This window comes from Suncus etruscus, chromosome X (genome assembly GCF_024139225.1).
Source record: "Suncus etruscus isolate mSunEtr1 chromosome X, mSunEtr1.pri.cur, whole genome shotgun sequence".
Classification (NCBI taxonomy): domain Eukaryota; kingdom Metazoa; phylum Chordata; class Mammalia; order Eulipotyphla; family Soricidae; genus Suncus; species Suncus etruscus.
This window is the reverse complement of record NC_064868.1, coordinates 107,762,666-107,834,754: the sequence shown is the minus strand read 5'-3', so window position 1 is coordinate 107,834,754 and position 72,089 is coordinate 107,762,666. Positions and strand designations below refer to the sequence as shown.

Genomic DNA, 72,089 nt, shown 5'->3' with positions numbered 1-72,089 from the left:
TTTAAACATTCAATCAGGCTACCAACTATCAGGATTGAATTGGTAGAATCTGGCTTTGATTGCTCTGCAATTGAAAAAATAATAATTTGCTCAAATTCATGCTACTTTACAATTAGCTTGGGAGGGAAATATTTGCTTGCAGGCTGTTTCTTGTTCATGAAGATTATGTCTCTGCAAGTTTTCATTAGACAAATCTGGTGCTGTCTGATGTTCATTGCTGTCAGTATCTTTTCAAGAATAATCTATTTTCTCCCTTTCATTAATTTAAAGAATATAAATGCAAATTTGGGCTGCTTCATTTTTGGCTCTACCACCTCCTTTCCTAATGTAAGCCTGTATGAATCCTTTTAATACTGCTTATAATGTGTCTCAGATGATTTGATAGTTTCTGTCTACATTCTTGTTCATTCCAAAGGATTTAAATTTTTTTTCTCTTTGAGTTTCTCTTTAACAAAGATGTATTCAGCGGCATGTTCTTTAATTTAAGTATAATTAAGATTTCTCAAGAATAAAAAATTTCCAGCATTGTGATTTGTGAAAGTAATAAGATTTAATTATTTATATATTTAATTTGTACTTTTTTCTCAGATGAGATCTATCCTGGAGAATGTTCCATATACAGTTTAGAATTGTGTGTATTTACATTTTGGTTGTGGGAAAGTTTTACTTCACATATTTGATGAAATCCACCTTTATAAATTTTTACTTTATTGATTTGTAACTGATTTTATACTGGTGAATGGCCTATCAATATTCCCAAATATTTTTACTCTATTATTGGTAATTTTCTTCATATTACTCTAGCTGCTGAATGCATTGTTTTATGTTCATTTAGTTCTATGCTAAATATTTCTAAGTCATCTTTTGAATTTTTTCTTTTCTCTTTCCTTTTATTTTGTTGTGTTTTGTAATAAACTTAATTTAAGGCCACATACATTGACATTATTTCTACCACTAAATAACTATTCTGGTCCATCCCTTGTTCTTGTTAAGTTTTTTTAACATAAAATCCACTTTTTCAAAGCTCATTTATTGATGTGCTTATCTATTTAATATTATATATTATTGAAAAATTTTGAGAATATTTTGTAATATTCTTATCTGAATAGATTTATTTCAAAATTTTCTATTTTGTTTCCTTAATCTATACAAATATTTTATCCCATTGCATATTGTTTACTGTCATTTGTCATATTTTTTGAATTCAGCAAGTGTTATGCCTCCAGTATCAAGTGTTTTGCCTCCCTTGATCAAGATTAGTTAGCTTATTAGAGTCATTTGGTTTCATAAAATTTTAGTATTTTCTGCTCCTATGAGAAATCATATTGATTATTTTAGTATTTTGATATATTGGTTTATTTATTATTTTGATATTGGTATATTTGGTATATTTGATATATACCCAATTGTATATATACCGATATAAATTTGTATATTCATATTAGGTTTTGATATTCAATTACATTTTATCTATAGATTGCTTTAATAAACATGTAAATTTTAGCAATATTACTGGAATAAAATTATGAACAAAGGATATATTTTTAGTTTTTTGATGTGTTCCTTAGTTTTCTTACAGTATATGATATTGTATGTTTTTCAATGTGGAAGACTTCAAGATTTTAGTGAAATATATTCTTATTTTATTCAATTTTATGTTATTCTAAATATAATTTTTTTCTTTCTTTTTAAATGGTATTTCCTCCACAGAGCTGGATTATAAAGAACTATTATTGGTACTTCTTGACCAGAGCAGATATAATGTTTTATCACTACCTGGATAGAATGATGAGCAGAGCCATTTTTTTTGATACTCAATTTATTTGTAATGCCTGGGACAAAAGTACACCACCTTGGGGCCAGAGCGATAGCGCAGAGGCAGAGCCTTTGCTTTGCAAGTGGCTGACCCAGGACAGACCTGAGTTCGATCTCCAGGGTCCCATATGGTTCCCCAAACCAGGAGAGATTCCTGAGCACAGAGCCAGGAGTAACCCCTGACCATCACCGGGTATGGCCCCAAAACAAAAACAAAAACAAAACAAAAAATCTAGACCAAAAGTACACCACCTTATACATGTCGGGACATGCAATCAAAAAAAAATTTTTAACAGGTTTTGGGTCACACCCGGCAGCTCTCAGGGATTACTATTGGCTCTCTGCTCAGAAATCGCTCTTGTCAGGCTCGGGGGGGCCATATGGAATGCCGGGATTCAAACCATTTTTTGCAAGCAAGGCAAATGCCCTACCTCCATGCTATCTCTCCGGCCCCAGCTCTCAATTTTTGACATTTTACCTGACCACTAAAATTTATTTTATTAATTTTTATTTTGCATAATTTCCCGCTAGTGTACAAATATAAAACTTATATTCTCTAAATTATATTCTGAAAATTTTCTATTTACTAGATTTAGTATATTTTACAAATTTTGATTTAGCATCAAAATTGTGTCCGCATATTTTAATGTAAAAATAAATTAATTGTTTAACCAGTTGATAAATTTGTTATCTTATTTAAACTGACAATTAGATTTAAAAAAAAATACGAGAATGCCATTGTCTGGAAGAAATGTTAATGCAGACAAATGACACATTTTTTTGTTTGTTTTTGGGCCACACCCGGTGATGCTCAGGGGTTACTCTTGACTATGAGCTCAGAAATTCAGAAATCACTCCTGGATTGGGGGACCATATGAGACCCTGAGGGATCGAACCACAGTCCATCCTAGGTCAGTGCATGCAAGGCAAATGCCCTACCACTTGCATCACAGCTCTGATCCAAATGACACTATTTTTAAGCTGAAGTTTTTGTCATTTCCATATGGCATGGAAAATAAACTTATCTGAATATACTGTCAACTCTATTGGAATAAATGGAAAAAAATCTTTATTGGTAAAACTTAGAGATTTACTTTTAAGAAGTCTTGATCATACCTAATTCTAATATCTTATTGCTTGAGGAGATGACTAAAATACATTTCTGTTCATTACTGTGATGCCTTAGAGAAGAAGTGAGGTTAAAGTCAAACTTTATTCTTAGTCTCTTCAGTAGGTCTATAATAATCTTATTTGCTCCAATATAATCCTAAAAGCTCTCTGCTGGACTCATAGACCACCCCAAGTCACTATTTTAATAAGTAGTTGATGAAGTCAGGAATTGAGGTCTAAAACGTTCACTTTTCCTATGAAAATAGCTCTTAAGTCATATTTATAAACCTACAGGAACATTATGCCTTGTATCTTATAAAGGGAGTATTTTGGAGTCAAAATCTGAAGGAACAGAAATAGGAGATAAGACAAAAGAATAGCATCATGTTAATTACTGTTACTGAGTAGACTAAAAGAAAATGGAGTCTGTTGAAAACAGACATGGCATTATTTTGTAAACTGCACAGTATTCATTCATGTCAATACCATATTTCTTAGTACATTTAGCACCTAAATATTCTGAATGACATATTAAATTACCCCTCCCCCACAAAAAAGAAATTAAACTAGAGTGATATAGTACAGTATGTAGGGCACTTATCTGGTAAGCTGAAACAGTGAAAGGGCCCTAAACTTTGTCAAGAATAAATTCTGAGCAATGCCAGATGTTGTCCCAAGACCAAAAAAACAGGTCAATTAGTACTTTCTATATGATGCTGTTAAAATTAAATTTTAATTAAATTAAAATTAATTAATTAAAATTGAAGTTAATTTATTCTTATTTATTACATTTTAATTAATATAATGTGCTACCAGATTGTATATGTATTTTTAATATGGCCTTTGGTTGTATCTGGAATCAAATACTTGGTTGCATTCACTGAAGTTATGGGAATAACAATTAGCAATGTGTGGAATTGTACAGGATAATAAATTTACAATCTTTCACATACAAGTCAGGTATTTTATCCCTTGAGAGAAATTTTCATTTCCTGTGATTTCCATGTTGAGAAAAAAAACATTTTTCCATCCCATTATACTTCATTTTATTTAAAAAATAGAAGCAACTTTATTACTTCACTATATTGAAACACATGTTTACTGTAATGCCAAGTTGTTAAACACCAACTTTAAGTAAAAGTATTTATGTCTTCCTTTAAGACCTTTGAAATGGGGCTTTAAATTGTTAACAGATTACAGACTGCACCACTTCAAATTAAAGGAGAGTCAATTAAGCTGGAAAGCAAAGTTAATCCAAAAATACAATTAGCACTGCAGTCAGGATGAAAACGTTATAAGCAAGAGGCAATAAATAATGACACGCTAGGGGCCGGGCGGTGGCGCTGGAGGTAAGGTGCCTGCCTTACCTGCGCTAGCCTAGGAGACGGACCGCGGTTCGATCCCCCGGCGTCCCATATGGTCCCCCAAGCCAGGAGCGACTTCTGAGCGCATAGCCAGGAGTAACCCCTGCGCGTTACCGGGTGTGGCCCAAAAACCAAAAAAAAAAAAATAATGACACGCTAAAATTTTATAAGGACAAAAGAGGTAGCTTGGCTACAAGGTAATGATAAAAGCTTTGAACATATGTAATACAAATATAAAAACTGCAGTTCATATTTGTAACAAAGGTTTTAATTATTTAAGTGTTACATTTAAATTACTGTTATATATATGTAGATTTGTATTTGGGAAAATATTTTTTAAATACTAATGCAAAGTTGGAGTTATGGTATAGTGAGTTAAGTCATTTTGCATTGTATGCAGTTGAACAGGGTATGACCATCAGTACTACATATGATCCCCATGAGCAGCAGTGATCACTGAGTAAATCCTAGACACAGCTGGATGTGGTCCCCAAACCAAACATGTACATTTATTACATATATTTAAGTTTCTTATTTAAATACCAACCTATTAGAAATTAAAATTTTCCAAGTAATAATAGTAATAGAAATGTCAGTTGTAGCAAGGTAATGATAAGAAAATGAAAAAGAAAATGAAGAAGAAAATATATATTAGTCTTCAAATTAATTGAAAGATATAACGATTTTTTTTAATAATTTTTATTTTGCCCAAAGTGGATTCCAGGTCAAAAATACTTTTGACCAAAGTATTTCAGGTACATAGTGACATTGAATCAGGGGCATTCCCATCACCAATGTTGTCCTCCCTCCACCCCTGTTCCCAGCTTGCATCCCATATCGTCCCTCTTTTGCCCCCCCCTGGGCTGCTAGTATAAGTGGTCCCTTCTTGTCTAGCCTGTTGTAGATTGGATATCGATTCTGCTGTAGTTGGCTTTGGATTTGGTGTTCATTTTTTATTTCTACTCAATGTTCATATGACTATTTGGTCTTGGTGCCCTCCATTATTTCCCCCTCAATTTGTGAGGCAAAACAAGGTGGTTCAAGTTATGTGGTTCTGTTTGAAAGTAAGAAAAAAGAAACAAGAAAAAGAGGGGGCAAAAATTTAAACAAGCAAAAAAAAAAAAAACAGGAGGAGTCCTTCTAGAGACTCTAAATATCAGTTTAAAAAAAAGGCAAAAGGAAGGAAAACATAAAAATAATACAAGAAAAAGCAACCCCCCCCCAAAACAAACAAACAAAAAACCTGAAAAGCACCACAGCAATAAAGACAACAACCAAACACTAACCACGGTCCTGAAATAAAGACGAATCAAAGCACAGGGAACAAAAAAGGCAAAGAAAAGAAAAAAAAAAGCAACAATTACAGAAAGAAAAAATTAATTTATGCTATTTTTATTTATAACTGTTTTTAAGTAAAAATCTTATTGTGCTTTTCAAATTACATGTCCCAATTGACTTGATAATTTTTCTTCCACAGGGAATTCATGATCTACTTCTAGTAAAACAAGTGGAGTAGTTCCAAATCTGTTAGCAAATATAAGTGATAACATAAGGCATGTTTTTCATTTTGGCCACTTTACTCAGCTGCAATATAAAGAGTAATTATGATGAACTATTAGAATACTTTAAATTCTAACTTTCTAATAGCATTTAATAAACACTGAATTAATAAACTTCACATTTTATTTACTTTTATGACCCTGATTGGTTTCAGGTTTAGAATCAAAATTTGTTCAATCAATTTGATTAAGTATTGATTGAGATGAATGTGGAATTTTGCATAGATACATTGCAAATCTTGCAATGATGATGTTCTGCCCTCTGTTGATATGTGATTACTTAACATGGCTAATATATTCTACTGTTCTTAAAGACAATGTGAATAATTTTCAGTATATAATCAATAGTCATTATATTGTTTTTAGTCAAAAATTTTAATATCTTTATATGATTTGATTACAAACATGATTGTAGTTGGCTTCCAGTCATATAAAGAATGCCCCCTTCACCAGTGCAACATTCTCATCACCAATGCCCCAAATCTTCAATCTCCACCCTCCCACACTCCGCCCGTATTTGAGACAGGCTTTCTACTTCTCTCATTCATTCACATTGTGATGATAGTTTTCAGTGTAGTTATTTCTCTAACTGCACTCACCACTCTTTGTGGTGAGCTTCTTATGGTGAGCTGTCCTTCCAGCCCTCATCTATATTGTCTCTGAGAATTACTATAAAAAATATCTTTTATTTTTCTTATAATCTGTAGATGATTGATACTATTCTGTCTCTCTCTCTTCCTCTGACTTATTTCACTCAACATAATAGATTCCATGGGCATCCATGTATGAGAAAATTTAATGACTTTATCTCTCCTGACGGCTGCATAATATTCCATTGTGTATATATACCACAGTTTCTTTAGCCATTCATCTGTTGAAGGGCATCTTGGTTGTTTCCAAACTCTGGCTATTGTCAATAGCACTGCAATGAAAATTGGTGTGAGGAAGGGATTTTTCAATTGTATTTTTGTGTTCCTAGGGTATATCCCTATAATGAATTAGACGTAGCCTTGACTTTTTATAATACAATTAATTTTTATAATTGAATTATAATCAATTATATAATCCTAATATTATAAATATCTGGGGAATTCATTTCTTTAGTAAACTGATATGTATTGTGTATGAATGAATCATTGAGCATTACTACAGTCATTAAGAAGTAGAATGCCTTATTTCAGGATATAGAATTAAAATAATGAAATGAAATAAATATTACAAATGTGTCACTGCAGATCAAAGTCAAAGAAAATAAGCATTAATGATTTGTTCCATCAAAATTAAAAATTCATATGTAAAATAATTGTCAATTTTATTCCATGGACTAAATTTTTTCTGCTTAGATTAATGAATCAACAGCATTTAATTTATTGATTTTTAGTTTGTTAAGTTAATTGACTTCTTAATTAGAATGAAAAATAATCCTCCAAAGGGTATGAGATGTATTTTTTTCTATATAGGAAGTTGGATTTTTGGACCACAGCCAGTGGTACTCAGAGCTTACTCATAATGTACCTAAGGGACACTTTAGGTGGTGTTTGGGGACAATATGCAATACCAGGGATTGAACCAGAGATGACTGAATACTGGCAGGGACCCCAATTTCTCTCCATGCTCTTTCTGTCCCTAGGAGTAAGTTTTATTTGAAGGTTTGGTAGAACACACTACTGTACTATTCTGGATCTGATTTTTTTTTACTGGAAGGAGGAAAGGTTTAAATTATAATTCAATTTCCCCAGTCATGACCAAATGTCTGTCCTTCCTTCTTTCCTTCCTTCCTTCCTTCCTTCCTTCCTTCCTTCCTTCCTTCCTTCCTTCCTTCCTCCTTCCTTCCTTCTTCCCTTCTTTCCTTCCTTCCATCCTTCCTTCCTTCCTTCCTTAATTCATTATTCCCTTCCTTCCTTCCTTCCTTCCTTCATTCTTCCCTTCCTTCCTTCCTTCCTTCCTTCCTTCCTTCCTTCCTTCCTTCCTTCCTTCCTCCTTCCTTCCTTCCTTCTTCCCTTCTTCCCTTCCTTTCATCCTTCCTTCCTTCTTTCCTTAATTCATTCTTCCCTTCCTTCCTTCCTTCCTTCATTCTTCCCTTCCTTCCTTCCTTCCTTCCTTCCTTCCTTCCTTCCTTCCTTCCTTCCTTCCTTCCTTCTTTCCTTCCTTCCTTCATTCTTCCCTTCCTTCCTTCCTTCCTTCCTTCCTTCCTTCCTTTTTTCCTTCCTTCCTTCCATCCTTCCTTCCTTCCTTCTTTCTTCCCTTCCTTCCTCTTCCTTTCTATGTTCCTAAGCTATAAAGTTAGGTTATTTGATCTTTCTCTTGTTTCCTGATACAAATACATATTACTATGAAATTAAGCTATGTTCAGTGGATTCTAATAACTCCCATCTTCATTCTCAATTATTTAAGGTAAACTTATTTTTTATGATCTCCTCATTAATAAAATGCTCATTTAACAACATGTTCCCATAATAACTCCTTTACTTTATAGGAACAAGTTGAAAATTAAATGTTTTCTTCCATTTTTTAATATAAATCATTAAGCACCATGGTCACAAGCATGACTATAGTTGGGATTCAGTCATAAACAGAACACCTCTCTTCACCAGTGCAACATTCCCACTGTCAATGCCACCCTCCTTCCTTCCCAACCCTTTGAGGACATTAGAAAGTGATTGTGTACTGTCCAAACTATAGTCATTGTTCTCAAGTAGTCTCAGACTAGCACTTTTAATTCACTTTCTTTATATAAAGGAATGCCAGACAAAACATACCAACAAGTGTGATCTTGCATATTTTTTCATCCTTCCTTTCACTCTCTATAGGGAGACTTGGAATTATCCTGAGATGGTGAAAACAGTTTGGCAAGCATATACTACATCAAGAGTTCACCTGTAATCTCAGTGGTTCCTTGTCAGCATTTAGGTATTGTGTCAAGGAAGAAGCCATTCTTTTAAGTAACCACCTGCCCAACATTTAGAAATCTGTACATACACTATTGATTCCATTCACTCACTACAGAAATACATTTCTTTCATTTGCATACCATACTATACAAGGGCAGGAAAGTGTAATTTGGATTGGAATGATAACTATTAGTTTTCTTTTAGCTTTCAATGCAGCATAAGTTGAGACATTATAAACTTGCTTAGAGAAGTTTTCTGCATATTACGGTTGAGTATTTTTCCCCTGTGGAAGGAAACCGGGTACAATCTGTCCTATTTTAGCATTATTTTGCTCTGTGATATAAATATTTAATATTATAAATAAATTTGCTTTTGGAAATGTTAATAAGATTATACCTCTATATAGACATCTAAGGAATCAAATGTTGTGATTCTAATGAGAAAAAATGTTTTTATCTAAAATTAGAATAAAGAACTATAAATCTATGCTGACATGGCACTATCATGTAATCAGAAATTCGATAACAATTGTGTTTCCATTATTTTGACTTAAAAATAGAACAACAGAATTGGGGCTGTAGAAATAGCAGATCAGTAGGGCATTTGCCTTGCATGCTGCTGATCAAGGACAGAACCAGGATCAATCTTCAGCATCCCGTATAGTCCTTGAGCCTTATAGGAGCAATTTCTATTTTTTTATTTTTTTAAATTTTTTATTTTTAATTATGATAACAAAAATGCAAAGAGAGATGACAAGGTAAAGTTACAGTGGAAAGACAATCACCCATAAACAGAATTCTCAGTAGTCCCATTGCTGATATCTTAACTTTGAACTTTCAGCCAAAGAACATTAAGAAAAATAAGACAGAACACATGTACAATTACTTTGTCCCTCAAGTCCCCAGATTGTAGTACATAATATTTCTTAGCAGCACACAAAGCAATCTAAAGCCATAAAAATTATGTAACTCCTTAAACATCGAAGGGAGAGTACTTTTTTACATTTCCATGCACATGCATATTAGTTTAAGTTAACCTCAGATGTTTAAGTGGGTTGATTTTCTTAAGGATTAGAGTCAAAGCAGCACAGTAAAAAAGGTGTTAGAGTGGCAATTATTGTTTGCATAGGCCCACCAAAATATGAGGGACATGGAAAGGAAAAGCCTTGGCCTAAATACAAGGAGACCATACCCCTGAAGTTTCCTGGCAAAAGACCAACTCTAGGCTCCATGCAAACTAGTTTTTCCAATCCAAGTCATTGTCTGTAGTGTCAATACACTTTTGTTTTTCACACAGTCTCTGGTGTTGGTATCATGTTTCTGTATTAAAGATCCTGGAATCTGCATATCCTATATTGCAGTCCAGATGGTGCAGAGTGTCCTCTCATTTCACTTCACAGTTAAAGGGCAATGCAGAGAACCCTGTCCTGTAAGCAGGTCGTTGTTGTAGTCAAGTCTTCTGAGTTTTAAGGGAAGTCTCTTTTGATCAGGTCAATGTCAGAGCCATGGTAGTGTCTTCCCTGGTAGAGGATTGCTTCCAGGTGCTGTTTTAAAAAACCTTGGATGTTTCATAGCTAGCTTCCCTGGTTCAGGGGTGGATGGAAGATGCCCATTCTTCTGAGCCTGTGCCAAGTCATTATATCAATGTTCAGGGTGTAAGGTCCCATTGCACTACAAGATTTGTGTGTTCCAATCTCTATTAGATAAGAACTTATTTGTATGTATAGTATTTTCCCATTTTAATGTGCCTATGCAAACCAGGAACAATGCCACTTGGTGTTATCAGCGCATATGGGGGCCATAAGAACAAGTCCAATAATCCCCATGACATGGTTCAATCATAAGCATTAAACTGAGGGACTCTTCCACCAAAATTTCTTATTGAACAAAGAGAAGACAAGATAAACAGTGGGTAGAATCGTCACTGTAAAAGAATATTTAGAAAGAGTTATAGCTGTTAAAGAAAATACACATAAAATATTCCAAAAGACATATGTGTCCATTTTATGCCTTTTGAAATAGTTGGGGGTTGTTAAATCCAATGCACAACTTTGGTCTGTGATTAGAACTGTGTAGTACTGAAGTTAAAAAGGGTAAATGTGAGATACTGATGGTTGGGGGTGGGAGAGTTAAGAAGTAATAATGAGCTTTGTAGGGGTGTGCGAAAGGGCAGAATCTGTTGGGACAGGAGGTCGGTCTTGGTGCCTAACAAATTAAAGAAGTGAGGGTAAATAGGGTTAATTAAGGGGAAGATAACAAATCTGGATTGGGAGATGAGGGAGTAGAAGGGGTTCTATGTGGAGGAGGGGAAATATATTAGAGGGGATATATACATTGTATAAATGAATTGTTTATAAATTAGGCTTGGTAGTCAGAGAGGACCACTGTATAGGAAGTCACGTCTACATATACACTGATTTTAGAGACCTATTTGAATATTATCCTCCAAATCTAGGGAATTCAATTTTTTCCCCTAAAAACAGTCGAGAATTATGAATATTTTTGGGTGTTGTTAAAAAGTATATATACTTTATCAGTGAAGGTTTCTGGCAGGAGGGATATCTGGGACATTGGTGGTAGAAAATGTTGCACTGGCAATGTGGGGGGCTGTCCTCTTATATGACTGAAACCCAACCACAATCATGTTCGTCACCAAGGTGTTTAAATTAAAATTATTAAAAAATGAGGAAAAAATAAAGAGTCATGAAAAGATTTTGAACCAAAAAAAAAAAAAAGAAAAAAAAAGATGAAGTCATGAAATTTGCTTATACATGAATGGACATGGAGACTATTATGCTAAGTGAAATAATCCAGAGGGAAAGAAAGAGATAGACATGAAATAGTCTCACTCATTTGTGAAGTGTAAGAAAAATAAAGAGATAGTATGGTGATGCTATTCAAAGAGAATAGAGGTTAAGGTAAGGAGGTCCAGCCTGGAGTAGAAAGCTTGTCACAAAGAGGGGTGGGTTCAGTTAGAGTAGAGAAGGGTCTACTGGGACAATGGCAGTTGGAACTTATCATTCTGGACAAGAACTCGGTACTGAAAAGAGAGATAGTGACATGCAAGGCGCCCCTTGCATTAACCATAATGCAAACCATAGTGTCAAAAATAAGGAAGAGAGAGAGATAAAGAGAGAGAATTAAATTGCCTGCACCAGAGACAGGCTGGAGTGGGGAGTGGTGGTAGAGAGGAAAATGGGAGACATCAGTAGTCGGAAGGGTGAACTGGTGAAGGATGTATGACTGAGACCCAACAATGAACAATTTTGTAACCACAGGGCTTAAAAATTAAAAAAAAAAAAGACTGACTCTGGGTTCCAGGCATACTATGTTGTCCAACCCCTGAGTCATTTTCTGTGGTCATGGTGAAATTTTTCACACATTAGCTGTTGTTGGTGTCTGGTTTATGAAGTTAAATATTATGGTTTCTGTGCCAGAAAGATTCTGTTTTCTGTGTGGTATCTGTGTTTCATCGAAGTCAGAAAGATGTGGAGCATCCTCTAGTTTCACCTCACCATTAGATGCAGAGCATCCTGCCCTGCAAGCAAATTGTTGCTGTTGCTGAGTCATCTGGGTAATAAGGGAACACTCCTTGGAGTAAAAGCAATGCCAGGGTAGCAGTAGGGTCTTCCCTGGTAGAGGTTTGCTTCCTGGTGATGTTGTAGATAATTGTGGTTGTTTCTATAGATGGTCAATGTTTCAGGGGTGTATGGGCAATGCCCATTCTTTTGAGGCCTAAGACAAGTCATTATGCCAGTGTTCAGGGTATAAGGCCTAACTGCAATACAAAATTTGTGTTCCTATCTCTATTAGATAATAACTTGTTTGTATATATAGTATTTTCCCATTTTAATGTGCCTATGCAAAAGAGGAACAATGCCACAATGTATTATTGGTGCCTCTGGGAGCCGAAGGAACAAGTCCAACAACCCTTTAACTTGGTTTTATCATGAATTTTAAAGCGAAAGACTCTTCTACCAGAATTCCTTGTTGAACAGATCACAAAGAAAGAAAGAAAAACAAACAAAAACCAGTGGGCACAATTGTCACTGTATAAGTGGATATTCAATAAGAGTTGTAGCAGTTCATGGAATATATCTAAGATATTCAAAGGAGATATGCATGTCCCTTTTATTTCATTAGAAATAGTCAGGAGGATGGTGCTGAATCTGTACTCCATTTTGGTCGGTGATTTGGCCTTCTGGAGTCTGCAAAATGACTCCCAGCAGTATCATATTGGGAAATGCCTTTCAGTGGGAACTAATCAGAAACCTAGTATGGTAGCAATCACAGTTACACAGTGAAGGAAGGTAGAGGACAGGAGGCTGTTGCAAGCAGATAAGTAGGAACAGAGTACTAGTTTCTTCTCAGACTGAGAGTTTATTTTTTTTCACTTTTGTAGTTGGTTGGCAGCTGTCTTGAGTGGGGATAATAATGTGCTTCATGGGGAGCCAAGAACTGAGGGTAAAAATGGTTAAATGTGGGGTAATAGGCAGTGGGAGTGATGGAGTAAAGGACTAAAAATGAGCTTCTGGGTGGTGAGCCAAGGGGGGAAAGAAGCATAGACATTCTGTATATGACCAACAGATTAAACCCAATGATATACAGATAATTGTCTATACTTTCCGTGTGGGGGTGCTAGTCCCCACACGGTTTCAGAATGGACATGGGTAGGAAGGAAAGTTGCCTCTAACTTCCTGAAGCCAGGACCTTTTGTGCTACTATTCCCCATGTTGGCAAAAGCTGCTGGCTCCCAGGAAGGAAAGAGATTCTTAAAGAGCTGGAAGCCCGGAAGTTCAAATTATCATTTTGGTGTAAACATTTTTACAGTTTCTTCTGTATATATTTGAAATTTTACAAAATTTATATATAGAGATTTTACTTCAATATATTAATATCAGTGCACTATATTTATAAATTATTATGATAATTTCCCACAAGATAAAGTACTTTTTCCTAGCATATAAAAACATTTAGGGGTCTCTGATATAATACAGTGGGTACTTGGATACACCTAAACTTGATTAGAATCTAAAAAAAGGTATAGTACCTCGAATTCTACTAGGTGTAGTTCCTGAGTGTATACTCTGGAATAATCCTGAGAACCCCTTGAACGTGACCTCCAAACTACAAAGTTATTTATGTAACATTTCATCTTATAAATGCATTCTATTTTATTCATTCTCTGAACTTTTAAACTGTACAGTAATAACATTCATTTTAAATTTTCATTTAATTACATTAATTATATTCATTATTAGTAACAAAATTATAATGAACAATGTATATAAATTATTGTGAGACAGAGAATTTTAATGAACCCACTTCAGGGAGAGGGAATTGTACTAACTGGCAATGAAATATGAAATAGGAAGAAATGATGACCACACAAGAATGTAGGGGAAACAGTACTGGCAAGCTTGTTACAACTTTAATCTCCATGCTAGGAGTATTTAAAGGGAAAAATAACAGTCTTAGGCATGAATGGATTTTCTGCATTGACAAAGAGCAGGAGTTTAGAAAAACAGAAACATTAACAGTAGGCCTTTTAAAAAATACATTTCAGTCTGACTGTTTTAGCAGGCTGGCAGTCAAAGGTTGCTTTTTGAGTGATAAGGCCAGGTCAAAGAAATGTAAATTTTCTACCAAGCTAGGAGCTTCAATGACTCAGAGCTCAGTTCCTGACTTGGCTTTTAGATGTAAATAGGGCTGACAGAGAGAAGAAAATTGTCTTAGTTTCGTTTTTTGGTACTGAGAATTCTCTGAGCAAAAGAATTTGATTGAGGCCATTTTTCAGCATGTTAAATATACACGGAGAAATTATATTTAGCCAAATAATATTGTTGAGTCTGGAAAAGAGGTGACCTTTGATTTCGGGGTGTAACCTTTTAACTTTGGATTTCGGTGTGTAACTTTTGATTTTCTAGAATCTTGTGACATATGTTCTTAGTTTTTAATAGGAATAGTGATTTCTTAGTAATAGATAGGATTGCAACTTTAGTCATAGGCTGCAATTTCTTTTTTTTTCACATCAAAGCACTTTATTTTACTGGGGTGTGGGGGAATCTTCAGGGGAGGATAAGCCGATGTCCTCGGCGAGCCGGGATCTCCGGACCCTAAGGCCGCAGAAAGCCATAGGCTGCAATTTCAAGGTAAGAAAGACTAGGCCCAAAGAGACAGCTGATTCATGGAACCAGACTGTAAATCACAAAGGACCTTCCAAGGAATGCAATTTCCATCAGACACCTTGGGGGGAGGGGAGGTAGGTGGAACCAACTGACAGGAACACCTTGATCCCCACGAAGGAGATCCCTGCAGAGGGCAGAGGGCCCTTGGAGATTAATTACACACAGCCACCAAAAAAGGAGAATAACTCATAGGTAGAGCATAAGGGTAATATCTAGTTTAATGCTATTCTCGCTTCTGTCACTGGTTTACTTGAAGTATGATATAATAAACAAGTCTACCTTCCCCTAATCACTCCAGTCACTATTTTGTCAAGAGAATGGGTTCTCCAACCCGTAGACTAGAATCTCACCTAAAAGGGTTCAACCCCTATCTCTGCATACCATTAGTCTAGGAATTGGGGGTAAATGATGTCATGAAGGGGCTCTACAGACAGAAAATTATGCCTTTTCTGTAAAAAATCATTGGTTGATTCAAATTGTATAAACCTATAAAAAGCTTTGACCTATATGCTCATTATCATATGAATTCCCTTAAATGTTTGTAAATTTGGATTCTTGGGGTCTCACTGCAGCCCAAATTCCTGGCTTGTGGGGAAGCCCCAGAATTCTGGAAAGTATATAAACCTGTGAGTAATTGCATCCTCAAGGTTGGTGGCTCCTCATTAGGCATCAGGCATTTTTCTTCCTGGGACCCTGCCCAGGTTTGTGGGATCTCCAGTCCCAGGACCCAATTCTGGGGCCAGGCCAGTTAGGTGAATTTAACAAAATGAAGGGAAAATAATGTCAGTACCATGACATAAATTTCAGAAATATCTCTTTGGGAATTCCTCAACTCTCCACGGACAGGCAAAGCATCTACACCAGGCCTTTTGAGGAATCCCATGATTTTTTTTTTCACATCTCCATGCCAGGAAAATTCGAGGAATTCATTTGATTAGCCTATTGAATCCCTCCTTATATTTCGAGATATAGAAATTGTTGTCAATGGAGTAGACAGTAGTCAGTTCTAGTTATCAACTTACATTAAATTGTTTATAAGTCTAAATATATTTATTTAGATTAAACATTTCTATATGACATTAATTACAAATAGTTGTTCCAATGATTCTTGGACTGCCATTTTTTGTGGGATATAATTTTTTTCATTTTCTTCACATTTATTATTATTTTTATAATGGTTTTTATTTTGACCAAAGTGGATTACAAATCTTTCATGGCAATATTTTAGGTACATATTGACATTGAATCAGGGGAATTCCCACCATCAATGTTGTCTTACCTCTACCCCTGTTTTCAGCATGTATCCTATATTCCCTTCCCTTACACCCAGGATGCTTGTATAAGTGGTCCCCTCTGTGTCTTGCTTGTTGTAGATTGGGTATCGATTCTGTTATCATTGGCTTTGGATTTGGTGTTTAAGTCTGATCATTTTTTATTACTACTTAGTGATCATACAACTGTTTGGTGTTGGTACCCTTCATTATTTCCACCTAAATTTGTGAGGCAGAATAAGATGGTTCAAGTTATGTGGTTCTGTATGAAGAAAAGAAAAAAATAAAATGGAGTAAAAACCAAACAAGCAATGGGCAGAGTCATTCTAGAGACTATAAATATCAGTTTGAGAGAAGAAAGGGAAAAGGAAAGAGAAACACAACAATACAGATCTGTATAATGCTTTGGGGAGTATTGTCATTTTAATTATGTTAATCTTGCCAATCCATGAGCAGGGTATGTGTTTCCATTTCCGTGTCTCTTCTCTTCTTTCTTGGAGCAGGGCTTTTTAGTTTTCTTTGTATAGGTCCTTCACATCTTTGGTCAAGTTGACTCCAAGATATTTGAGTTTGTGTGGCACTAAATGTGAATGGGATTGCCTTTTCAATGTCCATCTCTTCCCTATCATTATTGGTGTATAAAAAGGCCATTTATTTCTGTGTGCCTGCCTCCTTGCTATATGAATCTATTGTTTCTAGAAGCTTTTTGGTAGAGTCTTTAGACTAAGTAGAGTATCATGTCATCTGCAAACAGTGAGAGCTTGACTTTTTCCTTTCCTATCTGGATTCCCTTGATAAAAAGAAAAATCAAACATAAAATCCAAAAAGTACCACAACAATAAAGAAAACCACCACAAAATAACCATGGTCCTGAAATAAAAACAAAACAAAACACAAAAAATGAAAAAAAGAAAAACCAACAATAACAAAACCAAAAAAAATTATTTTGTGCTACTTCTTTTTTTTTTCTGCATAGGCACAGTAAATATTGGGGAGATTATCTTGGACTGTCATTTTAAGGGTATTATGCTTTCTGATGAATCATTCCCAACACTATATATTGTTATTTTTTAACTTTTATCATCTTCTATATATGTATTTTATTTTTACATTTGTGATAGTGTTGGAAACTTGTGATAGATTGAAAAACTAAAGTTGAAGAAACACAAGCGGTTAATGAATTATAGTATGCTGATACTTATGTACTTATATAAAAACATTACCTTTGCATTAAAAATCATCAAATAATTTTTAAACTGAATTATTTTGCTATAAAACTTTTACAAATCATGTGTCATGATGATCTATAATTTAATTTGTCAGTTATTTGAAATTTGTATTTTTGAACCAGTGCTTTTATAAAATATTCTCAAATTTATTTATATGAAGTCAGTTTTAATTTTTATGCTTTTACTTTATATTTAATTATTAAACAATGATTCTAGTTTTTTCTTGAATTCTTCTTAACTTTTTGTTTCAGAGAAATCTTTTTTCTTTTTGTTTTCAATAATTACCTAATTTTCTTGTGTTATGCTTCTGGATTCTCATTTAATTTTGTTTTCTAACTTAAATAACATGTACATTTTTATTTTGATTTTAGATGTAAGATCTATGCTATGCACTCTGTACATGTATGTATACTCAGTGCTTCTGATATGTAGTGTCTATATGGTTGTCAGTGTAATATCATTTAAAATTTTTACTTTATTAAAACATTTTAGCAGGTAATTTAGTTTTATTTTCCCCTTTAGTTTTTAAAATCTCTGGCAATTTTTATTTCTACAGGTTTAAGATTATTTATAATAAATATGTGCAAGAAAAAATATTCTATAATACTTGTAATGAGTTCACTTAAGACTTGAACACTAAAATATCTGTGCACGGGGCCGGGAAGGTGGCGCTAGAGATAAGGTGTCTGCCTTGTAAGCGCTACCAAGGAACGGACCGCGGTTCGATCCCCCGGCGTCCCATATGGTCCCCCCAAGCCAGGGGCGATTTCTGAGCACATAGCCAGGAGTAACCCCTGAGCATCAAACGGGTGTGGCCCAAAAACCAAAAAAAAAAAAAAGTATCTGTGCACAAGTTTGTTCTGATTTATTCAATATCATCTTAGTAAATGTTTATATTTTTTATAATTGAGTTCCACATTGCTTATATTTAACAAAAATCAAAGAAATGTTGGAAAATATTATGATCAACTATAAATATATATACACAGAAATATATGTGTTAAATGCCTATAAATAAAAGTATTTAATGTATGTGGATACTAGCCACACACATAAACATACTAATAATTATATATTAAAGAGATATGACAGCAGGTAAGGCACCTACCTGGTATGAAATCCAAGTTTGATCACCAATATAGAATACAATAGCCTGAGCCCTTGTCAGGAGTTATCCCTGATTATAAGGATTGGTAACCATATAAGGCTCATTTGAAGCTTTGCTGGCTATGACATCCAGGAGGATGGGGGCGGCAAAAACCTCATTAAACAGGTAAATTAAATACTTTAATTGGCTATTAATTTGCACAAATATATTTACATTGTTAAGTGAAAAAGTCCTTTTTTTTTTCAGATCCACAGCTAACTTCACAATCCTGTATATAACATTAAGGTAAGAAACAATGTAGGCAATGCTATATATTTTGTTGTTGTTGTTTTAGTGCTATATTTGTCTTAAATGTTGCGATGGATTTGCAGCTCCAAGGTTATTTTTTTTCCTTCTGAAAAAGTCCAAGTGGCTTTTTAGGTCTTAAAGCTTGCAGACCCCTGGAAGTAAGCACTGAGCACCATTTGGTGTGGCTACCTAACTAAGCAAACAAAAGGTAATGATAGTTATGATTTCCTTTGGAAGAGAGAGATCAAATCTTGTGGTTCTCAGGCAACTGCTAGTAGTGACAGGACTGAACTGAGCTGAGCAGTGTGCAAAGTACACTTATAACTTAATCCTTGAACTTTCTCCTGTCCCAGCGATTGCAGTTAGAATACTATTTTGCTGAATTTTCAAAATTGTCCTATAGTCTGAATTAGCAAATATCTCTACGTATTCTCATATGATTTTAAAAATTTGCAAGTATTTGTGTAATATTACAACATACGGCATTGGCTTACTGAAGTGTAAGTTTGGGTTTCTTTTAGCATAACACTGTTAGAACAACATGCCTTCTACCAATATACTTCAACCACAGCACATACTTTAACCACAGCACATAATTCAACCATAGCTCATAGTACACTTTCCGTCATTCCTCCCCAATTCCAACCCCCAAATCTTGATAGTGCAATCTGAGGCTTGTTTTCAGTGAATAGTTCCTATTCTGAATTGTTTCTTCGTGCACATATGAGAGTGAGTTCTTTCTCCTTATGATTTAGTTCCCATAACATTAATCTTGTAATTGCATCTATGACTATGCAGTGAAAGGAAACATTCCTTTTCATTTCTAATAGATAAGTAGTATTTAATTGAGTCTCTAGGTTACAGATTATTCATAGTATGACATTCTACATATATGAGCAGTAAAGAAAACTTTTGTAATGAGATGCAGTCCTATTAGTTTAAGTTTGCTGCCACCTTCTTTGTTATTGAAGCTGAATTGTCAAATAAAACACAAAACCAGTATCATAAAGTTGTGCATTCATTTTCTTTGCTCTGTTTTATGGATTGCAGTATAATATCAAAGTGATCCATTTTCAGTAAACTATTTGTGCTTGGTTGAGATAGTGGCCAATTTTCTTTTTCCTTTCATTTTTTTTCTGTAGTGGCTATGCAGCTTTTCCAACACCATTTATTAAAAAGACATTTTTTCTATCTTCTGCTCTTTACACCACTTTCACAATGTTCATATATCTGAAGGTTCAGTTTTACTCATTCATTTCTTTTTCCTTGGTTTCACTGACTGCTTTTATTTCAATACAACATTTTTTTTCTGTTTCTCTATAGCTTGATTGTAATCGACTACTATAAGGGAATGATTACATATATATTTTTCTTAAAATTTTTTGACTATTAGTAGATAGATAATTCATACAAAAGGTAGTGATTCTTGATCTACATTATAGATAAATGTTATTGAATTTTGATAAGGATTGCAATTAATATGTGTAATACTTTGGACCCTTATTTTAACAATGTAATCTCTTCAATTCCACGATCATGAGATTTTAATGATTTTCTATGTCTTACATTTAGCTATTAACATAATTTTCTGAAAATATTCTTTATTGTTTGAAATATAATCTCTTATTTTGATATTATTTATGTTATGTATCATTTCACCCTCATATATTTTTCCAAGTTTATGCAGAGTAATTTTGGGTTTTTTTTCTGCATATGATCATAACACTGGAAAGTTTCAATTATATTACTAATAAATGCTTTTATTTTTCTTGCATAATTGCTAAGGCTATGACTTTCGGTAGAATCCTGAGAATTAGTGGCAAGAGTGCCTATAATTTTATTTTAATTTTGAGGATAATATTTGACATAATATTTTTATTTCCATCCCTGTGCTGAAGTGTATACTTGCAACCCCACTTTTCTTGATTTTTTTCAGAATTTTTAAATCTTTTAAATCTTGTTATATTGCATGCTTAATTTTTTCGATAAAATTTTCTTTCATTAAGTCACCATAAGATACAGAGTAACATGCTTTCTTTATTGATAAGAATATGTTTCTTGTGTTTACCTTTGTTGATGTGCTAATGCAGTAAATAATGTAATTATTTGCTGATGCATTATAATATTTATTTGTGTAGGTTCAACTATGCTCCAATTGGTCTTGTTATATCCCATATGGTCTTTTAGTATGTGTTGCCATTTTTTATTTACAATAGGCCTTTTTTTCACATTGATCCAAGAATAATTCAATAATAATGTCCTATTCTTCAATTGCTTGAGATTTTGCCACCTTTCTTCTTATGGTAAATTAAATTATTCAGTTGTGATTTAAAAAGCCATTGGGTAATATTCATTGATACTTATTTTGTGTCACAGGTGCTTATGTCCTTTTAAATGTTGTATGTGTACTAGAGAAGATTTTTCTTTTTTTGTCTTTATACACAAAGGTATAAATAAAAGAAAGGATATTTTTATTTACTTTATATTGAGTGGGAGCTTGTAAATGTCTGTTTTTCCTAGGCGTCCATCTCCACACTCAGTTAAATCTGTTGTTTACTTACATATTTTCTGTCTGGCTGATATGGTCAATTGTGAATATATGTGTTAAATTCTCCTATTCTTTTTTTGCTGTTGATTTATCTCTTCAGGTCACTTAGCAATTGATTTATTTATTTTGATATCCTGTTGTTCATTATATGTATGTTGATAAGAGCTAAGTCCTCATATTTTTATTTAGTCATTAAATTCGATAATTGGCACTATTGTTTCTTTATTTTTTGGTTTTTGGACCACACCCGGCGATGCTCAGGGGTTACTCCTGGTTGTCTGCTCAGAAATAGCTCCTGGCAGGCACGGGGGACCATATGGACACCAAGATTTGAACCAACCACCTTAGGTCCTGGATCAGCTGCTTGCAAGGCAAACACCGCTGTGCTATCTCTCTGGGCCCGGCACTATTGTTTCTTAATACTAACTTTAGTTTGAAATATATTTTTGCTTGAGATAAGTATGTCTATCCTTGCCTTTTAGGTAACAATTTACTTTTACTATTGACTATTAACCTTTATAAAGTTCGCATTTATCATTGAAGTTCTATTTTGTCACCTAAAATCAACTGAATTTTGTTTTCTGAAAAATATATCCACTGCATTTCTAGTGAGCTCAGACCATTTACATTTAAAAATATTATTAATATAGAAGAATGCATTGGCATTTTACTATGTGCATTCTTTTTGTTTATGCACCTTGTCTTTGCTTCATTGATCTTTTTTATCTTCTCTATAATATCTGCATTTTGTGAAATCACCAGGTTCCATTTGTTCCGTTCATCTTTCTTCCATTTTTTTTTGTTTTCCTGAGGTATACATAACTGACCTTAAGTGTGTGTTTGGTGATTGGAGAGAATAGGCTGGCTTTTAGGGGCCTCTTTGGTGGTATGTATGGTATTGGAACAGCATATGCATGAAACTATCGTTAACAGTACTGTATATCACAGAATTCAATACAACTTAAGAATGAAGAACAGAGTGTACATACTATGTTAAATTCACTATTAGAAGTCAAATTTTCTTCTCCAATATAATTTACCCTGTTTATCTGGTTTGTATTTTAGTGATCACTTATAATATGCACATTGCCATTAAGAACAAATAATTTGATGTATTTATGTTTTTTAACTCTTTTTTTCTTTCAATCTAAAATTTTAGACATTTCTCTTTTTGGGGGAGGAGGGGGTCATGCCCAGCTATTTTCACGTGTTATTTCTGACTTTACACTCAGAAATTACTCCTGGTGATTCTTGAGAGACAATGTGAGGTGCTAGGGATCAAACCTGGATGAGTCAAATAAGGTAAGAATCCAACCTGCTGTACTATAGTTCTAACCCCTAAAATTCTTAGATCAAATTTAATTTTATATTAAGCTGAGAAGCTTCTGCACCTTGAAGGAAATAGTGCCCAGGATACAAGAGCCACCCACTGAGTGGGAGAAACTATTCACCCAATACCCATCAGATAAGGGGCTAATCTCCAAAATATGCAAGGCACTGACAGAACTTTAGAAGAAAAATCATCTAATTCCATCAAAAAAATGGGGAGAAGAAATGGACAGACACTTTGATAAAGAAGAAACACAAATGGCCAAAAGGCACATGAAAAAATGCTCAACATTGCTAATCATCAGGGAGATGCAAATCAAAACAACTATGAGGTACCACCTCATACCACAGAGATTGGCACATATCACAAAGAATGAGAACAAGCAGTGTTTGCGGGGATGTGGAGAGAAAGGAACTTATCCACTGCTGGTGGGAATGCCATCTTGTTCAACCTTTCTGGAAAGCCATATGGAGATTCCTCCAAAAACTGGAAATTGAGCTCCCATATGAACAGTTATACCACTCCTAGGAATATACCCTAGGAACACAAAAATACAATACAAAAATCCCTTCCTTATAGCTATATTTATTGCAGCACTATTTACCATAGCAAGACTCTGGAAACAATCAAGATGCTCATCAATAGATGAATGACTAAAGAAACTGGTATATATACACAATGGAATATTATGCAGCTGTCAGGAGAGATGAAGTCATGAAATTTTAGTATACATAGATGTACATGGAATCTATTATGATGCTTGAAATAAGTCAGAGACAGAGTGAAAGACACAGAATGGTCTCACTCATCTATGAGTTTTAAAAAAATGAAAGACATTCTTGCAATAATTTTCAGAGACAAAAGAGAGGAGGGCTGGAAGTTACAGCCCACTTCATGAGCCTCACCACAAAGAGAGAAATAACTACATTGCGAAATATTCTAACAATGAGAATGCATGAGGGAAATACAAAGCCTGTCTAGAGTACAGGTGGGGTGCGGTGGGGTTGGGAGGAGGGATATTTGGGACATTGGTGGTGGGAATGTTGCACTGGTGATTTCCTTCTAAATGACTGAAACAAGGTGCTTAAATAAAAAATATTATTTGAAAAAATAAATAACAGTCTCTATGTGCATCAGATGTGTAAAGTGTTGCTTGAGGCAATTCCTGTTACAGGATAACATGTGATTCTGAGGACTGAATTCTGCTTCTCAATATGTAAGAGATGTGCTCCAGCTATTCATGCTACCTTCACAGTTCCATCTCTACAATCCTTTTTAAACTGGTCATTTCTATGTAATCTTTCTCCATTCTCATGCATTTTCTAGTGAATCTATTATTTAATTAGTCCAAAGCATTCTAGTTTTCATAACATTGAGGTTTTCCTTGTAATTCTTAGCATACCTAAAATTTGTTTACATTATTCAGTTGCTTTTTAAAATTTTTTTATTCATTTTCTTTCAAATTTCTGTTCCTCTCAAAGAGATATTAGCTTGTTGATTTCCTAAAGTAATCTTCAAGACCTTGACTTTTTTTTTTAATTTCTTTCCTCTCAGACTTCAGGATTTTTTTTTCTGTATTTTAGTTTTACAAGAAGAATGGGTTTATGTTTTTCTTTATTCATCATGAAAGTCAAAATCTGACCAGATTTGATATCTGTTAATAAGTTTACTTGAGCACCATTTTATATGTTTCCTACTTGAAGTAAATATTCCCATTCCGATCCCATTTTCTAGCAACAATATTTGAACTTATTACAATATATTTTATAAATACCTTAAATTCATACCACATTGCCTTATTTGAACAGAAAAGCATTAGATGGGGAAAATATACTTATAAGCTACATAATGCCTTTTAACTTTTTTTTCTAATCATGTCATTTGCTTAAATATACAATCTAAATGAAACTAAATTAGTCTAAATGAATCAACGCTAAAATTAATATATCATTTTCATTGTGTTATTTTATTTATAATTTTCTCTCTGAAATCAGAGTAAGGGATATGAAAGAATAATGCTTTGTTGTATTAGAAAACAGTATTACTTGAAACAGGGGAGATAGCTCACAGGGCTAAAGCATTTGGATGCCTTATGTTCGGCATCAAGTTCAATCCCTAGCATTGCAGAAACTTTAGTCAGTAGAATAAATCCTTTTCCTTTTAAATATTCTATTGCTTTCATAAAGTGATTTGTGTCTTGATATGTTCTGAAAGAAAACCAGGTAGATTTACCATTTCAGTTCTGCTAGCTCTAAAGACAAGGGGGGAAAATTGCATTATTCCCTGCTGGGTTTCAGCTGAACTACAGATTTTGTTAGTCAGAAGTATTTTAAAGTGGGACTTTATAGGTACTGCACTAGGAAGTAATGGCTTTTTAAACCATTTTTAGTTTTAAAGCAATTGATGGTACCAGAGCGGTGGCGCAAGTGGTAAGGCATCTGCCTTGCACATGCTAGACTAGGATGGACTGTGATTCGATCCCTTGGAGTCCCATATAGTTCCACAAGCCAAGAGCGATTTCTGAGTGCATCACCAGATAGCCAGGAGTAACCCCTGAGCATCACAGGGTGTGGCCCAACCACCCCCAAAATTATCAATAACTATTCATTCATCTTTACTTTTACTTTATATTTAATAATTTACTCATTTTACACTGAAGTGTCCAATATACTGAATACAAATTAATAGTAAATGATGGTAAATGCCTAACATGTATAGAATACTCCAATGTAGTTTATGCACCATGATAATTTATCAATACTTTTACAATTAGTTTTTTCTTTGTTATTTTAGAGATTAGCAAACTGAATCTGTGTGAGAAACATTACAGCAGAAAAGGTGTTTGCTTTGCATGTTGCTGACCTAGATTCACTCCCAAGTACCTCTTATGTTCTCCAAGGCCCTCTAGGAATAATCCCTAAATACAGAACTAGGAGAAACTCCTGAGCACAGCAGAGTGTTACCCAAAATTAAAAATTAGAAAAATATGCAGCATGTGTGGCTTCAGCAGAACTGGTGCTTGGCCCTTCCTATTTTTCTAGATTGCTGCCTGTTGCATCCATTACCCAGAATCACCATTTTGCCTGTGATCCTATCTCTACACTGCTCTATGATTCTCTTCAGAGACACCAATTAGAGCAAAAGTAAAGTATGTCTGTACTTCAGCTAACACCAGGGCCTTTTTTCAAGCAAATGAAGGCACCATCCTCCCTGCATCCTTCTTCTTGGCAGCTGATACCACTCACCAGAAAAATTGCAGTATCAGTAATAATGCTTTAAATTCCTGGAAAACTTCATTTGTTGGATGCTGTCATTCTTATAGGAACACACTGATTTAACAGGATGAACAGTTACCAACAAGAGCTTTTATCCACCTTCTGCCATTGTGTTAATGATTTCTTTGGAGATACAATTTTCACAAATGTCCATGCTATTGTACCTTTTCTTTTTTCTTTTTTTTTTAACTCTTAATTCTCTTCCTTTTTATTTTTCTTAAAATAATTGTTCTCACTTATCTGGAAACGAATGTATTGTGATTTACTATGCAATGCATTTTTAAATAAAGTAAAAAATGATAAAATGAAACAGAAACCTGAGAATGTCTAATATATAATAATAGAAAGAAAATATATACACATAGTTATTCCTAATTATTGTTTATATCTCAATATGACAATCAATAATGAATAAAGAAAACTGAGTTCCCTACATAATACATAATATATTGTACAGATAAACTATAAAAATAAGTCTGATCAGTAATTAAAACATTCAGAGGTAATACAGATGATGATCTATCATTTTTATATAGAGAACTATTTTCTAAGAGAACGTACTTTTCATTAACAAAACAGGTCATGTTTGAGGAATTACATTTCACTAAAATTAAATAAGACAGTTTAATCAAACACTATTATAAGAACAAAGTTAGGGGCCAGAGCACTGGCACAAGCGGTAAGGCATCTTCCTTGCCCATGCTAGCCTAGGACTGACCTTGGTTCAATCCCCATGCGTCTCATATGGTCCCCCAAGCCAGGAGCTATTTCTGAGAACATAGCCAGGAGTAACCACTGAGCGTCATGGGGTGTGGCTCAAAAACTAAAACTAAAACAAACAAAAAAGAACAAAGTTAACCCATTGAGGATGAGAAGCCATTTGCAACTCAAATAATTAACGAGATTAATTATGTAGAAAATACAGATTATTCATAAAAAGTATGAAAATTACATGTAAAAATCCAAAGAGATTACTGATACTTTTATGTAAAAATACAGATTATTCATAAGATAATATAAAAATATTAAAATAACCCAAGGAGGGTGCTGTATGAATCCTAAGAATGCACAATTTGTTTTGATGTTAATGGAGTCTCATATCCAGAGAGATAATTCAGAGGGTAGTTTGTTTGTCTGGCATACAATCTACTCTTGTTTGATCCTGGTGCCACCAGTAGTGAAAAACCCATACAGCACTTGGTGAGACCCAAGAAAAAGCTTAGAGAATATAGGCACTATGTTTTCTTTCACATTTTTGTAGAACTCAAAAAAGGCTTTTATCTTATGGAGATTTTTCATTGCTATTTCAATATCCTTAATCATACCTAGCAATTTATTTCATTTACTGATACTTAAGTTTGTCTTTTGTTGTTTTACACAAAAATCACTTGATGTTATGATGGCTATTCTAATAACACAACTAATGCAACTAATGCAAAAGAACTTTAATGGTCGAAAAATAACATTTTACCATAATATAAATTACTATATCTCTTTATAATTCAAAATTAATTAAACACTCCAAGTTAAAAATGTACTCATAGTTGTGTTTGAGACATAGAATGTTGCACCACTAATCCCACCACCAGTGTCAATCTCTTTTCGGGTTTTTACTTATTAATTCAATCTTGGGAATTTGCATGATTCTAAGAATTAATCCGTTTTGTTTAGGTTTTCAAGACTAATGGCAGAGCTGTTCATGATTACCTTTTATGATCTTTCACATTCTGAGGTGTTTTTATAATTTCTCCCATATCACCTAGACTATTTATTTGGGAGTTTCTTTTGGTTTTCCTTGTGGTTCTACATAAGGATTTGACAATCTTGTTAATAATTTTCAAAAAATTTTAAAGTTCCTGGTTTTACTGACTCTACATTGTTCTCTTGTGTAGAAAATTGATTTCTGTTATCATTTTTATCATCCCTTGTTTCCTACTTGCTTTGGGATTCACTTACTCTTTTTATACTCTTTCAAGCTGTGAAGTCAGGCTGTTGAATTGAGCATGTTCTTTCTCCCTTGTGTGAGCCTGAATAACACTTAACATTCCCATTAATATTATTCTTACTGACCATGTACATTCTGACTGTTTCTTCAGTAATTTTTTGTTTTAATGAATACCTTTATTATTTGATTGCCCTTTGAGAAAATTATATTTTTGACAGAATGTTGATCAATTTTCAAATAGTTGCTCCTTCCCCAACTTTCTTTTCATTCTATATTTCTAACTATGGCTTTGTGATCTGAAAAGACACTTGATATAATTTCTATTTTTATGATTTTATGCGTCTTCTAATTGTGTTTTCAGATTTGATCTTTCTTAGAGAATGTTACATGTGCATTGAAGAACATATATTTGTTTGTAGGTGAGGTAAGGTTATGTATATCTCTATTAGACTTAGATTTTCCAATTGTTCTTTTATGTCTTTTGCTTTTCTATTAACATATTTTTGATTAATCTGCCAAATAATACTAGAGGGTTATTGACATCTCCCACAGTCATTATGGTGCCATTGATGCTTCTCTTCTGACCTTTAGCAGTTGCTTTATTAACTTTAGTGGCCCTTCAATTTGTGCACGTATGTGGTGAGAGTTAAGTTTTGATAAATCCCTTAACCAGTTTATAATGTATGTCCATACAATTTATCATTTTATTTTTGTTTTAATGATATTTGGCTTGAAACCAGTATAGCCTTCTCTGATGATTTTCAGACTGCCTGTATATTTATGTTCCAGACATTCACTTTGGGCTCGCATTTATCATGAGCATTAAGTGTGTTTCCTGTAAGCAACAGAAGGTTCTATTTTGTTCAATTATTCATCTCACTCCTCTACATCATTTTATGTGAGAGTCTAGTTCACTGCCTTTAAAGAATTAAGTGATATGAATAGTTAGGTTGATTTATATGCTTAAGATATATACATATAGATAGAGGAGAGAGAAGTGACAGGGATATCTGTTTTTTTCTCAAATTTGCTTACTGTTAATCATGGCCTTTTTTTTTTGTTTGTTTTTTGGTTTTGGGCCACACCCGGTGATGCTCTGAGGTTACTCCTGGTTTTGTGATTAGAAATCGCTCCAGGCAGGCTCAAAGGACCATATGGGATGCCAGGGATTGAACCCAAGTCTATCCCTGGTTGGTCATGTGCAAGGCAAATGTCCTACTGCTGTGCTATCTCTCCGGTCTCAACCATAACCATTTTATTTAATTAAAGAATCATGGTTTAAAAAGTTATTGATAGTTGAGTTTTACATATACAATATTTGAACATCTATCTTTTCACCAGTGTCAACTAATATTACCGATGCTCCCATATTCCTTCACCCACCACCCACTTACTAAGCTCCCCCTACCCACTGTCTGTCACCTTGGTAGGTGTTGTAAAATTAGGTGATTTCACCTTAGTTCTCTTCTTTTTACTGTTATTGAGTCTTTGTTTGGATATATAGCTAGTCCACTCCCCCATCTCCAATATAACTGAAGCCCAGACCTCTGTTCCCCTCTTCCCTTTTTCATATTTTCCCCACCCCAATTTATTTTATTCTCTGTCCCTTTCCTCCCTAGACTATGTGATAAAGGGTTATTTAGGCATCCTCCTTAACTACATTACATTTCGTAAAACAATTATTTTATATTTCACAGATAAGTGAGATCTGTGACATTTTCTTTATATATGTGGTCTTTGAATGTTCTCGCCAGAAATGGATTAGATTTTATATATTTCTTCAGTTGCCATTTGTCTAAAACTATTTGAACCTCTCACTATTCTCTGGGTGACAACCTTGCTAATGATTCTAGGATGGATGTTCTATTTCTTGAATATTTTGTATAGTTTTTCTATTATTTCCATGCTTGGAGAGTCTTTGGAGAAATCTGCCATGAAAATAATTCTTTCCCCATTGTATATAAGGGTTTTTTTTCATGCTTGCAGCTCTAAGAACAACTGGGAGTTTGTCTCTGTCCTTTGTTCTTGACATTTTGACTCTTGTGCCTGTGTTGTTTTGTTGCACTTTATTTTTGTAGGCACCCTTTGGACCTCTGGAATGATTGCTCTTACCTCCTTCTTTAGAAAAATCTCACCATTAACTCCTTCAAATAGTTTCTTCTCTTTCCAGAATCTCTATGATTCTGAAGTTATTTTATGAATAGTCAATAAATGCTCTTATTTAATTATTTTGTGTGGTTATTTATTTTTTAATTTGAAATAATATCTTTATTGAAGCACCATGATTACAAATATGTTTGTAGTTGGATTTTAGTCATAAAAAGAACACCTCCCAAGCTCCCGGGACAAGCCAGAGGGAGTGTGGGGAGATCGCCGACTGGAGCCAGGAGCTTGGGAGGTGTTCAACTCCATTTAAAATAGTATCAAAAACATCAAGTACGTAGGAATCAACCTTACAAAGGAAGTGAAGAACTTATACCAGGCAAACTTCAAAACACTTCAGAAAATATTGAAGAGGATCTAGGGAAATGGAAGAACATCCCATGCTCATGGGTAGGTAGAATAATCATAGTCAAAATGATTATCCTACCCAAACTCCTATATAAATTTAACACAATCCCCATCCAAATTCAGACATTATTCTTTAAGACTTAGAAAAATCAATCATAAAATTCATCTGGAACCACAAAATATCCAGGATAGCCAAACACATACTAAATAACAGGAAGCTGGGTGACATCTCTTTACCCAACCTGAAGCTATTACTATAAAGACATGGTGATCAAAACAGCATGGTACTGGTACAAGGACTGAGTCTCAGACCAGTGGGCTAGAACATAATTTCCAGACATAAGCCCCCAGATATACAGTCAACTAATATATGACAAATATATATGACAAAATGTGGGTGTACCTATTTAAGACCCTAGACCCACCCACTGAGCCAAGAACTTGAAATGGGACAAAGAAAGTCTTTTCAACAAATGGTGTTGGTACAACTGGAAAACCATTTAAAAGAAAGAGAAAATTGACCCATATCTCACCCCATACACAAAAGTCAACTCAAAATGGATTAAAGACCTTGAAATCTGACCTGAATCTATAAAGTTTATTGAGGAAAATAGTCAAAACACTCGAAGACCTATATATCAAAAAAGTCTTTGAAGATAGAATGCCAATGGCAAGAACTTTAGCATAAAACATAAACAAATGGGACTACACCAAACTAAAAAGCTTCTGCATGGTAAAAGAAACCCTACTTAACACAAGAAGACAGTTGACTGAATGGGAAAAAATCTTTGCACTCAACATGTCAGATAAAGCGCTGATATCCAGAATATACAAAGCACTCAGTAAGCTGACCCCCAAAACCAAATAAAGCCATAGAAAAATGGGGAGATGAAATGAATAAACACTTCTCTGAGGAAGACTGAAAGATGGCCAACACACACATGAAAACATGTTCACCTTCACTCATCATTAGGGAAATCCAAATAAAGATAACAATGAGGTACCACCTTACTTACACCAGTGAGGATTGCTCACATCAAAAATAATGGGAACAATCTCTGTTGGCGAGGATGCGGTATGAAAGGCACTCTCATCCATTACTGGTGGGAAAGCCCCCTAGTCCAACACCTATGGAGAACAGTCTGGAAAGTGCTCAAGAAACTCAGAATTGAGCTGCCATTTGACCAAGCAATTGCTCTCCTAGGTATATACCCCCAAGTTGTAAGGACATTCATTCCAAAGTATGTGTGCATCCCAATATTTATCACAGCACTCAGTATAATAGCCAAGTCTTGGAACCAACCTCGATGTCCAACAACAGATGAATGGATCATTAAGATGTGGTATCTATACACAATGATACAATCACAGACTTTGCAGCAACGTGGATGGACCTAGAACATATTATGTTAAACGAAGTAAGCCAGAAGATGAAAGACAAAAACAGAATGATAGCACTACTCTGAAGCACCTGGAACATACACCTTAGATACAACTAATACTCAACAATAAAATAAAAGGGTTTAACAGGGTAGAAACTAGAAACACTCTGACAGTCAACATATACTGGAGAGCAGTGCCCAAAACGCATGAAAGAGGAACAACACAAACTCTTGACTACACATTATACCACAAAGAAACCAGCAACAGCAGAAACATCAGCATAGAGAGAACAGGTATGTAATCAGCCTTCTACTTACAAAGGCCCATAAAAATCCCTTAGGGATCTCATACAGGATTACAGGTAAAGAATACCATGGGAAATCACTGACCCCAACGGAATCATTTCATAGCAGTCTGTTTTAATGCCTTAAACATACTATATTTAACATAACATTTCAGCTTTTCTTCCCACAGGCATTCTTGGATTCAAAGGTTGGAAAAACTAAGATGGCATCACAGGGCTCAGTCACATGAGATACCATACCCAGCTTGCACTATGAGAATGTCCTGATAAAACTCTTTAACATACCCTTTATCTCTAGGTTCTACCTTCTTTTATGACCTGAAACATGTGACCAGCCAGACCACCGATGCAGCAACTGTGACCTACAGACTTATACTACAGGCCCTACTCATCGAACATATTCAAGCAAACTAGCATTCCCTTGCTCTTTTCTCCTCCCTTCTCTCTACTTTTTTTTAAATTATTTTTTCTCTCTCCTTTTCTTTTTAATTTATTTTCTCTTTTCTCCTCTCCTGCCCCATCCATAAACTTTCCCCCTACCCCCCATTTGAAATCTGACTATCCCTTCACCCCTCAATCCCATCCAGATTTCCCACCTTATTAAAACTCTTCACCCTCAGTTAGGCATCAAGACTGACCTCCTACCCCAACGAACCAGTACCCAGCACCCAAGCGAAGGGACAACCAGTCAAACCCACACCTCGCCCCCTGCAAGAAAAGGCAACCAAACCCCCTGCTGACTTATGCTGCATGGTCCTCCTTACCAACCCTTCCAAACATGGACTGTTACTTGAAACCGGACTTACCTCTCAAAGTATCCCCAATACAAGAACTCTTCCTAAAACCTCCCTGCCACAAATCTTTTGCCACTCTCGGGATAGGTTGTGTGATGAAAAGGTGCCAGTGAACCCAAACACCACAAGAAAATCTCAAAAGAATGGGGAAACCTATACTTACATCATGAATATAAGACCTATATTACACTACCTCTTTACCTGTTTTTCCCCAAACGTAAGGTAGTCTCTTGCATCACTTTGTTCCTTTAATTCTTTTTTTTTCATTTTTTAATTTTTTTTCATTTTTTTAATTTTTTTCTTTATACATATATAATGTATATATGAGCACATGTATTTTTATTTCTATTTTTATCTTTTTTGGGATGTGACCTATTTCTGATTTCTTCTCTTTCCACCCTCAAATGCACCGGCAATTCAATGTAGCACCATTTCTCTCTGCAAAGGCACATTAAAAATGGGGAAATCTTACGTATAAAAATGAGCTCTTATCTACTAGAGATAAGAACTCATACTTGTTTACAATACAGGGGCATCTCCCACCTTGAAAATATGTCATGTGGACCCAACTTAGACCCCAGGTGATTAGACACCAACCGTCCATTCTTGAACCTTGTATCCCAGACATAGAAATGACAAAGTTCTTCACAACAGCCACAGGAAACAAATCCCATCCATGACTCCTTAATACTGCCTGGACACCAACAAATGCTAGCTCTAATATGGTATACTGACAATGAGGAAACTGGGAACAACTTGACCCAAGAGCAGGTTATCCTACCTCATCAGCTAACGATAAGACAAAATCAGAAGACTTGTCACTCTCTGGTCTCTCCAAATGCCAAGATCGCGATTTACAGAAGACTGGCTGATAGAACCATGACCGAACTGTATTTTTCCTGGGACCAAAAAAAAAAAAAAAAAGCACTAGTCTAGGGTTTGAGCTACGACCTGCACAACAACCAGGATCTCTAGTTTCAGAGTCTGTCTGAGACAATTGCAATGAAATGGGTCTTCTGGAAACATAACAAAAGACACTATCCCAGGCCCCATCCTAGGATCAGCACAAAGACCAAGACCACCAACCACAGAAGACGGATTAAAATTACACTGAGAGAACAGAACTTCTAGAACCACAAAGAAAAACTTCATCATAAGTTCCACTCCCTGACCTGTGCAGTTACCGAGATCTCTAGATACAGAGGTCTGATTATCACCCAGGACAGAGTAGAAGTCTTCCATACACCACAAAAGCACCAAGGGGAGAGTAAATGAACCTGAAAGGAGTCTCTAGTTAATACCATGACAAAATGCTTCAAAGGTGGAGAAACCCTGTATCTCTTAGGCCAAGGGAACTCCTTTTCAAATGACCCCAATATTTATTGTTTCTGTGAAGGAGGGAAGAAAAAAGGAAAAAAAAGGCAAAAAGCACAAAACAATTTTTTTATTTATTTATCTAGTCTTTGTCGATTTCTTTGTTTTGGTGTAGATATTGAAGTTTTTGTCTCCATTCATATTTATTATTTTTTTCTTCTTTTTTCTTTCCTTATGTGCTCTGCCATGTGTTTTATCTCAAGACCATGACTTTTATGTGGTGCTTATATTTATTGGTGGAGTGCTCACTTTATATTTTATTTGACACCTCTTTGTCTACTCTTGTGGTGTTTCACCTTCTTTTTCCCCTTAGTTTCTCAAACCTAGGATGAGAGCCTCCAGAAGGACTCTGCCCATTTTTGGCGTATTTGATTTTTTTCCCCAGTTTATTACTTTTCTCTTCTTCAAACAAAATCACATAACTTGAACTATCTATTCCCCCCTCCCAATCAGAGCGGGAAATAAGGTAGGTACAATGACCAAACAAGTGTAGGACCACTAAGTAATAAGCTAGGCACTGAGGGGACCACTTATTCTGGAAGCCCCGGGGGTGAGGGAGGAGGATATGGGAGGTAGGTCTGGAACGGAGGTGGAGGGAGGATAATTCGGTGATGGGAATTCCCCTGATTTTATGTTAATATGTACCTAAAATTTTATTGTCAATGATATGTAAGCCACTATTATTAAAATAAAAATTCACCAGTGCAACATTCCCACTACCAATGCCCCCATCTCCTGCTTCCTCACTCCCTGCCTCTTGTATTCAAATCAGGCATTGTGTTTTTGAGGCCACAGACAGTGGATTTTAGGACTTACTCTAGGCTCTGCATTCAGGAGTCACTCCTGATATTGCTCTGGGAAGCATAAGGAATTCCATGGAAAGAATTAGGGTCAAGTGGCATTGTACAAGGCAAATGAGGTATCTTATCCCAAATGGGTATTTTGGTTTTATACTTAGTATGGGCAATGTCCTTTATTAATTAATTTTTGTTTTTTTTCCATTGCGGTTTTTAAAATTCTATTAATAGCTGAGTCTTAGGCAAAATTTATAGTTGAGTTCTAGTACCAATTCTACCACTATTTTACCCCAACCTGCACCTTGAAAGGAACATTTTAAAGTTTGGTGATTGAGGTATGGTTCTTCAGTTTTCAGTGTTGTTCAGTCTCTGCTTTGGATACTTAGGCATACCACTGCCCGCCAATACCAGTATAGCTGAGGCCCTTAACCCTTGCTCCCTCATTACTTCTCTTATCCTCTACCTTCTTTCCTTGATTTCTTTTCCTTATTTCTTCCATACACTTTGGTATCATTGGTAATCTAGGTTTATTACCCTTTATTACAATGCATTATCTTAATCAACTATTCTATTACTTTTCTTCTGTCTAACCACTCCACATGATACTTTTTAATAAAAGTATTGCCAAAGTCTTTTTGATTAGCAAGAATGGAATAGCCACCAAAATATCTCTGTACATACTTATTTAAAATTTTGAATTTTATACATTTTTATAGAAACACCATGATTAACCTACCACACAAAGATTGTTTTTAAACAACCTAACTTTGTTTTATTTGCTTATTTTGCATTTTTATCACAATGCTTTTATGTACATGAGTAATTACACATATTCTAGATGGTAATGCTATTTATGTATACTAGCTAAATGAGTAAGGCTTATTAAATCCAGTAAATATACACAAATATTTAAGGAAAGCATATTAAAATTTATTTTCAATAATATTAGTAAATTAGGTTTGAAACAAAATTTGGGTTGATTATAAATTGAAGTTTTGGATCCAGGTGCTTGTATTAAGACATTGATTCAATTTAACAGAGTATTTCTTGTAGCACGAATTGATCACATCATTTGGAAATCGAGAAAGCAAGAGCTGTTTGCTTCTTTCCACAGCAAAAATTGTCGCAAAAATGTTTAGTCAGAATCAATTGATTAATAAATATCTGATATCTTAATATCGTATTACTATTGCTTGTTTTCTAAAATCTCTCTATAATAATGTATTGCCATTAAGTACTAGAACTGCTAACCAAAGCTTCTATATATCTTGCAGTGCATTTCATTTTAATTTTTTGTTTACATCAATTCAATATTTCTATATTTATTTTATATTTTAACAGGTGCTCATTAAAATTTGCCTTTCTTGTGTTTGTTACTTTCTGATCCATCCTAATATACCTTAATCATCTTACACATTGGCACCATTATTTATTTATTATTTACAGTAACAGGTCTAAGTGCTTAAGGGATTCTCAATGAAGGTTGGATGAACAGACACAATCATATTTATAAATTTAGTTTATTTTATGTCCTACATGCAAAAATACTTAGTAAAGTGACAAAATATTAAAATAATATTATATTAGAGGCCAGATTGATAGAACAGTGTGTGCCGTTTTTTCCCTTGGATGCGGCTTACTTGGGTTTAATGCACAGCATCTCATATGGTTCCCTTGAGGATCCCCAGGAGTAATTCCAGAAATAGACTTGAGCAACTAACTCTGAGTTCAGTGACAAAACAAAACAAACAAAATTTAAAAACAGTTTTTCTCTTAATAATTGCACAGTCATTAATTTTAACCCAGAGTAAAATATGGTGGTTAAGTACTAATTTTTCTAAAATGAAATTAGGTACTATAACTTCTATACAACACACACATTATATCAGCTATAAAGCTGAGACTTTGTAAATTATGTGTGCCATTATTCCTTCTTTTAGTTTTTCATGAGATAAAATGATGAAAACAAAAAGAAATATAATTATAACCACTTTAAGTGTGTAATTCTGTGACATGAATGCATTCACATTGTCTGATCTCATTACTTTCCATCTCCAGAACTTTTTAATTTTCTTCACTGAAGCTCTGTACTTAGCAAATGCTAACTTCTCATTTTCCTCTTCCCCTGTCTACAGAAATCACTATCTTACTTTCTGTCCATGAGTTTGACTTTTCTGTGTACCCAGTTTAATTGGAAACATCCAATATTGTCTAAGTTTGTGATAAGCTTGACAGTCACTCATCATCTGTCCAGGACTCTACATGTTTAACAATTACTTTCATTTTTTAAACAATAATATTCCATTGTAAGTGACTATGAGTTGTTTATGCATTTGTCCTTCAGTGGAAACTTGGAATTATTATACATTATTGTATTTGACTTTTCTCTTTAAAGTTTAAATATAATTTTAACTTATTTATGAAGTATTTTATCTAACTTTAACTGTTCATCTCCCTGTTTATAAAAATCATAAACCCCAAGAGATCAGGAATCCAGCTTACCTACACCATCCCTATATAACTAATGGAAATTTTTAGTAATTGACAAGCATAGACCAATATTTTATAGTATTCTTAGATAATAATTATTAATAATTAACTATAAAAATCCTTGCTGGGTTAGGCCTAATCTATGTCAGTATAAAGACAAACTGCTACACATTGCATGAAGAACCACAATTTCATCTAAATAAAATGTACATCTGTATTTATCTTTCATGAGAACAAAATCTGTTATCCATCAAAATAAAACAAAAGCATAAAAATAAAATACAGAGCAGAGTAGCTACTATTTCCTTTCCAGTGTGTCTCTTTCTTTGTCCTAATACTTTTGAAGAAAATGCCATATGCTGGGAAGTTTAATGGGATGGCAAAATGACTTCCAAACAAATCGGTCTACATTATTTAGAAAATACATCATTTGGAGATGCAGACTCCCTGAAAGATGTTTTGGAAAATGTTTTTGTATATTTACTGGAAGTACTAATTCAAATTGGACAGCATTTCACAACAGGGTGCAGATATGATTTTTAGCCAGAATAGTTATCAAACTATATTGTTTCAGGCTATTTATTCAAGAAGAGAGAATAGACAACAGTTCTCTTATGGGAATGAAAAAGTTTTGTAATGATATCACAAAGCATTAACTTAACAGTAGGAAGTAGCACTTATGAACCACTATAACTTCTATTCTCATGGGTTTAATTTTTTATAACCATTATAAAGGCTATATATATTTATATAATTTCTTTACTGACTCAAATATTGTATTTTTTCAAAAGCTAGAACTCTTTTACCAACACAGACAAAAAATCCCCAATAAATCTATAGAACTAACATTTACAAGATACATGAAATTTCTGATATGATTTTGAAAATAAAGTAGTCTGATAAAACCCTCCTTTAGTTAATTATTTACAGGTCATGTGTTAAATAAATTCTTCCAATCTCACAATAATATGGGTTAAATCCTGAAAAAAAAAGAAATTGGCAAACATTATCTTAAAGTATTTTCTTAAAAGATGTATATAAAATAAAAAAGTGAAAAGGTTTTGATTCAACAAAAAATATTATCTGCTTCTATGATTTTCCTGAAATTGTAATAAAGGATAATGTGTTAGTTTTATCTCTCTTTGCCCTAAATAAAGTAACTGCTAAAGAGAAATGGTTGTTCCCACTCCCTTGGTATAAGAAATCTTAAATCTATAATTTTTATATAATGTTAAGATAAGTTTTTCTGCAAATCTAAGTATTAATGTTTCACATTTACTCTAACATACATTTTCATGTTCTTTTCTAGCATGCTTTAGTAAACTGCCTCTTCCATTATAAACATAGTATTTTGCCCTTCAATATTAATATTTATTATAAGTTATAAGGAACATCTTCCTTCAAACTTGATTTAACATCAACTGATGCTTATTTTAGTTAAAGCATAATTCCTTAATGTCAAATAAGTTATGTTTTTATTCCTGTGTAAGTGGTAACAGAAGACAGACACATTCTATTCTCTATACAGCAAACCATCAGGCCCTGAAAGCTATCCCAGTTCCAGATGACTGTACAATGATGTCACTTTCTTAGAAATGTATCAGGTCTATTTTGTTATAGAATGAATGTTTCAAAGAGTAATTACACAAATATTTATGGGATGATCTAGTACATTTTAGGCTATGTGTTTTACATAATCACTACGTACATGGCCCATCACTGAAAAAAACTTATGAATTGACACATGGCAGCATTTTTTTCATTAGTTTTCTCTTCTTTACCAAACATTCTAAAATAAAAAAAATTTTAAAAAAGTTTATTTTATTTAAAATATTACGTCACTTTGATGTTTTTAGCAAGCCATGTTTTAATGCCATAACTCCAAACTTTTTGAACGAATTGCAAAACTTTGGCAATAAATTAAATAATATAGTCAATCATTAAAATGAGCTTATGATCCTTCCATTTTTAATTGAGTGTATCTTAGAAGTGATTGTTTTTTTAATGACATATGACTATGACTACTTTATTTTAGACATTACTTCAGAAACAGATAGTTTTAACCTTACTATAATTTTTTTCAAACTGATTACTAGAGAATACATTAAACAGTTATAATCAAGGTTATTATTTTACTAGCAAAATATTATTTACTATGACCACAAATATATGAACATGGATTTTATTTATAATGAATTTGAAATGAATGTTTAACTATATTATTAGTAGACTATGTTTGAACAAATAGTATAATCATATTTCAGAAAAAATATGTCAATGACATATATTAAACGAAGGCATTGTCTTATTTTAATTATGAGGTAATATTTGCTTTTTGAGGGTAGATGTTTTTGTTTTATTAGCACAGAGTTTATTAAAAACATCATAGTTACATATGGGTTCCTTTTCCCCTAGTCAACTAACTAGGAAAGTTATTATATTATTGTTTAACTGTAACTACTGGTTGACATATAGGAATAATTACCTTCATTGGAAAAAAATAAACTTACAAAAAGATCAACTGATATGAAATATTTAATTCTTGTGATATATCAATCTTCAAATTTTCCCTGAAGTCACAAAGGTAGGTAATTATAGGTGATTTTATTTTATTTTTTTTGTGTGTGTTTTTTGGGTCACACCCGGCAGTTCTCAGGGGTTATTCCTGGCTCCATGCTCAGAAATTGCTCCTGGCAGGCATGGGGGACCACATGGGACACCGGGATTCGAACTGATGACATCTGCATGAAAGGCAAACGCCTTACCTCCATGCTATCTCTCCGGCCCCATTATAGGTGATTTTATAATTTTCAGCAGTTAAGAAGACCTATAAAAATGACCAATTAAAGTACAGTTTCGTGAGTATAGGAAGTTTATCAATGTGGAACATTGATATGGTAGAGCTCTGAAGTGACCTTAATAATATTTAACTTATAATTCTGTCTTTCATGGACACTTTCATAAAAATTCTTAATTCCTCTTCCTTCACTTGTATGTTTTATAAACTTTGGATAAAGTAGTGCCTGATTAATTGTGTTTTATGACTGATAACTATAATAATTATTGCAGAGCTCTGAGAGCAGCATCTGGCCATAATACCAACTATAAATAAAACTGAGTGCAAGTCTTATTTATGTTTCTGACTAGGAATTTATCTTATATGTCAAAAGTTAAAGGTTACCATAGTCACATAGAATATAAAAGATGAAAAGAACTTTAGAAATCTTCAAATAGCTTGCAAAGTATTTTTAGTAGTCAGATCCGATTTGAAAATGAAACATTTTGTATAACCCCAATTTATACAAAGCAAAAGAGCAGAATTGCTTTATTTGAAGCATGAAGTGCTTTCCCTTGTTCTCTAGACAACAATAAAGGTTTGGTTCCTTCTAAAAATAAAAGCAATAGAATATATAACTTGAAGAGTAAATAATGATGTAAGTTCTGGGACTTTATTATATTCTAATACAAGTACAGTTACTATTTGCCATTCTGGAAAATTATGTTGATAATTGGGAAACCTAGAAACCCGGGGGTACAGAGGCTGCATAGTAAATTTCCACATTTCCCTCTTTTTTGTGTCTATAATATTGTTCTGAAGTAGTTTTAGTACAATAAAGTACTAATAAAATAAATACAAAATATTTCAACAAGAAACATATCTTTTCTATAGGGCCATCATCCAAATAAAGAACCCCAGCAAATGTGAATTTAACTTTGACGATATATTCTTTCCAAATGTTAGTTGAGGATTGCAATAGAAGTAAAAGTGTTTGTAGTTATGGCAAATACTTTTGTTTTCTATCTCAAAGTAAATCTTTTTTTATATTTTCCAGATTTATCGGAAAATCTCACAATTTAATGTGTTTTAGTATTTTCACAATATTCTGCAACCATCATCAACTTATCTGAAGTTGAAGAAAAGTACGAGAAAGCCATGGTTGCCAATGCACAGTTAGACAATGAGAAGAACTATTTGCTATACCAGATAGATAACCTTAAGGATGTGATCGAAGAACAGGAGGAACAGTTGGCAGAGTTTTATAGAGAAAACGAAGAAAAATCAAAGGAGTTAGAGAAACAGAAGCATATGTGTAGTGTGCTTCAGCACAAGATAGATGAACTTAAAGAAGATCTTCGACAAAGGGATGAGCTTATTGAGAAACATGGCTTAGTTATAATCCCAGATGGCATGCCCAATGATGATATCAGTCATGAGTCAAAGGTCGGAGCTATAACTGTAGTGTCTCAGGAAGCTGCTCAGGTCTTGGAGTCAGCCAGAGAAGGGCAGCTGGAGGTAAGGCTGCGAAAACTTGCTGACGAAAAGGAAGAGCTACTATCACAGGTGAGCAAGCTGAAGTTGCAGTCAGAGGAAGAGCGGCAAAAAGGCTCCAGGAGCGATGGTATCATGGGGGAACTGGCGGGGCTGCAGAAGAGCTGGGACTTGCAATTCATCGAAATGCAGAGGGATGCTGACAGACAAATTAGTGAGTACAAGTTCAAGCTATCAAACGCAGAGCAGGACATAACCACGTTGGAGCAAAGTATTAGCGGACTTGAAGGCCAGGTATTGAGATATAAAACTGCTGCTGAGAATGCTGAGAAAATAGAAGAAGAACTGAAGGCAGAGAAGAGGAAGTTACAAGGAGAGCTACAAAGGGCACTGGATAAGATCGAGGAGATGGAGATGACCAACAGCCACCTGACCAAGCTTCTGGAGATGGAGGCCAACAGGACAGTTCTGCTAACTCAGCAGTAGGGGCCGTCCAGCTGCCTAGGTGCTACTCTGTGGTCCTGCCCGGAGTGACTGACTTTGTCCATTGACACAAACCCCTTTCAGTGCTGTTTTTGTTTTGTCAGTAAAATAGCCACCTTTGTATTTAATAACTTATGAAAGAATGAAAGTGGTTTGATTCTTCGTGTACACTTTGGATTTTGTTTTTCATTTGATTCTAGACCTTTTTTTATTTTATTTTCATCATTTTAGAGTCAAGTTAATACATCCGTTTACCCCCAGCTGCCTGTGTCTAGCTCTGCTGCGTGGGCACAGGTTCTGGAGGAGAGCAGTTCTGTGAATATTCAGAGATGCTTGCAAGCAACCTCAGAAAACACAGGTGCCTTCTCCACAGTGGGATTCAGACCTCAGTGATGTGCAGTGGTCAAAAGACACTGCCATGTTGGTATTTCTTTTTTAGCGAAGAAACAGTGTCACAGGAGGGAAAATTATGTTTCTCTAAAATTAATATGTTTGGAGGATAAAGATCTTTTCTGGTAAGATATTTAAATTTATATGAGATAACATTAGAAAAAAGAGATGGGAAGTGTATATAAAACTTGCTTTATTGCATGGAGCAGGGGATAGTATGGCCTTACAGCCTTCAAGAGCAGGGGCCTTAGCTGATGTACGTTGTCAAATATTTCACCTGCTGCTGCTTTGTGGATGGAAACCTCAGACAAACCCAATGCGAGAGGCCCTGACAAAGGCCTAGGTTAGCAGATGGAAAACCTGCTTATGATTCCATTAAATGCAATTTGCTGACAAAAAAAAATATAAAATATTCCATCACCAAAACTTAATCATATAATCTTTAAACAATACCCCATCCTGTCCTTCATCTAATTCCTGGAAACCACTCAGTCAGTTTCTTCCTCTGTTTAAGTGTCTATTGCCGATTTTTCAAATAATTGTGATTCAAATGATTGATTATCTTAAATCAGATAGTCTTTGATTTTTACCTTTTCTAAACAACATAATGCTTTTCAGTTGGATCCATGTTCTAATACATGTTACTCTCGAAGTGCTTATGATGTCATGTTGCATAAATATAACACATTTGTTTAGAAGCTGATTGATATTTGGATTGCTTCCACATATTTTTATTATAGTAAAAATTGCTACCATGAACACTTGAATGGACGTTCTTTTGAAACCCTATTTTTCGTTATCTTAGGTGTTTTCCTAGTACAAGGGATGCTGAATTAGATGAAAATTATATGTGTATATTTGGTGATCAGATGTATTTTTATAGCAACTTTATATTTTACATTCTCATTTAGTAATGGATAAAGGATCAAAAAATGGCTATTCTCAGGCTATTTTCCTTTTTAGCAGAAAATCTAGAAGATTATAAATAACATATATTCACAGTGCCTTTTATTTACATTTCTCTAATGACTACATTGTATTTTATTATTTTTTAATTTATTTAAACACCTTAATTACATACATGATTGTGTTTGGGTTTCAGTCATGTAAAGAACACCACCCATCACCAGTGCAACATTCCCATCACCAATGTCCCAAGTCTCCCTTCTCCCCACCCGACCCCCGCCTGTACTCTAGACAGGCTCTCCATTTTCTTCATACATTCTCGTTATTAGGACAGTTCAAAATGTAGTTATTTCCCTAACTAAACTCATCACTCTTTGTGGTGAGCTTCCTGAGGTGAGCTGGAACTTCCAGCTCTTTTCTCTTATGTGTCTGAAAATTATTATTACAAGGGTGTCTTTCATTTTTCTTAAAACCCATAGATGAGTGAGACCATTCTGCGTTTTTCTCTCTCTCTCTGACTTATTTCACTCAGCATAATAGATTCCGTGTACATCCATGTATAGGAAAATTTCATGACTTTATCTCTCCTGACAGCTGCATAATATTCCATTGTGTATATGTACCACAGTTTCTTTAGCCATTCGTCTGTTGAAGGGCATCTTGGTTGTTTCCAGAGTCTTGCTATGGTAAATTGTGCTGCAATGAATATAGGTGTAAGGAAGGGGTTTTTGTATTGTATTTTTGTGTTCCTAGGGTATATTCCTAGGAGTGGTATAGCTGGATCATATGGGAGCTCAATTTCCAGTTTTTGGAGGAATCTCCATATCGCTTTCCATAAAGGTTGAACTAGACGGCATTCCCACCAGCAGTGGATAAGAGTTCCTTTCTCTCCACATCCCCGCCAACACTGTTTATTCTCATTCTTTGTGATGTGTGCCATTCTCTGGGGTGTGAGGTGGTATCTCATCGTTGTTTTGATTTGCATCTCCCTGATGATTAGTGATGTGGAACATTTTTTAATGTGTCTTTTGGCCTTGTGTATTTCTTCTTTGTCAAAGTGTCTGTTCATTTCTTCTCCCCATTTTTTGATGGGGTTAGATGTTTTTTTCTTGTAAAGTTCTGTCAGTGCCTTGTATATTTTGGAGATTAGCCCCTTATCTGATGGTTATTGGGTGAATAGTTTCTCCCACTCAGTGGGTGGCTCTTGTATCCTGGGCACTATTTCCTTTGAGGTGCAAAAGCTTCTCAGTTTAATATATTCCCATCTGTTAATCTCTGCTTTCACTTGCTTGGAGAGTGCAGTTTCCTCCTTGAAGATGCCTGTAATGTCCTGGATTTGCCTATGTGCTGTTCTATATATCTTATGGTTTTGGGTCTGATATCGAGGTCTTTAATCCATTTGGATTTTACCTTTGTACATGATGTTAGCTGGGGGTCTAAGTTCAATTTTTTGCAAGTGGCTATCCAATTGTGCCAACACCACTTGTTGAAGAGGCTTTCTCTGCTCCATTTAGGATTTCCTGCCCCTAATGACTATATTTTAAGCATCTTTTCATGGCCCTGTGGTTATTGACATTTTATTCATATCTGTCAATGAATGTGTATGCAACAACTTTGTTCACATTTTATTTGGTTTTGGGTCAATAGTATGGAAACAGGATTGTTAACATATATGTGATATTTTGTCTTTTCTTTCATTTTTATTAACATCATCCTTTTATAATGAACATTTCTAATGCTAAAAAAATTAATGTATTTGTTATCTTTATGTATCTTCTTTCTGTATATAATTTCATAAATATGTATACATTTTAAAATATAAGGACATGATAATTCACTCCTATAATTGCCTTTAAACCCTTCATAAATTTAACTATTTTGTGTAGTTTTTGTCTATTTAATACTAAGTATTGTATATGGTATGATATGTCAATTCAATATTTTGCCAGTGAATATTTAGTTTGTGTAGACTATTTTATAAGGTAATATATTTATAATTTAATAGGTTGTGTAACCTTGTCAAAATTAACCATAGAAAAACCAACCTGAATATTCATATACTAGGGGTATGCAGACTCAAGAATAATTTTTAATATTGGTATCAATAAATAATAACTTCTGTTAATTCTCTTTACCAAGATTGTTTTTGTTATTCCACATGCAATTTAATACCAGAAACTATTTTGTGCCTAAAATGTGCAACAAAATTTTGATAAATATTGTAAAATTAAAATGAAAGGATCTTACTAAATAGATGACCTTAACATGTTGAAAAATAGCCTGTATTTTTACTTTGAGAACTTTTATTATGAAAAATTGTTGGATTATATTGAATAATTTTTCAATACATTGGAATGATTTTAATCCTCATTGAAATAATTGATTTTTATGTAAAATTATAATTTTATTATGAGAACATCTATGTCAATATGTAAAATCTAAGTATGTCCCTGAATTTTATTTGCTATTATTTTGTTGAATGCTTTCACATCAATACTCATCAAGGATATTGTCCTGTGGTTTTATTTTCCTGTGATATATATTTCCTTACTTCAATGTTAGAATAATACTGGTCTTATATAATAGGATTGCAAGTATTCTTTTTTATGCGTTTAAAGAGGAAAAAAAATGTAAATGTCAACATTCTTTCTTCAAGTACTGGGTAGAACTAGCCAGTGAAATGATTTGATGATATTTTTCTTTGTTAGGAAATTGATAATTGATTTAATATATTATAAGAAGGCTTTTAAATGCTATTTTTCTTTTCTTTTTTTTTTTTTGGCTTTTTGAGGATCACACACAGTGGCACTAAGGGTTTACTCTTGCCTCTGTGCTCAGAAATCTCTCCTGGCAGGCACAAGGGACCATGTGGGATGCCAGGATTTAAACCAAGGTCCGTCCTAGATTGGCTCCGTGCAAAGCAAATGCCCTACAGTTGTTCTTCTCTTTGGCCCTTAAAATACTATTTTTCTTGAAATATTCTTGTTCTTTTTTAAATTTTTATAAAATATTGTTCAAGTTATCTAATTTTCTGTCATATAATTATTATCCAATATTTATTATTATAAAATTACTATATAATTATTCATAACATTCTAATATGATTGATTTTATAATATTTTGAATGTTTACTACTTAGTTTACTGCTAGGTTAGCATTCTGGTTTCAGTTTTGCTCTTTGAGCTTTTACAATGATTTTATATCTAATTTGGTGTATTCCTACTGGGAAGTCAATATTAAAATTACGTGTGTCAATAGACTACAAAAGCAGCTGTGCAGTCCAGAACATTGAGTGCTGTAGCCCCAGGCCTACATGATGGCTGAATACCAGCAAGACTGCTGGGTGGAGGCCAAGACTTTCCCCTGAATAAGAGGGTGCGGTCATGGCAGAAAATACTGAGAAAAGGTCAGTTGTGTCCTAAGTTAGTCCTTGGCAGGATAGCAACAATGAACTTACTAAACATTAATGGATGATGAGAATTAACAATGTCGAGTACATAAAAAAAAAAAAAGCTGTGTGCCTTTGCCCCTTGCAATAAAACAAGAATTGTTGGAACTCATCGTACTTAATCGAAGCTGATAGAATAAGTTCTCAAGCTGGTAGAATCTACAATAATATTTTTTCAAGTGGGTAGAATTAAAAATAATGTATTTTAGTTATTAAGTATTCTGTAGACTACAGGTGTGTTTGGTCTTTTAATTGCAGCTGCCATCTTTTTTTTCAAAAGCTCTTTGGTATGATATTCAATAGGCAATGTGCTTGTACTTTTTCGATTAATAGATGACTAGCAAAAATCATATCCAAAAAGAAACAATAAGTAGTTTTCTGATGTCTGTTTATGGTAAATGAAACTGATGATAAAGAATTTACAATATACTTGTTATGATTATATGATTGCCTAATGATTGTGCTGGCACATACTTTTATTCTATAACAAAAAATATGTCACACTTGATCTACCCAACTTCCTATTACTTATAATTTTTTGCTTAAGTATGAAGCAGAACTCCCAATAAATAGGACTCAGTTCCAACTTCTCTTGAGTGTGTCTTGTCTGAGTATCCACTCTTTACCAACTCCTCACTCCTATCCTCCTGTCGAATAACCCTGAAACCCCTCTCAGTGCTGCCTGACTCAGCTGGCCTGCGACATTTGAGGATCTGTATAGCTGGACGAATGAGCTTACATGATGACAGTGGTTGTTCATGGGTGTGACTGCCAGGACTTCTGGTAGTACAGAGGTGAGGGAGAAGGCAGCCAGCCCTGGCTCCAAAGAGTTCCCTGAGAGTGGTGAGTACAGCTATAGAAATAACTACACAGAGAACTACCATAATCAAGTGAATGAATGAGGGAACTGGAAAGCCTGTCTGGAGTACAGGTGGGGGTGGGGTGGGATGGAGAGAGATTTGGGACATTGGTGGGGGGAAAGGGGTGTTCTTTACATGACTGAAACCTAATCACAATCATTTAAGTAATCAAGACATTCAAATAAAGAAGAAAAAAATTCCAACACCCATCCACAGTGCACATTTTCAGCCACCAAAATGTGCCCAGTTTCCTCCTGATACCTCTATTGCAGACAGTCCCCTTATCTCTTTCTCTCCCTTTAGACACTGGGATTTGAGATATTGTTACTCAAGAGGTATCATGTATATTACATTACTTCCTTTCAGCACTCATTTCTTGTCCAGGGTGCTCGTTTTCAATTATCATTTTCACAGTGAGCCCTTCTCTACCTTAACTGTAAGCCCCGACTCTTTGTGGCAAGCTTCCTACCATGATCTGGTCCTCCAGAACGTCAACTCTATTGTTTTGGGGTATTATTACCATTTTCATCTAGAACGTATAGCTCAGCTTTTGACTACTTTATTTTTACTGTGTCCTCTATAGATCAACTAGAGATGAGAGCTCTGGCAACTTTTAACCAGCTGAGAACAAGTAATCAAACCAAGGATAAAGAGATTTACCATGCATTTATCTGGAAATGATGTATTACAGTCTTTACTCTAAAGCTTTTCAGTTATTTAGGATTTACTCTAATTTTAATGACTTTCCCCCAAATGACTATGTCTAATACATTAGCCTTTAAATGTCTCGAACAATCACACCTATGCTTCATTTCAGTCATGCTGAAGATCAAAACTAAGTGAAGTAATGCAAGTCCTTTAAAGTGATTCATTAGGAATTTATAAAAAAAAATTAATACATAAACAATGGTTTGAGTATAAGCATGGTTCATTCTTCCCACAGTCAATGGAAAACTGTATTAGAATATTCTTTCGGTGTACCATCAAGATTACAAACACAGGATAGGGTTAGGATAAGAAAAAATCTCATAAAGTTCTTAATGAGATTTGAGTGTCACATTTGTGTTAGTATTTAGAGCCTTTTTTAGATTGTTAGAAACTTTTGATTAGTTTCAGAGTCCCACTAAAAAGGTCATTGTAACAGTTTATGCTAGTTAATTTTTGATTTTGTATAAGGACGGGCTATTGAAATTCCCTACATTCTCATTTTTGTTGACAGAATAGGAAATTTACTTTTAAATAAGTCATCAATTATCTTAATAGGGTCTAGATACCTATGCACAATAATAGCACATGTCAAGAGAGTGAAGTTTGGGAATAATTGCTATCTTAACTTTTTATCTACACTTCATCATGGTATTAACTAATTTCAGTTTCATCAATTAAAATACCTATGTTTTGCTGATTTGACATTTCTATCTGAAGTAAATTACTAGAATTTTTTTATACTAACAGTTTCCAAAGAGATACCAGGATCATGTTTTCATGTTAAAATTTTTACCTTGCAATAATTATTTTATGTTTAATTATATTTCTGTTGAAATTATCAAAATATAATAAAAATTTAAATGTACACAAATTTCATAATGATATGTTTAGTTAAACATGAGTTGGGACAGGCAAGCAGGAATAGGACACTTTTTCAAAGGCATTGGCAGGGGCTATCAATGGGTAAAAATGGGACTTTTATTTCTCTTTCCTTTGTCTTTTTCTTACTTCTTTTCAGACCCTTTTGTGTGATGCAAGAAAGTTTTTTATTGAAACTTACTTGGAAAGATGTGAGGGGAGAGAAATGGAGAAACCTGTGTTCAAGACAAGCCTATCTTGAACACAGACTTCTTCAGAGTGGAAATAAACACATAAATATAAAGACAAGCAAGCAAGATATATGTTCAAGAGAGAACACTAACTTGAAAAGCAAGTCAAGCAAGGGAACTTTTCAGGACACCCAAAAAAGAATGAATGCCTATAAAGGTAAATGTTGACTCTACGTTTTCAAAGTGTCTCTCATTATGTTTCCTGAAAGAACTTGTTTAAATTACTTGGAAATACAAACTCCCTGGACATCGCTGAACATCCTGATTTTAAAAGGAGAAGCTTTACTCACTATATTACCATTATAATAAATTTTAATTGTATCAACATTACGATTTTGATGAACCCCTAATATTACACTGGTCACCTACTCCTCATTGTCAGCAAACATTGTGGATCCTATTATAAGAAAACTCTAGCTACTTTTTTCCTAGAGAAAGAATTTTCTTAGGAGTCATTGAGTGACCAGAAGAGAAGGTAGAATGCCTGTTATGCATGCAACAAACCTAGATTTGATCTCTGGCATCACATGTTATCTCATGAGCTTGGACAGGAGAGATCTCTGAATCCAAACCAGGAATAAGCCATGATAATAGCCTAGTGTAGCAAAAAAAAAAAGCATCAATGAGGAACTATCAAAACCGAGAACTTAATAAACTAAAACAAAAGAACACTTGCCTCAGTGAGAAATCTATTTCAGATCCCACCCTTCAGTGTTTGTCTAAACTTTTACTTTCACAATAACTGCTGCGCTGATACTATCCTGGTTTGCAAACAAATCGGACCAAAGCCCAGCTGTGACAATATCAACTTGTTCAAATTAACATATAGAACTATAAAAAATTAAGCATTTTTTAAAATAATCTGTTAATATTTTTGGGACCTAAATTCACAAGCCTATTTCCATAGTCCCCACCTCAGTCTACCTGGACATCCCAGGTAGCCTAACAGGAAAGGACAAGGGAGCAGTAGGAAGGTACCCCTGGACAAGAAACAATCATTTTAAAGATCATCAGAAAGCTGGAGCCTCCTTATATTCCTTCCCTATATAATCTTCATCATGACCTTGGGTGGGGCTCATATCCAGGTGATGGCCCTGGATGGCCAGGCTGAGGAATCTTGTTGGCAGACAGATTAAAGTGTTAAACTTTATTCCAGTTGTATGGTCTCGTCCTTCTACTCTGAAACCTTACAAATATGCTTTGAACTCTTATACACACTGAGATATGATGGAAAATTAGATAAATTATGTTAAAAAAATTAAGTTAATTATTTAATATTTCCAACTAAGTTTAGGCTATGTTGTGGAAATATAAAGCAAACAACTTTTTCAGCAAAACTTTAAATAATATTATACATATCCAATTATCAGTAACATTTAATTCTTTGGTTAGTAAAACATCACATGTGCTTATTAATTCTTGCTTTTCATATTATATTTATCAAGGTATTTAATATTATTTTACTCTGATTCTGGTTTTCTACAACCTTGGTTACATGTTACTGTAGATGGAATCCATATAGAATATTTGCAACCAACCCCATGATGATTATTATGTATATATAAGGAATAATAATAATAATAAAGAAAATAATGAGAAAGTACAACAAATTGGAGTAATTCCTAAAATGGAAAAAGGGCATTTGCAGCAGATAGAATTTAACTACTCACAAAATTTAAAAACTTAATAATGAGAACAGAATGAAGATATATGTTCCATATAGAATTAATTGAGCCCAACCATTATTTTTATCCAGCAAAGATTACATGATCTTCACTCTTTCAATTACCATACTCAAAATTATATAATTTTTATCCCCAAAATTTAAACTTTCTCTTAGACCTAACAAAAAGTTAGATTACAAAAGAGAAAGGTATACTTTGAAAATTACCCTGAATTGACTCTACTTTGAGTAAATCAATGGACTGTATTCATATTAATAAAACATTTTAAGTTTAGGGGCAATCCCTGAATAGGAATAAAAAAAAGTGATGAAAAGAACACAAAAAACCTAATTAATGTGATTTGGATATTTCAGAGATATATTGCTCACTACCAATGTGTGATGAGTAAAGTGCACAGATATTAACTGATTATGTAGGCAACTTATTTTAGAGACATCTTGATTCTGACATTTCAGCAAATGCAATAATTTGAGGATCACTGATTGATCAGACTGATTCTGGAGAATTGTCAATATTGGTGATAAAAAAAACTTTTCAAGAATTAGCATCTTAACTGGTGCTCACACACACACACACACACACACACTCACACACACACACAGAGAGGGGGGGGAGAGAGAGATTTAGAACAGACCAGTCTTCACAGACACTGAACACCATTTTTAATCATATTGGTTTTGAGTGGATTAAATTGATAGCAATATGTTAGTTTTGTGGAACCAGAGAGTACAGAGCTTAAGGCAAGTGCCTTGCATGTTAAAAATCCAATTTCTATCCCCTACATTGCACATAGATCTACAAATTCCCAGGAGTAAACACTGAACTCAAATCCAGGAGCACAAAGTCACATAGCACAAGGGAGCAATGCCAGGTGTGTGTTGTTCAAAAGCAAACAATCGTTTGTTAGTTTTGACATTTTAAATCAGTCCTCTGAAGTAAAAATACATATGTCATGGATCTAGACAGAAAATATTCAGTATTAGATTACTTATTTATTTTAAGAATATATTAAATATATATGAAATATAAACATCAAATATTAAGTACATTACTAGTTAAACCTTGCAGCAAAAATCTAAGAAATTTTACACAATAGAGCTATATAAGTCTTTGATTTGTGACTAAAGACATTAATGCTTACTAATATGTCCAGAGAGCATTTTCACACAAGCAGCTATAAAAATCATAAGTTTTTTTGAAACGCTTTACTCAGAAAAGCAGTTTTTGAGAACCATGTTCTGAATAATGTGACTTTGAGAAAGAAAACCATTTGCAAAACTTCAATGACTATGCAAAATGTAACATCAAAATGAATGCAAGATTATAAGTGAGATTTAGAATAAGGAACATTTTCTCAAGACAAACTAACAACTGGGCAACAGAAATTACTTGAAAACTACATTTCACTTTGCAAAAAAATGATAATTACCGGTTGGTTTTTCAAAATTAATTCTAATTATACAATAGAGTTTTTAACTATCTAGGTAATAAATATTCATAATTTAGATGAGTTACTGAACCTATCGTATTGTTGATGCAACATAAATATAGGTTTAAAAGGTATCAAAATAATCTTTGAGTTTCTGAAAACCTATGCCTTGTTTTTAGTCTTCCACATCACCTATGTTAGAGCTAAGAAGGAACTGGAGGTGGTATAGCTTGTAAGGTACCTGCTAATGCAGACTTGAGTCCTGGCACTCTCTATGGTCCTAAGTCCACTAAAATTGATATCTGAATGAAGATCCAGGAGTAAGCACAGAACAATGCTGGATGTCAACCAAAAATAAACAACAACAACAACAACAACAACAAGAAAACTAATGACTAGAGCAAATAAAAGAATTAGTGAGGCAGGTTTCTGGTGACAGTATAGAAATAGCAAGACTAAGCTTTATAAATAGAAAACAGTAGTAGAAAGCGGAAATACATTTTCTTTAAAACAGTAATCTGAACTTTTCAAATGTTTTGTTTTGTTTTGTTTTGGGGGGCACACACAGCAGCACTCAAGAGTTACTCCTGGCTCTTGGCTGAGAAATGGCTCCTGGCAGGCTCATGGTACCATGTCTGATGCTGAGGATAGAACCCTGGTCAGCCGTATGTAAGGCAAAGACACTTACCCACTGTGCTATCAGTCTGCCACCCCTATGATTTTTATTTAAACAATCCTATTGTTTTATACTTGGCGTGCTTCTACTCAGTGTCCACCATCAGAAAATTTTGTTGATTGGATAATTGCCTTTGCTTCTTATTTCCTCTTAGTCAAACTGAGAAATGAATGTTTGTTTGTGCTTTTAAATATTATAAGTGGCTTCAAATAAAAACTATATCCAAGTCCAATTAACATGGAGGTGCAAATCATGAGATTCAAGGAGAGCTTTATACATTGCATAGAGAAAACTTTTTCTAATATTCTATACCTCTGGTTGCTATTTTCTTTTTTTTAATTTTCTTATTTAAACAACTTTATTACATACATGATTGTGTTTGGGTTTCAGTCATGTAAAGAACACCACCCGTCACCAGTGCAGCATTCCCATCACCAATGTCCCAAATCTCCCTCTGCATCTGAGACTGCTTGCCCCTGACCCCAATTCTTTGATATTTGTGTTTCTTTTTCACTCAGTTTCTTCTTTCTCACTATACTCTGTTGCCAAGGATATTTGAGAAAACTCTAATTTAGACCATTACATTTTTGCATGCAGTTATTCTAAATACCTTGATTTTTAATTATAATACAATAAAATTGTGATGTTTTCATATTTTCTTTTATATTTTTGAATATAGAAATGATTAATTTATATGTATTAGTTTGGCATTTTACTGCACACAATAATTATTGTTGTGGTGGTTATTGTTGTTGTTTGTAAAATTTTGTCATTTTTTTCCACTTTTTTTATTTAAACAACTTTATTACATACATGATTGTGTTTGGGTTTCAGTCATGTAAAGAACACCACCCATCACCAGTGCAACATTCCCATCACCAATGTCCCAAATCTCCCTCCTACCCACCCAGCCCAAATTTTGTCATTTTTACTGCTATTTGTTTTTAAAGTCTTGAGAGTTTTCTTAGTATCATCTCTCCTGTGAATAAAAATTCTTTATCAATCAGTATCACATTAAGTGATTTTTTAAATTTTTAATACACTTACACTGTACATCACTGTTTATGGATTTTTTTTTTTTTTTTGGTTTTTGGGCCACACCCGGTAACGCTCAGGGGTTACTCCTGGCTATGCGCTCAGAAGTCGCTCCTGGCTTGGGGGACCATATGGGACGCCGGGGGATCGAACCGTGGTCCGTTTCCTAGGCTAGCGCAGGTAAGGCAGGCACCTTACCTCCAGCGCCACCGCCCGGCCCTGGATTTTTTTTTTTTTTTTTTTTTTATTTAGAATGCCTTCATTCTTTTTTCTCAGAGAAAATCAACTGAATATTTTCCCTTTATTTTCCTCCATTATTTTAGATGTTAAGTCAATATTGGTCTTGTAAAAACTGTTTTGGAAAATTTCTTTCACTTTCTGGAAGAGTTCGTGTTGAATGTGACATTTATATTTCATTTAAGAAGAACTCACTATAATTGTGTTTGTCTGTAATTTTGTTTTTTTGAGGATATTTTTATTTACATTTGTCTCAAACTTCCTTGAGAGTAATAGTTATCTTCAATGTTCCTTCCTCATTATTAAGACTTTGGAGGTTCTATTTTTCTAGAATTATATTTATTTATTTTAGGTTCTCCAATTTAGTGGCAAAAAACTTCATACAATCTGTTATAATATTTTGTGCTTTGGATGTATCTCTTCATTTTAATTTATGATCTATAAAAACTGTCTTCTATATGTGAATCTTGACAGAGATATATTCTTAATAATTTTTCAAATATAAGCTATTTGTTTAATTAACTTTTCTAATAATACTTTGATTAATAAAATATTTATTTTCTCAGATTTTGATTATTTTTCTCTTTCTACATTGAGATCCTATTAGTCTTTTCATAGTTAACTATGAACTAATTTAGTTTTTTTATAATCGTGACTTTTTTTGTTCCTAATAACCACCTAGCATCCTACAAGTTTCTCTTTTAATGCCAATTTTGCTATTCTGATCAGTTTTATGGGGACTCCAATGATTCTTAATTTGTTTCTGTTGAGCTTATCCCAGACTTCTATTTTCATCTGTTCACACTCTTTCAGTAATTTTTCCATTGTCTGATCATTTGCTTTAAGGCTTTTTTCCAGTCTCTTTTGCTGTGATCAGTTCTATGAGAATTTTTTTCTTCCATTCTCATCTGTAAATAAGAACTTTATCATTTCTTTTTCCCAACTTTATTTGAATAATTTGACCAATTTCTAACTTACCAATGTTTAAATTTTTCTCAGAATCTTTTTCTTTATTTTTTTATTTTGTTATAATATATTTATTTAAGAATCATGATTGCAAATATGTTTCTCAGAATTTTTGTGATTTATTTTCAACCTTAAAATACCATCATTTAGGGGCCGGAGAGATAGCATGGAGGTAAGGCGTTTGCCTTTCATGCAGAAAGTCATCGGTTCGAATCCCGGCGTCCCATATGGTCCCCCGTGCCTGCCAGGAGCAATTTCTGAGCATGGAGCCAGGAGTAACCCCTGAGCACTGCCGGGTGTGACCCAAAAACCACAAAAAAAAAAAAAATACCATCATTTAAGAGGCTATTTATAGAGTTTATATATTTTTATTTTATGTAATCTCTTTTTTTGGGGGCCATACCCATTTGATGCTCAGGGGTTACTCCTGGCTAAGTGCTCAGAAATTGGCCCTGCCTTGGGGGGACCATATGGGACACTGGGGGATCGAACCACGGTCCTTCCTTGGCTAGCGCTTGCAAGGCTTATCTCTAGTGCCACCTTGCCGGCCCCTATTTTATGTAATCTCATTTTATTTTCCAGCATATAGTGTATAGAAGAGACTGTTTCAATAGTAGTTGAAAATAATATGTACTCAGCTTTTCAGAGAAAGGACGAGCCATAGAGATGTGTACTAAACCTATTTTCTATATTTCTTCTTTATGATTTCTAGTTCCTTATTAATCCTTTCTCTAGTTATCTCTTCAATGAAATAACTGGGAAATTAAAGTCTTCTACCTTTTTGTTGCTTTACATATTTTGAAAATTTGGTGTATATACATTATTATATATACAGTTGTATTCATGAAAGAATCCTCCAATCATTATGTCATGCCTATTTTTTGTCTTATATTGACACTTTTATTCTATTTTGTATGAAATAGGTATGGCCAGCACAGTCTATTTTTCTGCTGTTTTTCTGTATATTGTCTAGCCTTATACTTTGTGGTTATTTTGATGGTTCAATTATGTCTTCATGTTTTGTTCTGCTTTTGTGGTGCTCAGGGCTTATTTCTGACTCTGTGCTCAGAGGTCACTCCTGGCAATTTTGAGGGAACGCTATGTGATTCCTGAATTCAAACCTGAATGTGACTCATGTAAGGCAAGCACTATAAGGACTCTATGATCTCTGCCGTGTTCCAGGTGTGTATCTTTTAAGATTTGAAAAATTGAACACAGGTTTCTGATCAATCCCCTTACTCTTTGTCTTTTGATTGGTGATATCAGGCCACTGACATTAAATAAAATATCAAAATTAAGTAATTTAATGGTGTATTTATTGCATAAATTTGGGACGGTTTTGTATTCAATTTTTATTTTTGGCCTTTTTATGAGTATTCTTGCAGTGCTGATTAAGTGACCAAGAACTTTTTTTAGCTAATAATTGTCAGTAAAATTATGTACCCAGCATTTAATTTGAAGGTTCACATAGATGTGCAAATATTTTTGTTTGAATACCTATTTTATTCAATGCTATATATATACACACATATGTACATATATATACAAATATATATACAAATATATATATTTTATAAAAATATATTTGTATATATTTATATTTCATACCATTCTCTTATAGCCTCAAAAATTTCATTTGAAATACCGACTATAATTACTTTTCACATTTAAAGTTTTTTATTAATATGATAAGGTAATATAGTTATAGTAGTACAATTTTAGTCTATATGTACAAATAATTTTGATTATTACAATTCAGGTATTTATAATACTATCTAATGTTAATTTTTTGGTATACAAAATAACTGTACACCAACCAAGTACCCCATGGACCTCCTCCAATGACATTGTATCCCTCAAAATGTCTTTGTCAAAAAAAAAAAATGTCTTTGTCTCCCACCTTTTTTGATAATATTTGGTAATTGATTTGTATCTCAAAGTCAGGACATTGCCATTCTTTTCATTGTTTATTTCTTGTAGCTTTCTATATTTCACAGATGAGTGTTATCTGGTATCTGTTCTTCTACCTCTAACCTATTTTGTTTAACTTAATGCCCTCCAGTTTCATCCAGGTTGAAGTGAACTACATGACTATACCATTCTTTTGATCTGCATAGTATACCATTATATATATGTATATATATATGTGTGTATATATATAACAATTTCCTTAACTTTTTGGGTGGTGAGTAGAGACTATTGTGCCAAATTTGGCTGTTCTCAGGATGTGCTCTCTGCTCTGGACCATTGACAGTGTTTCAGGACCATAATTGGTGATGGGGATAGAACCCAGGTTGACCAGACACAAGGCAAGAGTCTTACCCACTATTCTATTTCAAAGCCTACCCAAAATTTCTTTATCCATATATCTGTTAGAAATTTGGTTTATTTCCTGGATACTGTACAGAATTTTGCATTAAGAGAAGTGTACACATATCTTTGCAATTTAGTATTTTTCTGTTTGGGGTGTAGAAGCTAATAACTAAAATGTCTGGGTCATATAGGAGATCTGTTTTTTTGAGAAATCTTCATAATGTTCTCCAATAGAGACTGAACCAGGTGACACTTGTAAAACTCACTTAGACATTATGTCAGAAAGCATCAGTGAGAGAGAAGCCAACTATATCATAATAATTGGATTACATTAACTTAATATAAAGACATTATAGAGAATTTTAGTTATATATAATATAAATTCTGTTAACCAAAATGTTCATACATTAGAGCATAATATCTTTTAAAGTTCTCTTAATAAAATAATCTCTAATCTGAAGCCTTTAAGTGAAGGCTACTTCCAACTTATTTGCTCACTTTTTGGCATTTGCTATATAATAAAAACAAAACAATTTAGAAAATTTTTATGACTTAATGTTTTCTCAATTATATTTCAGCATTTAAATACATACACTTATGACTGGAGGGGAAGTATAATGGAAAAGGCACTTCTTTTGCATGTGGCCAAAACAAGTTTGATCTATAGTATCACAATTCATCTGAATGTGCCAAGTATGATCACTGAGGGAAAAGCCAGGAGTAAGCCTTGAGCACAAGTGTGTGGCCATAAAACAAAATAAAACAAGAGTCTAAATAAAACACCTGTACTTAATAGGAGGCCTATATATGTATAAGATAGCTAACTGGATGAGAAGCGATATTTTGATCTGTTGATAAGTTTTTTATTTTCTAATTTGAAAAAAGTCATATACTATCAACTTAAGTTAGGTATATAAAAACTCAACTTAAAATATATTTAACTATATAGTTCATACTCACTCAAAAACAATCATTGGCATGTTATGCCTGTCAGGTAATGTGGTAGATATAAATTGTTTTGTGAGCACTTGTGTATAGATTATTCAATATTTTTTCTCTTAGAGATAACACAAAACTAAGAATACATGATCAGAGGTTACTTGGTTGTAGTTAATATTTCTTTGTACTTTCAATATTTATATTCCTAAAAATTAGAAATATTCATGCAATTTTATGTACAAATTTGGACATAAATTCTATTCTGCACAGTTAAGCGTAAAATCAATAGTTTTGTAAGGTGAAATACTCTGTCAGAGGCATAATTTGTGTCTCTAAGAATATATATTCAATATGTAAGTTAATCTAACATTTAAATTTACCTTTGAAAGTAAGAATGATTAATTCATAAACTATATGATACCAACAATTTTCTTTTTTCTCATCAGAAAGAAGTGGCCATGAAAAATAATAACCTAATAATTAAATAAATGTAACCTGATTCCATTTGCCTTAGCTAGTTTCCAGAATTATCTATTTCTTTTTGGTAAAGAATGAAGTTTTAGTGGACTGTATTTGTGTTCACTGAAATAGGTACTTGAAGCTGGAGATATATAGTTTAAGGGGTTGGAGCACATAATATGCATGGAGCAGCCTCAGGTTAAAAAATCAGTCTTGCCTGGTACTCCTAGTACTGCTAGAAGTGACACCCTTAATTCTGTTGGGTGTGGTTTCCAAACACTGAATCAGAGTAGACCCTGAGCATGTCAGATATGAACCCACAGCATTAGCAACAGCAAGAGAAACAACAAATGGAAATTTGTATTTTATATAGAGAACTTTTCAAGAGACCTTGCACAATGATCGTATTTTTCATGTTTGCAATCGTGTTTCTCTACAATGAAACCTTTTAGTTCTTGTCATTATTTAAAATTGCTGGGGAACTAGAATTATATTGCTCTAACTTGGGAATAAAATTTCTTGGAAACTATGTGAAAAAATTAATTAGTAGGCTTAATATACACATGTGTTAATTTACTACCATCACAACTAGACACTGGCTGTCAATTGCTAGTCATGTGAATGAACATATCAGCTTCAATTAAAGTAGCATCATAAGAGAGAAAATAGCATAACCATACCATCAGCAACCAAATTAAATTGAATAGTCATAGAACCATAAGTAAACACATATGTAATATTCTATTAAGGAACTTCTAGTTATTTTGAGAAAAACTGGATAAATAAATAGAGAGGTTCTTGGAATAATGCACAGAGGTTAATGCATACATCTATGAGTACTCGAGCCATAGTCCAATCAGTGGTCCTCAAACTATGGCCCGCGGGCCACATATTGTATTTGTATCTGTTTTGTTTCTTCATTGCAAAATAAGATATATGCAGTGTGCATAAGAATTCTTTCATAAGTTTTTTTACTATAGTCAGACCCTCCAATGGTCTGAGGGACAGTGAACTGGCCCCTGTTTAAAAAGTTTGAGGACCCCTGGTCCAATTCCTGAAACCAAATGATCGTATAAGAACTGCCAGAGGTAGTACTTGGTGGTCTCCAACTCTCCCAAGAAATTTGTGTTAGGATTAATCACCATTACCACAGCACCCTGGCATCAGTGTATCCTAGGCCCATCACAATGAAACACTGATCTAGTGAATTTGAGTATTACTGGAAATATTCCCTAAACCCACAGAACACTGCTTGGTAAATTTCACTTCCCCCAAATTCATGTACCTTGGGGGACAGAGATGGTAGTGTACTAGCATACCATATGGTCTCCAAAGCCCAGCCAGAAGTAAACCTCAATCTTTGATTCAGGAGAAAGTTGAGCTCCACTAGGTGTGGTCCAAAAGCAAACAAAAACCAGAAAGTGCATATACCCTGGAAAGTGCTCCTAGAAATTCAGTGTGTATATGAAAAACCTGAGGACTACATTTAAATGTTAGTTCTAATTCATTTGGTCTGGAAGAATACCAGAGATTCTTAATTTTTAATGAATTTCCAAATAAGAGGATGATATTTGTTTGCTGAACACATTTTCATTAAAAAGAAACTGGGTCTGTCTGTGATAATGGCTAATAAAATATGAGCTCTCTATTCAATTTGTTCCTAATTCTGAACAATAAAACACTCACTGTAAATTTTAAAGTACTTCCTACCTAATATATCAAAAACAATCTCATATCTTGAGCAAAGCACACCATGTTTATTTGTAGACACTCAGTATTTTTATTTTAATTACCAAAGTGCAGTGAATATTAGTGGAAATAAAAGAGTAGAAAACTAGAGAAATATAATACCATGCAAGTAAAGTGATAAGTAATAATACAACTGGGACAGACATTTTCTGGGAAGTTAATTTGATTTTTAATAACGTTCACTTAAAATTCTTGTGTAAATATATTAACTTTAAATATTTATCTTTAAGTTCCTGCTCTCCTTAGCTTAAAAACAGTGCTTGGAATTGAAGGATACTGGAGATGGCAGTGTGGATGTTAAAAAGCAAAGACACATGGTAAATCACAAGCAGAACTTAACCAGATACTATCTGAAGAAATATCAGTAGTCTGGTTTACCTGAGAGAGACATGTATTCATATATTTAAAGGATAGAGACCATATGTCAACAGAGACTCTTATGGTCCCAGATCTGAGTGTTACTGTCCCTTTAAGGGTGAAGACTTCAGTTACCAGAAGACCACCCCTTGTTACTGCAGCAGAATGACAGCTTGTATGGAGATATATAAAGCTTTGGCTGAAGTGCTCTGGAGAGGGAGTCTAGAAGACTCTGCCATGGCACCCCTGCCAGATTGCCCCTGCACGAGGCTCCCCTGCTGAATGCTGGAGAAACTGTGTACCAAACTCCCGACTCCTGTAGTATTTTGCCTACTCTTCTATAGCTCCGGACCTTAAACTGACAGTGATCACAGCATGATTGGGGCAAGATAAGATGCTTTCATATCAAAGGACTGAAAAGGGATTAATATTCAAATATATAAAAAACTAAGTCAACTTATAAACAATGAATCAAGAGACTATTTTAGAGACTAGACTAAACCAAATGTAGCATTTAGTTTATATATATATATACCTGTATATTATAACAAAATTGCTGATTTATCATTAATAAGTGTATATTTAAAAAGTACTAAAATCTCCTTGTGAAGAAATGAGGAATAGCAGGGTTTACTATGATTCATGTGGTATAAATTGTATGAGTCATAGTTAAAACAATAAGAATGTCTGATAATCTGATTTGTATTTTCTTTTTTTTTAATTTTTTTAAATTTTTATTGTGACCAATGTGAATTACAAGTCTTTCATATTATATTTAAGGTACATAGTAAAAGTGAATCAGGGCCATTTCCACCACCAATGTTGTCATCCCTCCACCCCTGTTCCCAGCATGCATCTGTTACCTCTCCATTTCACCCCTTGCACTGCGAATATAACAGGTCCCCTTTGTAGCTTGTTGTAGATTTGGGGTCTTGATTCTGTTGTCATTGACTTTGGATTTGGTGTTTAGGTCTGATCCTTTTTTATTTCCACTCAAATTTCAAGCGACTATTTGCTCCTTGTATCATCCACATTTATTTTTTCCCCTCAATTTATGAGGCAGAACAAGATGATTCAGGTTCTTTGGTCTGTGGGAAAACCAAAAAAGCCACCCAGCATCAGCAAAAACAAAAACTAAAACAAAAACAAAAAACAAAAAACGCAACAGCAACAACAAAAAAACAATAATAAGAAAGAAAACAAGAAAAAATACTGGGAGGGCTAGTGGCAAGTATTCTTTTCCCTCTTTTTTTGCATAGACACAGTAAGTACTAGAGAAATTAGAAAGGGAATTCAGGAGTAGTGGCATATCAGTAGGCTGTTTTCCTTGCACTTGGCTGACCTAGGATAGACTGTGCTTCAATTCCCCAGAGTACCATATTCTCCACCAAACCAGGAGCAATTTCTGAGCCCATAACCAAGAGTAACCCCTAAGCGTCAACAGGTGTGGCACAAAACAAAAAAGAAAAACAACAAAACAAACAACAACAAAAAGAAAGGAATTGCCTCAGCTTAAGAGATTCAGGGTTTTTCCACTCCTGAAACATACTCTCATGCTAACTACTACAGGCTCTGGACATTCTCAATATTGAACCCCAAAGTTTTTTTTATGGTGCTAGGAGATTTTCTGCTCAGTTGTGGCTCACTAAATCTGTCCTTTTAGCAGAGATCTTGGAATTTGCACAGATCCTAGGACAAAATCTAGGAATGAGTCTTTATAGTTCTAGATGTTCTGCTCTGTCATGGTTGTTGTAGTCAGTCTTCTGTAATTAGTGGTCTTGGTTTATGCACAGATCCTAGATGAAGCTTAGTATAGATTTGTATTTTTTCCATTTCTTTATTTTGTTTTTGGTTTTGGGGACACACCTGCAGTTATTCCTGGCTGTGTGCTCAGAACTCTCTCCTGGCAGGCTCGGGGGACCATATGGGATGGCTGGAATCAAACCAGAGTCCATCCGGGATTGGCTGCATGCATGCTTTCACTCCGGCCCAGATTTGTATTTTCTATACATAAAATATTAGTTGAATTAAACAAGGCCAAAATAAGTTGCTCATTCATAAGGCTAATTAATCATTATTAGATGTGAAGGGGAGTGTATATATCAGTTAAATTTGATTAATTATGTTGAACATGGGATAGAAATTTTAGTGGTGAACACAGTGAATAGTATATTTAGCTTATATATATGTATATATATTAACTTTAATGATATATACCTAAAACTATATAACACACTCAATGTTTCTTCAATTAAACTACTGTTTTCTAAATTAAAAATAATTTATTTGGGGGTTGGAGCTGTGGTGAAAGAGGCGTCTGCCATGACTGTGCTAGCCTAGGACGGACCATGGTTTGATCTCCCAAAGTTCCCCAAGTCAGGAGCAATTTCTGAGCACAAAGCCAGGAGTAACCCGAGTGTTACAAGGTGTGGCGCCCCCCCAAAAAACTCCAAAAGCAATAATTTATTTGGACTAATATTTTTTTTATTATTTAAACACCTTGATTACATACATGATTGTGTTTGGGTTTCAGTCATGTAAAGAACGCCACCCATCACCAGTGCAACATTCCCACCACCAATGTCCCAAGTCTCCCTCCTCCCCACCTAACCCCTGCCTGTACTCTAAACAGGCTCTCCATTTCCCTCATACATTCTCATTATTAGGAAAGTTCAGAATGTAGTTATTTCTCTAGTTAAACTCATCACTCTTTGTGGTGAGCTTCCTGTGGTGAGCTGGAACTTCCAGCTCTTTTCTCTTTTGTGTCTAAAAATTATTATTGCAAGAATGTCTTTCATTTTTCTTAAAACCCATAGATGAGTGAGACCATTCTGTGTTTTTCTCTCTCTCTCTGGCTTATTTCACTCAGCATAATAGATTCCGTGTACATCCATGTATAGGAAAATTTCATGACTTCATCTCTCCTGACAGCTGCATAATATTCCATTGTGTATATGTACCACAGTTTCTTTAGCCATTCATCTGTTGAAGGGCATCTTGGTTGTTTCCAGAGTCTTGCTATGGTAAATAGTGCTGCAATGAATATGGGTGTAAGGAAGGGGTTTTTGTACTGTATTTTTGTGTTCTTAGGGTATATTCCTAGGAGTGGTATAGCTGGATCATATGGGAGCTTGATTTCAAGTTTTTGGAGGAATCTCCATATTGCTTTCCATAAAGGTTGAAATAGACGGCATTACCACCAGCAGTGGATAAGAGTTCCTTTCTCTCCACATCCCCGCCAACACTGTTTATTCTCATTCTTTGTGATGTGTGCCATTCTCTGGGGTGTGAGGTGGTATCTCATCGTTGTTTTGATTTGCATCTCCCTGATGATTAGTGATGTGGAGCACTTTTTCATGTGTCTTTTGGCCATTTGTATTTCTTTTTTGTCAAAGTGTCTGTTCATTTCTTCTCCCCATTTTTTGATGGGATTAGATGTTTTTTTCTTGTAAAGTTCTGTCAGTGACTTGTATATTTTGGAGATTAGCCCCTTATCTGATGGGTATTGGGTGAATAGTTTCTCCCACTCAGTGGGTGGCTCTTGTATCCTGGGCACTATTTCCTTTGAGGTGCAGAAGCTTCTCAGCTTAATATATTCCCATCTGTTAATTTCTGCTTTCACTTGCTTGGAGAGTGCAGTTTCCTCCTTGAAGATGCCTGTAATGTCCTGGAGTGTCTTGCCTATGTGCTGTTCTATATATCTTATGGTTTTGGGGATGATATCGAGGTCTTTAATCCATTTGGATTTTACCTTCGTACATGATGATAGCTGGGGGTCTAAGTTCAATTTTTTGCAAGCAGCTATCCAATTGTGCCAACACCACTTGTTGAAGAGGCTTTCCCTGCTCCATTTAGGGTTTCCTGCTCCTTTATCAAAAATTAGGTGATTGTATGTCTGGGGAACATTTTCTGAGTATTCAAGCCTATTCCACTGATCTGAGGGCCTGTCCTTATTCCAATACCATGCTGTTTTGATAACTATTGCTTTGTAGTACAGTTTAAAGTTGGGGAAAGTAATTCCTCCCATATTCTTTTTCCCAATGATTGCTTTGGCTATTCGAGGGTGTTTATTGTTCCAAATGAATTTCAAAAGTGTCTGATCCACTTCTTTGAAGAATGTCATGAGTATCTTTAGAGGGATAGCATTAAATCTGTATAATGCCTTGGGGAGTATTGCCATTTTGATGATGTTAATCCTGCCAATCCACGAGCAGGGTATGCATTTCCATTTCCGCGTGTCCTCTCTTATTTCTTGGAGCAGAGTTTTATAGTTCTCTCTGTATAGGTCCTTCACATTTTTAGTCAAGTTGATTCCAAGATATTTGAGTTTGTGTGGCACTATTATGAATGGGGTTGTTTTCTTAATGTCCATTTCTTCCTTATTACTGTTGGTGTATAGAAAGGCCATTGATTTTTGTGTGTTAATTTTGTAGCCTGCCACCTTGCTATATGAGTCTATTGTTTCTAGAAGCTTTTTGGTAGAGTCTTTAGGGTTTTCTAAGTAGAGTATCATGTCATCTGCAAACAGTGACAGCTTGACTTCTTCCTTTCCTATCTGGATTCCCTTGATATATTTTTCTTGCCTAATCGCTATAGCAAGTACTTCCAGTGCTATGTTGAATAGGAGTGGTGAGAGAGGACAGCCTTGTCTTGTACCAGAATTTAGAGGGAAGGCTTTTAGTTTTTCTCCATTGAGGATAATATTTGCCACTGGCTTGAGGTAGATGGCTTTAACTAGATTGAGAAAGGTTCCTTCCATTCCCATCTTGCTGAGAGTTTTGATCAAGAATGGGTGTTGGACCTTATCAAATGCTTTCTCTGCATCTATTGATATGATCATGTGGTTTTTATTTTTCTTGTTATTGATGTTGTGTATGATGTTGATAGATTTATGGATGTTAAACCATCCTTGCATTCCTGGGATGAAACCTACTTGATCATAGTGGATGATCTTCTTAATGAGGCATTGAATCCTATTTGCCAGGATTTTGTTGCATCTGCAACATCATTATTTGCATCTGCATTCATCAGCGATATTGGTCTGTAATTTTCTTTTTTGGTAGCATCTCTGTCTGGTTTAGGTATCAAGGTGATGTTGGCTTCATAAAAGCTATTTGGAAGTGTTTCCGTTTGTTCAATTTCATGAAAGAGTCTTGCCAGGATTGGTAGTAGTTCCTCTTGGAAAGTTTGAAAGAATTCATTAGTGAATCCATCTGGGCCTGGGCTTTTGTTTTTCGGCAGACCTTTGATTACCATTCTAATTTCATCTATGGTGATGGGGGTGTTTAGATATGCTACATCCTCTTCCTTCAACCGTGGAAGATTATAAGAGTCCAAGAATTTATCCATTTCTTCCAGGTTCTCATTTTTAGTGGCGTAGAGTTTCTCAAAGTAGTTTCTGATTACCCTTTGAATCTCTCTCATATCAGTAGTGATCTCTCCTTTTTCATTCCTAATACGAGTTATCAAGTTTCTCTCTCTCTCTTTCTTTGTTAGGTTTGCCAGTGGTCTATCAATCTTGTTTATTTTTTCAAAGAACCAACTTCTGCTTTCGTTGATCTTTCGGATTGTTTTTTGGGTTTCCACTTCATTGATTTCTGCTCTCAGCTTTGTTATTTCCTTCTGTCTTCCTATTTTTGGGTCCTTTTGTTGAGCATTTTCTAGTTCTATTAGCTGTGTCATTAGGCTACTCCGGTAAGCTCCTTCTTCCTTCCTGATGTGTGCTTGCAAAGCTATAAATTTTCCTCTCAGTACTACTTTTGCTGTGTCCCATAAGTTCTGATAGTTTGTGTCTTTATTGTCATTTGTTTCCAGGAACCTTTTGATTTCCTCCTTGATTTCATCTTGGACCCACTGGTTATTGAGTATGAGGCTGTTTAACTTCCAGGTGTTTAGGTTTTTCTTCTGAGTCCCTTTGGAGTTTACAAATAATTTCAGAGCCTTGTGGTCAGCAAAGGCAGTCTGCAAAATTTCTATCTTCTTGATCTTATGGAGGTATGTTTTATGTGCCAGCATGTACTCTATCCTGGAGAATGTCCCATGTACATTGGAGAAGAATGTGTATCCAGGTTTCTGGGGGTGGAGTGTCCTATATATATCCACTAAGCCTCTTTCTTCCATTTCTCTCCTCAGGTCTAGTATATTCTTGTTGGGTTTCAGTCTGGTTGACCTATCCAGTGTTGACAAAGCCGTGTTAAGGTCCCCCACAATTATTGTGTTGTTATTGTTATTATTTTTCAGATTTGTCAACAGTTGTATTAAATATTTTGCTGGCCCCTCATTCGGTGCATATATGTTTAGGAGAGTTATTTCTTCCTGCTCTACATACCCCTTGATTAATATAAAATGTCCATCTTTGTCCCTTACAACCTTCCTGAGTATAAAGTTTGCATTATCTGATATTAGTATGGCCACTCCAGCTTTTTTATGGGTGTTGTTTGCTTGGATAATTTTTCTCCAGCCTTTTATTTTGAGTTTATGTTTGTTCTGACTATTCAGGTGCGTTTCTTGTAGGCAGCAGAAGGTTGGATTGAGTTTTTTGATCCATTTAGCCACTCTGTGTCTCTTAACTGGTGCATTTAGTCCATTGACATTGAGAGAAATAATTGTCCTGGGATTTAACGCCATCTTTATTTCAAAATTTGGTGTGTCTTTTGGGTAGTCTTGTCTTAGATTAGGTCTTTCAGTTTTTCTCTTAAGACTGGTTTTGTGTCTGTGAAGTTTCTGAGCTGTTTTTTGTCTGTGAAACCATGTATTCTTCCGTCAAACCGGAAAGTGAGTTTTGCTGGGTATAGTATTCTGGGTGAAGCATTCATTTCATTCAGTCTTGTCACAATATCCCACCACTGCTTTCTGGCATTGAGTGTTTCTGGTGACAGGTCTGCTGTAAATCTCAGGGAAGCTTGCTTGAACGTAATTTCCCCTTTTGATCTTGCTGTTTTCAGAATTCTGTCTCTATCTGTGGGATTTGTCATTGTGACTAGGATGTGTCTTGGGGTGTTTTTTCTGGGGTCTCTTTTGGTTGGTACTCTTCGAGCATGGAGGATTTGATCACCTATATTCTTTAGCTCTGTAAGTTTCTCTTTAATGATGTTCTTGACCATTGATTCTTCCTGGGAATTTTCTTCCTGGGTCTCTGGGACTCCAATGATTCTTAAGTTGTTTCTGTTGATCTTATCATAGACTTCTATTTTCATCTGTTCCCATTCTTTGACTAATTTTTCCGTTGTCTGCTCATTTGCTTTAAGTTTTTTGTCCAATCTCTCCTGCTGTATGGAATTGTTATGTATCTCATCTTCCACAGCACCAAGTCTATTCTCAGCTTCTGATACCCTGTCCCAGAGCTTATCCATTTTGTCATTCACTTCGTTTACTGACTTTTTCAGGCTTGTTAATTGATATGTTATTTCAGTTTGGAGTTTTGTGATTTCTGTCTTCATATTTTCTTGGTTCTTATTAGTGTTCTGTTCAACTCGATTCATGGTTTCTTTGAGTTCTTTGAACATATTCCATATTGCTAGTCTAAAGTCCTTATCTGAGAGGTTGATTAGTTGGTTGGCCATTATCTGGTCATCAGAATTGTCCTCTTCATTCTCTATGTCTGATGCTGGCCTGCGTTGTTTCCCCATTGTCACACTTGTATTTTGGGTTTTTCTACGTGTTGTGGTGGTATTCATTGGCTATATGATGTAGGCAGTACACTTCTCTGGCTCCGCCCTTTCTGGATGGGCTGACTTGTCTCTAAGGGAGGGGAGTCCTCTGTGGGTGAAGCCTCACACTGGATCAAATCTTAGGCCCAAGCATTCAACGGAGAAGACAGTTCGAAGAGGAATGCTTGCTTCTGTGTTATAGCTCAGTTCTTAGTGTAATTTTTTCTTCTTGTTACGATGGTGTTCTTTTCTGGCCGCGTAGTGAAGCGGAGCGGCCGTGCTCTGCTGGAGCCTCTTTTGCCCCACTCCCAAGAGTTTCACGCAAGAGGACAGTAGAGAAACATTTACAAGGAGCACTCACAGTTAGGCTCCACTGGGCGGGCGCAGATTCGTGGCTTTTCCCTGCCTGATGTCCCAAACAGGGCAGTTGGCTTCTGCGAAAGCCCGCCGGTTTTCACGTTCTGGAGACCCGCCCTGGAAATGGCGTCTGGGAGAGCAGATTTCTGGAGCCTCTTTTGCCCCACTCCCAAGAGTTTCACGCAAGAGGACAGTAGAGAAACATTTACAAGGAGCACTCACAGTTAGGCTCCACTGGGCGGGCGCAGATTCGTGGCTTTTCCCTGCCTGATGTCCCAAACAGGGCAGCTGGCTTCTGCGAAAGCCCGCCGGTTTTCACGTTCTGGAGACCCGCCCTTGGACTAATATTTTGAACATCTCTACATGTGAAACCTTTGTCAGAAATTTTATTTTTTGGGCGGGGGCACACCAAAATGTGCTTTTTATTTATTTTAGGCACTGTGCTCAAGAATTATTCACATGGGGTTCAGAGAACCAAACATAGGAGAGCTGGATGCAAAGTATATTGTGCCATCTCTCTGGAATCAAGGACATTATGTATGTTTTATGGTTAAATTTCTTTTCCATATGTGTAGAATGGTTTTACCATTTGTCTACAAATGGGCATAAGCTGTTACCAACTTTTTATTATTGTGAGTAATGCTTCAATTAATACTGGATGTAAGATACATCATTTGGAGACTTTGCATTTTTACTATTTGGATATGTATTTAGGAGTATTACAGATGTATATGGTAATTATATGAATAGGTATTTAAGGAATTCCCAAATGCCTTCTACAGTTGTTGCAACATATCAACTCTGCTTTAGTAATATACAAGGATACCGATATCTATACCAAAACATGAATAATTAAACAAAGGTTGACCTGAAACTTCAAAGGAGAGTATACAGATTAATTATAGAGGCAAGACCTTACAAAAAAGAAACCCTCAGTTTGAGCCAATACATTTTTACTGCAAAAAATTATCTTACTTGTCAGATTTTATAATAGAGTGTGAGATGGGCTTTCATCTGACACCCTAGTTCAACAATTTTATATTTATAAGACTGGAATATAAGACAATAAATCTTGGGCTACACAAAGGGGGTAGAGTTTCTAGCAAATGCCATTTTGGTAACCTCTCTTAATCTTGTTGATAAATATTATATTGACTTTCTTTAGGGTATTAGGACATGGAGGCAAGTTTCTAAAGAGAATTCTACCCACTATTAGCAAATAGTTGATTAACCTGGACCTAAAAAAGTTTATCAAGACTTTTTACTCACAGAAAATAAACAGACCAGAACTCTTCCAGTCGGTATCTGATTATTAGCATGGAAAAATACTCCTGTAGACAGAAAGTATATTTTACTGTGCTACAAAATTGCCAATTCTCTAGGAGGACTCTTCTACCTGTTGTATTGCTATCAGGGAGTGACTATTCAGTCATGGTTCCTCCAGTTATGACTAAGTATATTTTTCTCCCTGCCAGCTGCAGAAAATTATTGTTCTATAATTGGTGTTCCATATTCCTCTTAACCTCTTGCATGGGTTTATCAGACAGGAAGTAGGGCTCATATTTCTACAACAACAACAGTTTAATAGCTGCTGGGCACTTGTGACCTTGAACTTATGGTTGCTTTCCAGGCCAGTGCAAAGTTGACCTACAAATTCTCCCAGGTACTCATAATATTAAACTCTTGGTTATTTCCCTCAGGTATATTGAAAGCCCTGCAAAGCTTGTTTAGACACTTAAGATTACAGAGCTTTTGCCCAGGCTGCTCAAAGTATACACAAAAAGGTCCCAAAGGAATTGTAACTTGGGACTTCTTGAAAATATTCATTTCTTCTTAAGTTTTGTTCATAGGTATTAATAATCACTTCTAACTATAATACCCTGATTTCCATACAGTTCCACTTCATGCTATACAGGCATTGATAGATATTATTAACTCAGAACCTGAATCATCACCCAGTAAGCAATGCTGAACTTGGCACTACCAACCTTAACAAACATGGTGAAACAATGCTCATGGCTGGATATTTCCCAGGATATTTCCCAGGTCATAAACAGGAATTAAAATAAAATAGATAGGATGAACTTCCACCTCTGCTGAGGGATTCCTACAACATTAAACCAATATCTTACCACTGTATGACTCAATCTGCATGAAAGATTATGGTCTGTTCTAGCATTTTAATAGACATATTTTCCTGAGGATATAAGTGGCTTGTAAAATACTCCAGTATATGTAAGTGGTTTTGATTTTCCTAATTTCCTAGTGAATCACTTGTGAATTTTTCAATATAAGTATTTTGCATGTCTATTGTATGCCTTTTTTGCCTCAAGGCATCTGTAGTCTATAAATTCACCTTACAGTATATTTTAGCAATGAGCCACTTTTTCTAGCAGGTCTGCCAAATTAGATGATCCAGTGGTGAGTGACTCTAAGTACTCTTTCAGAGTGCCCCTAGAGGGGAGAAAATATATATATTATATATATAAAT

General features: G+C 34.6%; 1 protein-coding gene across 1 annotated transcript; it reads left to right on the top strand.

Moving 5' to 3' along the window:
- The first annotated feature begins 14,824 nt into the window (after window positions 1–14,824).
- Window positions 14,825–42,705, top strand: LOC125998999 (leucine-rich repeat flightless-interacting protein 2-like). The gene is made up of 3 exons (XM_049767008.1): window positions 14,825–14,890; window positions 15,499–15,673; window positions 41,443–42,705. Exons 1-3 carry the CDS (start codon window positions 14,825–14,827, stop codon window positions 42,327–42,329), a joined length of 1,128 nt encoding a protein of 375 aa, XP_049622965.1. The 3' UTR covers window positions 42,330–42,705.
- The last annotated feature ends 29,384 nt before the right edge of the window (window positions 42,706–72,089 follow it).

What these genes read in the sequence shown, in the direction of transcription:
- LOC125998999 (XM_049767008.1), top strand. Translation starts at nt 14,825, where the DNA reads ATGTCCTCGGCGAGCCGGGATCTCCGGACCCTAAGGCCGCAGAAAGCC. An exon ending in CCATAGGCTGCAATTTCAAG is followed by an intron (nt 14,891 to 15,498) that starts GTAAGAAAGACT and finishes GTCTCACTGCAG; the next exon opens with CCCAAATTCCTGGCTTGTGG. An exon ending in CCAATTCTGGGGCCAGGCCA is followed by an intron (nt 15,674 to 41,442) that starts GTTAGGTGAATT and finishes AATGTGTTTTAG; the next exon opens with TATTTTCACAATATTCTGCA.